General features: G+C 38.7%; 3 protein-coding genes and 1 long non-coding RNA gene across 4 annotated transcripts; 3 read left to right on the top strand and 1 right to left on the bottom strand.

Annotated features, from left to right (window-relative positions):
- The first annotated feature begins 13,310 nt into the window (after nt 1-13,310).
- On the top strand, nt 13,311-19,898 carry LOC100892092. Its single transcript, XM_030982616.1, has 6 exons — nt 13,311-13,646; nt 15,571-15,677; nt 16,140-16,385; nt 16,665-16,892; nt 18,257-18,485; nt 18,937-19,898. The coding sequence occupies exons 2-6, from the start codon at nt 15,618-15,620 to the stop codon at nt 19,896-19,898; spliced, it is 1,725 nt and encodes a 574-aa protein (XP_030838476.1). The 5' UTR covers nt 13,311-13,646; nt 15,571-15,617.
- A 3,973-nt stretch (nt 19,899-23,871) lies between these two features.
- Nucleotides 23,872-30,606, top strand: LOC105444545. The gene is made up of 5 exons (XM_011678887.2): nt 23,872-24,178; nt 25,745-25,992; nt 27,069-27,296; nt 28,027-28,257; nt 29,887-30,606. The coding sequence occupies exons 2-4, from the start codon at nt 25,891-25,893 to the stop codon at nt 28,255-28,257; spliced, it is 561 nt and encodes a 186-aa protein (XP_011677189.2). The 5' UTR covers nt 23,872-24,178; nt 25,745-25,890; the 3' UTR covers nt 29,887-30,606.
- A 7,371-nt stretch (nt 30,607-37,977) lies between these two features.
- Nucleotides 37,978-61,561, top strand: LOC115918528. The gene is made up of 2 exons (XR_004063514.1): nt 37,978-38,188; nt 59,520-61,561. It is a non-coding gene; the product is annotated as an uncharacterized LOC115918528 (long non-coding RNA).
- A 6,030-nt stretch (nt 61,562-67,591) lies between these two features.
- LOC115922854 lies at nt 67,592-71,274 on the bottom strand. The gene is made up of 3 exons (XM_030982586.1): nt 70,952-71,274; nt 68,438-68,572; nt 67,592-67,924 (listed from the first exon to the last, which is right to left on the bottom strand). Exons 1-3 carry the CDS (start codon nt 71,015-71,017, stop codon nt 67,643-67,645), a joined length of 483 nt encoding a protein of 160 aa, XP_030838446.1. The 5' UTR covers nt 71,018-71,274; the 3' UTR covers nt 67,592-67,642.
- Nucleotides 71,275-72,089: the final 815 nt, after the last annotated feature.

Here is a 72,089-nt window from a genome sequence, read left to right as displayed (position 1 = left end):
CGACGACATAAGAAAGAGGCAATATAAATATTTAAAAATCAAAAGGGAACATTGGTTAATATGAGCCAAACTCTTATCAATATTCAAATATTCCAAAACCTTATACAGTATATACACAAAAAATCATGTGCTACATGGTCAACCTGTCCAATGACTTCCACATAGTTTCTGTCATGATGAAATTGCATGACCATAAATACTCTCTTAAAAAAAGAGAGTGAATTTTCACTCTATTTTCACTTTCTTGGGAGTGACGTCCGTGATCACTTGTTTAGGAGTGAAAATCGATTGATTTTAGATGCTCTCTAAGAAGAAAAGAGTGAATGTTCACTCTATTTTCACTACATTTTCACTCTCCAGAGGAGTGACGTCCGTGATCACTCGATTTTTTTAGAGAGTAACTTCCTCTCTAACAAGTGGTGGTATTTACAAAACGATTGCTGCATTGTCGTCAAAAGTGGGTGTTTTTCCCCCCTAAATATATGAGATGCAATGGCTGAGGGATTTTTCCATTTCACGAGTCAGTGAAATCCAGGAACAAACTTTTTTAATGGTAACCTTAAAGAAAAAACCCCCAAACAAATCACTTTTTCACAGTAACACTTGTTTACGGCATTACTAGCATTTACCGACCAGAAACTGCAATATTAAGTTATAAGCACACTTGTGCAGTGACGCAATAAAAAGAAGAAGAAGCATTCAATTGCAGACACACACACAAAAGCAAACACAGCAACAAAGCATCTTGAATATTCTTAAACGACGTCATGATTGTGATCATTTCTTTTTCTTTTGGAGCAATCATTTTGAGGAGAACATTTGTAAATTATACCAGAATGTAAAGCGATATGTGCTACGTCGACAAATATTCCTGGCTTTATTTCGTACAAATAAAGGGTTAGGGATGCGATTGGGTAGGTTTAGGGTTAGTGTATTACCCCCAACGAGACCGACAACGAACAGTAGACCGAACAAGAGAGAAATTACATTAGAAAAAATCCTTTAACTCAATAATCATGGGATTTACCTAAGCAAATGATACAACGGCTGTTTGAGAACTTGAAAAAAGTCGAGGAGGTGGGAGGCACAGTGCCCCCGACCCCTCCCGGAAACGCCGCCCCTAAGCAAGAATGAGCCAATTTCTTATCAATTCGAGTATTCCAAAACCTTACTGTATATACACCAATACTTATGTGCTACATACATGTAAGCAACCTTTCCAATCGCTTCACATATTTTCTGTCACATTGAAATTGCATGACAAGACCAAGTCTTATAAATAATTACGATTAATCCGAATTAATCGCAAGCCCTTCAATCAATTGAAAGTTTCCAGTCCCCTTCCTCTTCTCTGACGTACATAGTTGCGAACTTGCGATTGTTATCAATCGTGACTAAGTGACGTTCATGGTAGTGATGGTTATTTTACCTGACTGCTAAGAAAGCATAAATGCTTGTTAGTAAGAGGACCGACGGCTTTAGGTTCTCTATGAGAGACCTGGTAATGGGGATTAACAAAGGGCACTAGCGCATCGCCTTGGTTTCGAACCCGTGTCACCGGATTACAAGACCACTGCTCTACCAGCTGAGACGGGCCCAGATCTCAACTTGATATTTGACAAATGGTGAGATGACAGACTCAATGACTGCTGTATTGTCATTAACGCGACATAGGACGCTTGCGAAGCGTCTATTCCCCGAAAAAAACACGAGTTAAAATTGAATGAGAGAGATTTTTCATTACACGAGTCAGTGGAGAAATCCAGGGACATTTATTGACATTCAAAAGAAATATTGTGTTTTCACATCTGCAGAGATCTCTTCAGTCCCAAAATCTGTTGCAATATCAACAGCGCGCCGCTTCTTTTTTTTTTTTACAAAGTCAATAAACAAAATTCTACTATTATACTGAATACTTTAGTTAAAGATTGGTATTCAACAACGGGAAAAATTAGAGCATGAAATGAGATTACTATCTTGTTGAGATTCATCATTCAAAGGGGGAGCCAACCCTGGTATCTAAGATTTTTTAATAAATATAAACAATTAAAGTGAGAGACGTAGATCAGAGAAAAGTTTGGAAAAACTCTTTTAAAAGCATGAGTTGTATATGCTGTTTTTTTTTTTTTAAACCTGGTAAGCCTCAAGAAAATGCGGAACTCGCATACGTACATCTGTAACAAATGGGGAATCAGGGGCTAGGGGTATATTTAGTACATACTGAGAAAAAAATGAGCCCCAAATGTAATCATTGTGCCCCAAAATGGTATTAATGGGGCACCTGAAAAAAATCCTCTTTTTTCATGGACTTACTATGAGGGTTGCGTAAATCCCTTTTCTCGTTTAACCAAGAAGTTCTTCGTTTAACTTAGGATAAACTTTGAACGAACGATCGATACACAAATTGAAAGTATCATTGTTTTTGTTTTTACGGTATAGGGCAGTTTTTATGTACTTAAGACTCTACTCTGTATGAAACAATAAAACACACGGAATGAGTGAATGAATAAATTCGCTCAAAATCCTCGGAAAATAGGGACATGAAATAGACCTGTTTGCACTTTACTGCTTCCATTGACATACATGTAGGGGCTGGGGGGCAAAATTTCATTGACATTTTTAAGATTTATTTATTTGCATAACAGGAACCCATTGTGACCGTAGACTGTGAACAAACCTTTCCAACGGGTGATGTGTTGATATGCTATTTGAATAAACAGCATTTATGTCAAGCTTACTGGGAGAAGTTACACTAACTGTTGTTTAGAAATGCCTGGCTTGCAATCAGTCGATCCCGTTGGTACAAACCAAAAAATCTGACTTTTTCACATAAAACAGGAGCACCCGAAATAAATTACATTAATTGTGGTACTATTGTATGTAGCGTCACATGGTAAGCACTAGTTGTAGTAGTAGGCCTAGTAGTTGTAGCAGTATGATTATTTATACATATACAAATATAATTTATATCTTTAACAGCCTTATGTTTGAAAATCCTATAGATGCGTCAGACATTTAACAAAATTTCTTAAATTATGTATAATAATATATGTTTAAACATGTGAAACTCAATTTTTTTTAAATTTTTTTTTTTTGTTACAGTTTTCAGTTTTATTCTGAAAAAGAGAGCAATGCTTCTTGTAGATTTTTGTGGGTGCAATAGTAGTTACGCATTGTGGCGGGAGATTAAAGGTACTATGTCCCTTTTGCAGCCAACCTCAAATTCTGTAGAACTTTGCAGGAATTATGAATATGTCATGTATGTCCTATCTGTGAAATTTAAACGTTAGCAGTGTCCTCATATTCAAATTATGCAAGGAACCCGTTTACTTGCTAGACTTCACTGTCAGACACTATTGAGTGACTGACTGGCTTTTTCTTCTTTGGTAATAACATACATGAAAAGAGTTGTAAAGGGTACATGAGCATTTGTCTACATCAATAACCAACTTCTTGTGATGGCCAAGAGTAAACTGATTGAATCGTTGCGCAGCATAAAACGTATGACCATTCGGTACAATTGTCTGAAAATCAAGACTATTACTTTTGAGCTCTATAGCCCTAAAGTCGATTTGACAACTAATAGTCATTATTTTCCCTCTTGAAGAAATTTTAAAGCCCCACCTTTTTTAGGGAAGTTCTAAATAAGTATTATCTTTTAAATGCAGTTGGAATTTAACTTTTATTTTTTTTTGGCCTGCAAATGGGACATAGTACCTTTAAGTCCGTTGAGTTCGCGAAAAAGACAGAGAGGAAGAGGGTTTTGGGAAAGATTGTGTGTCTTAATAAAGGGAATACTCACAACTTCACTTCTGTCAAATAATATGTTTGGAAATATGAAGCTCATATTTTTTCAAAAAGTGTTCAATTTTATTCTGAAAAAAAGCAATGCTTGTTCTAGTTATGTGGGTAAAATAATTGTGTATTGCGGTAATATTTTCCTAAAATGTAATTGAGCTATATTTTAGTTATATACATTGTGAAATTATGAACAATGAAAGATGTCTAATTTATGTTCGTTTATCAAATAATAATTTTTTTAAAAATATTTATGTTTCAGCTAATATATGAAATAGGACTATGGAAAATGTTTTGCTCCTATGTTATGTACAAAAAGAAATAGGAGATTTGAAAAATGAATGAAATGAACTGAAATATATTTAAAAAACAACGACGGCAACAAAGACAACAGCAACAACATTTACAACATAAATGACACGATCATATCATTGCTGCAGCGGTAGACATCTTGGAACCACATTACAAAACACAAGAGAGAGAGAGAGAGAGAGAGAGAGAGAGAGAGGGGGGAGGGGGGAGAGAGAGGGGTGGGGTTAGGACGTTTAGTTGCTCCAATTACGAAAATAAGTATACAGAAAGATAGATACACTAGAAAAGATACGCTATTCACTGCAGAAAGATTCACTCATCGTTATAATATATTCTACACACCAAGAATCTCGCAACACGATTAGGCTAATTAAATGAGCTCACGACACAATGAAATACTGTTCTTTAAAATGAATATCCTGGCGGTCGTAGTAAAATGTAAAACAATCACATGGTTATATTATGATAGTCTCGTTTTCCTTTGTTGGCTTATATCGTATAGACATACACGCTAACAGCTATTTGGGTCATGGTTTTGCGACATATTTTCCCACTAGATATGTACATATCGTACCCCACTATCATACCCCACTATCGAACCCCACTATACGATCGTGATTTGCGGGATGTCGCGTTTATCGACTCTTCACGATTCACAATAAAGGCCTTGTCTCTTCGCAGCTGCTCAGCGAAACTGGCCTGGGAATTTCTATTTGTATGTGAGGTTCAAAACAGCTTTGCGTTTATCGATCTCTCAGAAACGTGATTCTGGCTGTATGTCACATTCAAAACACATCTTTTTGCTTTATTAGATATGCCCATATCTAAAGCCCTTTAAAAAAGGCTTTGCGTTTATCACCTTCTATATTTGCCTGAAAGACGTTTGAGAAACCTGATTCTAGCCAAAAATTTGGTCGATAAACGCAACCAAAGATACGCGTATAATTGTGACGGAGGTTGTTTGTTTGTTTGATTTGATTTCTACGTGTTTTAACATAATATAAATTAATATACAAGCTAGGTATATGCATATTATCAATCTAAGTCAAAATAAATATATAATCATATCATATTATAATTCAATTTATTAAATGATTATACCTTTAAACAAAACACGGAGGTTGTTTGTTTGTTTGATTTGATTTCTACGTGTTTTAACATAATATAAATTAATATACAAGCTAGGTATATGCATATTATCAATCTAAGTCAAAATAAATATATTATTATATCATATTATAATTCAATTTATTAAATTATTATACCTTTAAACAAAACACGGTTGAAAAATGCAGAAGACCGCCATAATAATGCAAGAGCTTGAACGTGATGGTGTCCTCAGGAAAGGAACCTATATGGGCGACCAAACTTATATAATACATAACCAAACATGAAATATACCAGCCACATAATTAAGGATTTTTTTTAAAGGTGAAATTCAAAGAAAATCACAAATATGTCAACTAATGTATCACTAGAAACTGGTAAGCTAAACGTACAAGTTTGAGGTCAGCTACATATCGGGTGATTTATAAAAATAAAAATACAACCACCTCCATAGCAGCTGGGATATACGAGAGATTCGCCAGAAAATAACGATGTTTTAATGACGTCACAACAGGGACCAATACTGCCCAAGCAGACGACATCCCATAAAAAATGAACATAATTGCAAAGCTATTATTTGTCAAATTATAATGAGTTTAGTGTATATAAATGTACTGGCACGTCAAACCGATCAAAAGGGGACATGACCCGATTCTGATAACTAAAATCTTATGCTTGTAAATACACAGGATAGGGGTTAGTTAACAATCAAAGAAACCAGCCTTTCAAATTGAAAATCCCCCGGATTGATATTAAGGACGGCATTTGTTCCCTCTTAAAACGCCGAACATACCGCGGTGTCTGCAGCTGAATATACAATGGCGTCTTATTTTGTTTACAAGCGACAGATTCCTTTATTTTTGTATCGCTGCATTTGTCATCAAAATAAAACCATGCGCGGGGTTTAGAGTGAGGCAATAGATTATACATTTAGCCTGGCGGTAGTGAAGTAAGAGAAAGAACTCAAGAGAAGATGAAAATACAGGCACTGAAAATGTGTGAGATGTCATGGTACATCGTCTGCTTGTGCAAATCATGTCCCTGCTGTGATCTCACACATCTCAGCAGCGTTCGGAGAGCTATTCAGGTGCTATGCCGGGGCTGTATTTAAGCGTTTTGTAATTTATAATAATCATTACTTCGAATGTTTCCAAACATTAAATTTTGATAACCTTGTCGAATCAAAGTCTCAACTTTGCAATAATGAAAATAAAGCTAGATTTAAAATCAATGAATATCTACTTTAAAGGCATAAAATGAAATGCAGTAAGTGTTAGTGAGTGTGTACGTTAAGGCCCGGTCACACAGGGAGGACGCATGGGGAACGCACGGCCAGCGCATGGAAAATTAGCAATTTTGGCCAGTGCGTTGTCGTTCGCTAGGCGTGCGTCATCACTCGTTACTCGTTCGTCGAGCGCGCTGGACCCACGCTATGCATTCGTCGTCATACGCTGTGTGCGTCGGGATTTTTTGAGCATGCTCAAAAACGTGCGCCGAGCTCGACGCATGAATGTACACGCCAAAGGCACGCCAGACATGCGTGGAGCGCGCTAGACCAGCGCCAGACATGCGCGGAGCACACGTCCTGTATACGCACAGCGCGCTAGCCACACGCTGTGCATTTTGTGTCAGCTCGGTAGCTTTTCCAAAATTATGACAAAAGTTAGGCACACGGCCTTTTCCGATTTCCAATGCGCTGGCCGTGCGTCGTAGAACGCGGTGCGTGCGTGAACCATTCGTCCAGCGCGCTAGGAACATGCTGTGCATTCGTGGAAGTTGTTATCATGTGCGCTCTGTGTGCGCCCTGTGTGCGCCCTGTGTGCGCCCTGTATGCGTCCAGCGCGCTAGCAACACGCTATGCATTTGGTGTCAGCTAGCTGTAGCTTCGACAAAAGTTGGGCGCACGACAACGCACTGGCCAAAATTGCAAATTTTCCATGCGCCGGCCGTGCGTCCCCCATGCGTCCCCTCTGTGTGACCGGGCCTTTATGAAAGGATTAGCTTTTGTGAAACGTGTTATTTTGTTCTTTGCAATGCGCGTATGCACGGGAATATAGCTACCCCCGAGATAAACTCTCGCTGGTAGTTTGTCCATCGCCAGAGTGGCGGAAATTATTTGCTCACAATTCTTCGATTTGTATTGCGACACATTCCCTCTTTAGAAATATTGATATGAAAGGTCAATTTGGATACATGTCGTTTTTCACAATCGTTTTTATCTATTTTACTTAAGAGTAACCGGCTGCCTTTAGCATAACACTAACTAATGTATTCGAGAAATGTCGTAAAAGACATTTCCTGAAAGCACCTATGCCCCTAAGTTCTTCAACATCGCTAAATTTTATAACAAGAGGATCATAGATTCTGTACTTAGAAACAAAAGCAGCAACAATAAAAGCGGCGAGGAAAAAGCTCGAATAACATTAAAAAAAAGATAAACCATTATAAGCATTAACATTGCCAGATAGGGCGAAATAACATTAATACTTGCTTTAAAGCGGTAGGCATGGATATTACCCAATGGCATGTATTAAATCTATCACAACACTTTAATAAATATTCTTTGCGATTCCCTAAAAATTATACCGCGGGTAAGAATCCATTTGAACTAGAAATGATCTCATAAATACGCAGATTAACACGATAAAAGTGATTGTAGGAAATAGTAACACTTACTCCGAATAACGCCAAGAGCAGTTTAAGTGACGCGAGAATAATATATTGATATCACGCCTTCAGGTGTTGGTTTTTTCTCTCTCTTCAGTGGAGAGATGACAAAAATCGACGTTGTTCACTTGCTATTGAATCCTTAAATGCCTGTAGTATTTCATTTTATCTAGAATCGTTTGATCGGAAGCTGAGATAGCAATCGTGTCTGCCCATTGCCAAAAAATGATTCACGCCTCGACGAATTTCAACAGAAATTATTCATTAGTCGAAGAGCCTCGGCGCTCCTATTTTCGACACTTTTTATTACCTCACATTTTTTTTATTGTATTATTATTTTTGTTGGTGGGGGTGGGGAAGGTGCCGACAGCAAATTGGCATCATTGAATTTATTGTAATATTTTAGCGAATGAGAGGCATGACACATTACTGACAAAGGAAAAGCTTTGATACTGTGACCCATATATTTTGAAGGAAAAACATGTATTACTTCGTACCTGTCTCGTTCAGCTATCGTGTTAGTACTGGTTTTATAAAGGTGTCGTATAGTCGAGTGGTTATGAGCACTTGACGGGAAAATTAGAGGGTCTTAGGTTCGAGCCCCGACGTGGCATTAATGTCCTTTGGCAGGACATTAATATACATTTTCTGCTCTCCACCCAGGTGTTAAATGGGTTCCGTTAGGAAGTAATTCCTAGAATGCTGTAAGCACCGAAATCGGTAGCCTAGCTAGAGCCAGTGTAGTATTTAAGCGCCCTGAGCATCATGTGTGGTGGATATGTTCGCTATAAAAAATAATTGTAATTTATCTAAAAGCAACTGCATGCAGGCCCATGGAAAGCTAACCGGTTCTTACTTAAGGGAAAACCGGTATGAACTTGGTTTTGAACCCGGGACCTCCCGGTCATGTGACCACTGCTCAACCGGTGAGCATCACGCTGCCCGAAAATGGAGAAAATTGATCGGATTAAAAAACTGATAGGCTCGAGGTAGGAAGTCTAGTAATTCTTACTTTGTGATATTATTCGATTTTTAATTAAAAAGTGCACAGTCAGTCCAACTCCTAGAATGGGGGGGGGGGGGGGGGAGGGTTGTAGGGGTTGGTCGATGTTTTGTTACTAATGGGGCAAGTGCGGGGGCATGTGCTCCCCCTCCCCATCGAATGATCAGAAAGAGAGAATGATCAGGAGAGAGAGAGAGATAGTAAGAGAGAGCGAGCGCGAGAGAGAGAAAAGGAGAGTGAGAGAGAGAGAGTAAGAGAGGAGAGAGAAAGAGAGAGACAGAGAGAGACAGAGATAGACAGACAGACATACAGACAGACAGAGAAAATTTAAAAGAGAAAAATCCCTGTAAAGACTGTAAATCATATGGTTCGCGGTTCGAGCCCCGCTGTCCACCCTGATATTTCGTTCACGCTCAAAGAAATTTTAAACCAAACAAAAAAGGTCGTTTCTGCAGCAGAAGTCGTCAGCCCTCTACATGAAATTACTCGTAGTCTGAAGCTATTTATACGTCCCTGGATTAAACATTACTCGCTCAGCGTCGTCGGATGAGGGCGTATGCAATGGTGTTTATAAGGCGCGTGCGCTCACCCCCGCCCCTATCCAGTGGTGAAAAAGAAAAGAGAAAGTAAACCAACTGAGAAATTAGAGAAAGGGAAAGAAAGAAGGGGGGGGGGGGGAGGGGTGCGAGAATAGCTTTTCATTTTCTAATTATTAATGACCGATGCCCCTGCCATCCCCAAACCTCCAATATGTTCTAATGCTCCCTCAATGGACGAACTCAACCTACGCCACAGCCCCTACGTTATCGAGCTGACAGCAAAAACATATTTTGAATTTCAAGAGAAAATAAAATCGTCTTCTAAAACATATTACATGTATAAAACATCAAAGCTTCCGCGCTTCGCGAGGGAGGGGGGAAACTCCCCCTCCCTGCACCCACCATCTAGAGAGCGCGCTACGCGCGCTCATTAAGTGATTCGCACGCTTCGCGTGCTCACTACCGCCCCCTAAAATGAAATCCTGGCTACGCGCTTGTGCGTGTTCCCAAAATGTCCGGTAAAGGGGTTCTTTTCACGCACCAAAGTCCGGCTCGTAGTACACAAAAATCCGGCCCGTATTGACTTTACACATCGGACTTAGGGGTATGTCTTCAAAAGGAGGGAACATGCATAATTATGCGAACCCTAAATAACACCGAGAGTGGGGGGGGGGGGGGGGGGGGGGGAGTCAGAGCTGAGCCTGACTGTATGCCTTGCTTTTTATCGGCCATTCAGAATGTTAAAGAATGCGTGTATTTATTGAATATTTTCTCTTTAAACGATGCAATGTGGCCCAATTCCGTTATTGTTAACATGCCATGTGTTGTTCCCCCTTTTGAAATCAAAAGTGTCGACTAATGTTGAACGTGAACGTGATTTAGGTCATCCAGGGATAACAATAAATACCATGAAAATAATTTGTTCATGGGAGAATACAAACATCACTTTATCGTGCAAAATTATGGAATTTATTCCCTTTCAAATACAACGTGCCAAAAAGATCGAGCAAAAATTTAAAGTGCAGCCTATAATTAGCAAAATGTATAGTAACACAAACTCACGCATCCCCTAAAAGGCACAATCTCGGTAAATTAAATTGGCGATAGAACTGGCTGAAAATCACCAATTTTGTTTAACCAGCTCACTACTGAATTCTCTCATTGCTATATACTTAAAGGGAAATCTATCATTGATAGAAAATTAATATAGAAAAAAAGCAATAAAAGTTAGAGAAGCATTCTAGTGAAAGTTTGAATGAAATCGGACCAAAACACTAGAAAGTTATTAATTTTTTTAAAATTGCAATCTCTATACGTATGGACCCGTCAAATTGGCCCAATCGGAAATGTCTCTGGTGGCGGACAACTTTCTTATTTGTTCCAACACAAAAATGACTAAAGTTTCATATTTTGTTTTTAAATTTATGAATTGGGATGGTCTTTTCTTTTGTAATAATATACTCTCCATGAAAGTTTTTAATTAGTGCCCCAAGGGCGAAGACACTTGGAGAATTTAGTTTTTTTTTAAATTTTGTTTTAATATACACGACAAACGGGAAAGTTATACGTCACTACGTAATAGTTCAGCCGGTAGAGCTGTGGTCTCGTAATCCGGCGACCCGGGTTCGAAACCAAGGCGATGCGCTAGTGCCCTTTGGTAAGGCTTTAATCCTCATTACCAGGTCCCTCGGAGAGGACCTAAAGCCGTTGGTCGTCTGGTTGCTTAATTACAAGCATATATGCTTTCTTAGCAGTCAGGTAAAATAACCACCATCACCAATTTGAGATTAAAAATCCGCATAGCTGATGTGATATCATATTTCAAACAAGATAACGTTTTTTATTATTGGTACGATTCATTAAAAACTTCACCATTGTATTTATTGTATTTTTTCTGCTTTCATACAAATGAACATATTACTAGGGTTGGGTTGCCCTTTAATACAGGAACTACTCAGTCCCAGTATAGGCAATGGGTAAAGATCACAAGTTATAATCTCTTTTTTTCTGTCATCGGAATGATACGGAGGTAATCAAACGAAGAGAATGGGGAAGAATAAAGCTGTTGAGGGAATGTGAGCGAGAGAGAAAGAAAGAAAAGGAGAAATACAGAAAGAGAGAGAGAGAGAGGTAGAGAAAAGGAGAAATGCAGAGAGAGAGAGAGAGGGAGAGAAAGGAAGAAATGCAGAGAAAAAGAGAGAGGGAGAGAAAGGGAGAAATGCAGAGAAAAAGAGAGAGGGAGAGAAAGGGAGAAATGCAGAGAAAAAGAGAGAGGGAGAGAAAGGGAGAAATGCAGAGAAAAAGAGAGAGGGAGAGAAAGGGAGAAATGCAGAGAAAAAGAGAGAGGGAGAGAAAGGGAGAAATGCAGAGAAAAAGAGAGAGGGAGAGAAAGAGAGAGGGAGAGAAAGGGAGAAATGCAGAGGAAGAGATATATAGATAGTGAGAGAGAGAGAGAGAGAGAGAGAGAGAGAGGCGGCTTAGAGAGAAGGACGAGAGAGTGGGTGAAAGTGTGTGTGTGGGGGGGGGGGGGGGGGGGTGAGAAACATATAAACACATTACGATTTACGGTTAAATTACAAGAAAGTAACCTAGATTAGTATTGGCAAAACCACCCTTAACTAGCTCTAACTCTCAATCCCACCCACATTGGAGTAAATAGGAAATTTGGCTCCAGTGGGAGGTTGAGTGAGAGTTTAGTTTCCATCTTTCTCGACTCGAGTCTTTATGTGGGGGGGGGGGGGGGGGGGGGGCGTTGAAGATGGTGTGTGATGTCTCACCTCCCTGGTGCTACTATTGATAGTTCCAGATTAAGCTCGGCATATTTTTGGCCAGGGAGAATAAGATAGAGAAGGGGAGAAGGGCAAAGAGGAGGGGGTAGGGGGAAAGGTGGTAAGGGTGGGCGGGGGGGGGGGGGGGGGTTGGTCATCCAGCGAAAAATACTATAGAGTGGTGAAGTGTAACGTCATCAAAAATCTATTTTTATAATTTTTCAATTTTTTTCTTCATTTTCCGAAAGAGCATCAAAAATAATGTCCAAATGTCGAAAACCAATTGAATATGTTAAGTATTGGCTGAGATATGACCGTTTGAATAAATATACTCCCCATAGGAACTCAGCGTTATTTGCTCTGGCTCCTAATGGTTAGGAGCCAGAGCATATAATACTGAGTTCCCATAGGAAATCTTTTTATTCAGATGGTCATATCTCAGCCAATACTTAAGATATTCAATTGGTTTTCGAAATTTGGACATTATTTTTTATGTTCTTTCGGAAAATGAAGAAAAAATGGTGAAATTCTAAAAATTATTATGATGTCACAGCTTCGGTACTCGTTCACTGCACACACTTACATGTACTGCACTCATAGTCTGGTTGGATGTATGTGTCATAATCTTAGCTCTATGTAAACAATTATTGAAGTAATAATTCAAGGTCTAACTAGTTCAATTCGATATGGCAATTTGTGTTCTCCTTTTTTTGGTTATTATTGAAATATTATCTGATTACATGTCAATGTCATTTTATAGCATTATTTCATGTTTTCTTGTATTTTACCATAAAAAATATGACAATAATAATATCCGGACATGTTTCATGTTTTGTTAATAACAATTAAACCGAAATGGAATTGAATTGAATTGAATAACAACTCGAATAGTAATATATTTGCTAGCAGACGACGATATTGTGCAGAGCGCGCGCCGTCATTGTTGTGTGTAACGCGCCGATTCTTCCACTCGCACGCACCGTCCGGTTGCTATGGACGCTGCGAATCCCCTGCACCCTCTGAATACACAGCCCCATACGTAACAATGTATTATGACCGACCCTTAACCCCTATTGATGAGCTTATCCTTTTATTGTTGTTTTCAGGATAGGGCTTCCACTTGTTACCAGCCATGCGAGTATTTACTATAGAGATTTCAGTCTTCTTATCCATGAAGAAAGCACTGCCGTAGCTATAATACATACTGGAGTAGTTTATGAACGTATAATCTTCTTTTGGAGAGCCTTGCTTTCATAATATTTGCTGTCACGATCAAGTCGTGGATAATTGTATCCCGTATTTAACTTCATAACAAGAAATATATGAACTGTTTCGGATTGAATTACGGATATGACTATTGTTTTTGTGATACCATGGATATCGACATGTGAATACTACTAGTTATAATATACATGTTTGGAATCACTTTATACATGTTACTTAACAGATTAGGTGAGTAATGCTGTTATATTATGTTGTACATGCTATGAATTAATGTGCACTGTTCAAGAGAAAGAATTTGACGTTGGTAATATGGGACCGAACGCTGTACCCATTGCTATACTGTACGTAGTAATACAAATGATGTAGATATACCCTCAATTTAGAAAATCTTTTTGCCCTAAGGCGAATAAACCCATCCGAAATATATATATCGGGTTCCAAACATGAAGCAGCTTTAAGAAATATTTATTAAAATATAGTGATTTTCATTTTGTGTAAGCTATCGAAATTAAGTTTAACAATTAATGTATTACAATGAGTAACTCAATGTTACACATGTACATTTCAAATCAAATTAAAATCCAACCAATTTAATGAAATAAAATCCATATTTTTTAGTTGTCATCGATAAACAGGCAGAGATGGCCGGGATAATTCGAATCTACTTCCAAATGAATAGTGGAAACGGAATGGTAAATCAACATAGCCAACAACAAAACTATCATAAAAAATAAACATAAACAACTTATAGCAAGAAAATACGGCAGAATGACACCTAGACAAATAATATTTAGAGCACATTTATTAATGTATTGTGAAATTTAATTCATACTTTTTTCCTTCAATTTTTCAAGCATAATTATAATGCAGTCGTAATAACTTTATTTGTGTATATGTATTCACTATTCGAATTATTTGGTTAACTTGAAATTACTAAGGGGGGGGGGGGGGGTTAGCATTTTTTCGCAAATTCATTTATTCAGTCTGTTGTGAAACGAAAATACTCGGCCTTTCCCAAATTGCATCAGGTTTCAGTGCAATTGGTACATTGAGTTCGCGTAAAGGTATCTCATTCGTAATAATTGATCAGATTTTGATCACTTCTTTCGTACCAGGCAAATTAATCTTCTTTCAATAGCGTTGACCGTAACTAATATGGCTTCATTATGATGGTTAAAACCAGTCAGCGGAGGCGTACAATAGCCAATCTGGATATTTAATTACTATTCAGAATATAACCTTGACTTGTATTTTCATATCAAGATAATAAAATTGAAGCTTTTATCATTGCCGATAATTTTCTTTGAACACCGTCCTTCTCCCCTCCTCAATTGAACAAAAATACTCGATCCTCTCCCAGTACAAACAAGTGCAGATAATTGGCTCTCATATGCCCGCCCATCAAAAATAGTACACCGCCAGCACCACCGCCACTTACAATAACAACATCAAAATAACATCAATGGAAATATATTGTTTTACCAAAATAATATATTGCAGGCGAGTCGATGTTTTCGGTACAATTTTGAACGATTAATTATTGGTTCAATATCTCCTAATAACCTCATCCAATGAACGGACATAATGATGTAGGAGAAATCAATGTATGTATTTCAACAAAAAAAAAAAAAGGGGGGGGGGGGTCCCCCTTGGCACTATTCGGTGTAGTGATGAACGGTGGAAGGCTAATTGTCTATGTATTACAAATTCGAATTAAGCATGGTTTCGAGGTATATCGAGATTGGTGCCGGACAAATTTGCCGGTAAGTTAGCCGGAAATTTTCCAGCAAGATTTATACAAAAACGAAACAGAAAATCATATTTTGTAAAGATTATGTGAAAACCTGAACAGAGGAAACTTAAGCTGACAGAAGCATGTAATGGATGGGACAGGATTGGGGGGGGGGGTGTCACACCCTCCCCCCTACCACTGAATTTATCATCAATGCACCTTGCCATATTTAATTCGGATACTGATAGTCACTTGTTTTAATCTAGTATGTTATGTAATATGTCTTTCATTGTTTAGTTTACATTGGACTGTACATTGATGTTTACAACCAGAACTAATTCCGTTTTTCCTTTGCATTTGCACTATAAAGGTGACATTGAACACAAAATATGTTATTTTCCATTATGTCTTTTGATATAGATCTTTAAGTGTGTATTGCATGAGAAGGAAAACCCCTTACGAACAAGATGAAGAGTGTGCCGCTGACATCTCGAGGACCAGTAGATGATAACAACTTTCCTTGGGTGGTACGTTCAAATGATTGCTAGAACTTATAGAGATGGAAAGAGTCCGCGAGACCAACAGCCAATAAGCCCGGCAATTATCAGTCTCGCGACCTACGAGAAAGTTTTCTAACAGGTCGTTAGTATACAATGCATTCTGGCCTAGAAATTGTAGCATAACTTTTGTAACCGGAGTTAATGAAATACTAGCACCTTATACCTCTTTTGCTTTTGTCGTCTCATTCACTCTTAATCTAAGTAACTTCATCAATTTAGATTTCGTAATTGAACCTGTTTGTATTGTATACGTGTTTACATTTTTTGTATCTGATTGTATATACACTATTTGATGGTATATTGACTATTTGATTAGACAAAATCGTGGTCATTATGGTAGCCTGATTTGTATTCCACATTTGCCCCCGAACCGTTGTGACGTCACATTGCCGCAAACATGATGTCATAATTAATTCATTTTCATGACAGGAATCCCAGACTAGATCGTACCTGAGCAAAGGCGAAATCGGCTTCCGGGGGTTGCGACACGAACCCCCTCCTCACACCTCGCCCCATCGAAGAAGTCGAACCACAGGCAGTGTTGCAACGCCAAGTATGTATGGGGACCGAGAGACGGTGGTCCTACCGAAGATTGCCACAGGACGAAGTGCCAAGAGTGCCAAGACGATGTGGAAGGATTACGAAAATATCAAGATCAAGACTGTACTCCAAAATGTAAGCAAAAAAAAAAAAGTGATTAAAGCAACAAATATCAAAGTAATCGAACGTGCTAAAGTGTTCATGATCTTCCTGGATACTCGGTTAACATTACTCTATTTATCTTTTGAAGTCTAGATATCCCATGGGTATATTCATTTATAAAACAACTTTAAATCAGTTATTTCTAAAGAAAAACAGTGTCATTTTTGTTAGCAGTGTCATTGATTTCCCGACTATGGTGTACGTCCATGATCATCTGCAGCTCACTCAAGAATTTCTGTTTATTCCACACAGGAATTGGAGACACCAAGAATCACACCGCTTTACGTGCCGAAGAACCCCAAACCCCTGTACAAACGATCCGTCGACGAGTGGAAACCATTCGACATCTTGCACTTCCGTGAGTTTGCCGAGAGTGGGGAGATCGAACCTGAAGACGTCACTAATTGCAACGAGTTCTACTCCCAGATCACCTTCTTGCGGAATGCTGTGAGGAACATCGATGGCACCACTAGTTATCAGGTTAGCTAAGGCAAAGTCACTGAAGGGGCACTACTAGTTACCAAGTTAGCTAAGGCATAGCCACTGAAGGGTCACCACCACCACTAGTTATCAGGTTAGCTGTGGCATAGTCACTGGAGGGGCACCACTAGTTACCAGGTTAGCTAAGGCATAGCCACTGAAGGGGCACCAGCACCACTAGCTATCAGGTTACCTGTGGCATAGTCACTGAAGGGGCACCACTAGTTACCAGGTTAGCTATGGCATAGTCACTGAAGGGGCACCACTAGTTACCATGTTAGCTAAGGCATAGCCACTGAAGGGGCTCCAGCACCACTAGTTATCAGGTTAGCTAAGGTATAGTCACTGAAGGGGCACCACTAGTTACCAAGTTAGCTAAGGCATAGCCACTGAAGGGGCACTTCGGTCAATGGGAGGGGAGGGGGGGGGGGTCTTAGTAGTTGCTTGATGACAATTGGTTTATGATCGTTCACAACTCATGGAAATGCGTTGGTCTCTGGACCTCACACTTTACATCATCCTAACCCTAACTCTAAATCCCAAACTAACAACCCTACTCCAACAGTTAACCTTACCCACATAAACCTTTTGACGAAATAAAACCCAGAGTAACTGTCGCCCCGTAAAACATTCGGATCAAGAAGGATACGGACAAAAAAGACTACTTCGTATTCAACTCGTGAGATAACCGAGAAACATGTTAGAGGCCTTTAATTGTACATGACATTCATTAATTGTAACCATTGTCAAATGCTGTACTACAAAGGCTACGGAAAACCAAACATGCGCAGCTACCATTATACCGCAGCGAGAGAAAACAATACGGACTTGTTGATTGTGTATTGACTTTTTCACCTGCTGTTCAATGTGTCACAACTTAATATCGACTGAATCCTTTTGTCAGTCTTTAATGACGTAATAATGGCGATGTGCGATTGACTTGACAAGGGAACCAATCACTTCATTATGTATAATGACATATATCGAATCGCATACTGTTAGAAAAAAGGAACTATGTCTACAAACTCATAGCAGCCTTATAAGACGCAATCATGCGCTGAAAAAGTAACACATAATATATCAGATTCCTTACATGCTCGGTTCAGTGATAATGTACACAAAGCTCCAAAATATGCGCCTTTTGAGGTTTAACATCGGCCGCAAGACCTTTTACCACTGAAAGCTTTGAAGTACAATTTTTGCTCAATTTTGCATCCGTTTTAGAGAGGTAACTCTGCAAACATAAAATACTAAAGGGGTTTCTGGTAACGCATTAGACTACAGGTGCAACTTTGTTTTTGTTTATTGACAATGCTAGAAACTATGATCATTTTTGTTATTCCATGACTTCTCCCCATCTTCAGAATCTTTGTAAGAAGCCTCGGAGCTGGAGTGAGCCCTCTGTCGTCGACGACCAGCCAGGATTGATCGATGGTAACCGACTCCACTGGCAATCAGCATCCTCATCTCTCCCGCATCCTCGGATGTTACTACCACTCAAACCAGGACCTACCACCAAGTGGTACGCGTGGCGGGCTGCACCACCCAACAAAAACAGCGATAAACAGAAGTCCAAACGGAAAAATCGGATAGGTATGTAAGGCATGGATTCATCATAATTAATGTAAAAGGAACCCATTGGACAAAAATACAGTTCTACATTATTATTTAGCCTGTTGCACATACGGTGTCATATTGACTGTGGTATCAGGGTGCAAGAGTCTTGCTCCTGTGACATCTGTTCGGCGTCGATTTCCTAATGGATTTTAACCCCGGACCCAACACTGTAACCAAACCTAACCTTTACACATGTATTATCATCAGTAATAGTAGTAGAACTGTTTTGTTCTTGCTCAAGATTGATTGAATTAAATTTGTCTTTGAAAAAAAAAAGTAATAGTAGTAGTATATTTGTTATCTTGTTGTTGTTACTATTGTTTTTGTTTTTATTATTATCATTATCATTATTGTAAGTAGTTGTAGAAGTGGGGGTAGTAGCAGTAATAGCAAAACTATTATCATATTATGATTTTTTTTTTCGCAGATCGTCACGGAGCTTTCTTAGACGCTTTCAGTCCACGTGTCGCACCTCATCCCACACCGGCTGCGATAAAAGTTCCAGAGAGCACACCCAAATCCGACAACTCCAGACTCCGACAAGTGCCTCGTGGAGGAATACCCTCAGATCCTGCAGCGACGAGTACAGCAGGTGGACACAAGATAGAGAATGAAGAGAACGGTTTGAATGTAGAACCTAAAGGACTTACATTCATTACCGAATCGAAAGAGGAGAGCGTTGATCAAGCCGCACAGAGACAGACTGATGTGCATGTCTCTCAGGAAACACCCAAAGACAACGTCGGACAAGAGCAAGATAACAACGAGGCTGATGGAGCTGATGAACAGAAGATGGTTAAGAATGAACAATCGGGAGATGCACTAAAGGAGAGTGGAGAACCGCAATCAACTAGTCATGGAGAGGATGGAGCTACAAGTACGCTTCACGAAGATACCGATGTAGCAACTCAGGAAGGGGAAATGGAAAATGGAGCTGAGGAAAGTTCTCCGGGAGAGGAACAAAACAATAGTGATGACAGTAAGAGCGATCAAAATCCTACTAACGAAGATGAGAATGATACACATGCAGGGGAAGAGACGGCCGAGTATAATGAGGTGAACGACGGTGATCAAGGAGTATCTCACGAACCAGAATCAGAGACAGACGCAATTGATGAGGACATACTTGTGCCAGACACGCCTATTGATGTCTCCGAGAACGTCGAGCCTGCTACAGAGGATATCATCCAAGGGGACGGAACTCCTGACAATCAGAACAATGATCAAGAGTTTTTAAGTGATAGAGAAACGCCAGGAGCTACTGATCAACCTAAAGTGACAGATGAAGTCCCCGAAGACGCCGAAGAACCACAACCTTCGACTGGTAATGAAGACCTAGAGACAGGTGAAAAGTCCGGCCAACCTACTGATGATGGTGACCATAAATGAATTGAGCCTTGAACACAGATATAAATCATAGTGTTGAACTTGATAGAGGAGACGCTCAGATTATAAAAGAGGATCTACATTGCATTTCCGATGATATGACAGGACTTGTATTCAGATAACAATTAAAATGACTGACATTTATACCGTCTGTACTGAGCCATTGATTAGGAAAGTTTGGCCAACCCGATTCGAGTTGGGCACTGTAATGGCGAATATTGCTTTGTTTGGCAAGCACAAAACAAAAGAATAGACGCCATGCATGTTATGACCAGGAGAGCTTGGGTATTTGTTTCTAGTTCATCGTGACTGTGCCATGGACCAGTGAGGGCCCGGTTGTTAGAGTCGCTGCCCGGCAAGCAGTAGATGGCAGGTTCAAATCCCGCTTGTTCCAAGATTTTTTCTGACTTGTTTTTCAATTGCAGATCGATCTTATTTACTGGGTGTAAGCCACAAATATGTTCAAACTATTGATACCATGTTGGCCAAATTATGTGTCTCTGGATCTCACAGTGAGCCATCTTTTGAGGATTCATGTGATCAAGATATTCGGTGACATAGGCCATGTTATACCGAGTCAGAAGGCTCAAGGGGTCGACAATCTTTCGATCTCCGAAATATTTAAGAGACCGAAGAGATCGGTAACGCAAAACCCTTTTATAAATAGTGAGAGTGTCCCTGAGACCGTAAGCGAGTGAAAAACCAACTCTGAATTTTTATCTCATCGACTTCAGTCTCATAAAACCTTATTTCTTGATTAGGCTTCGTTTGCTTTTCGAACTAAAAACTGACATGTGAATACTCATTCGACATGAAACTTAGGATGCTAATGATAGCGATTCCAATAATGTTCATTAGTTAGGATACATTATATCTGTTTTATGTATGATATTTCATATGTTTGCGTTCGAATAAACAAACAAATGATGATACATTTGCAATCTAAAGATAGCGTACTTATTGTGTTGTGTGTTTTCAAGTCCACTGTCGATATTCTACCTGTATACCCTTGCAATAACACAAATTGTTTGTTTCGTGCGTAAAACTACATTCATGCTGATTAGACTATTAAGAGCACAATTATAGATTGCATGCGACTTTGATACCAATCCAACCTTTGTAATATTTTAATTTGTGTGAAAGCAGGAAATTAAGAGAAGCAGAATGGTGACAATTTGGAATAAAACGGAAAAGTTATGAATATACAAAATCTATTAATTCAAATCTCAAATTGGCGATTTTGTCAGTGGACTACGACGTAGTCACGCATGGACAACTCTCCCATTTGTCCTGTTAGAAAAAAAACATTATTCTATTTTTCTCCAAAAATACTATCTCCTTTGAGACCATACTAAAATATATCATGGATACATATTATTATAGGTCCTTTAAAATGAAAAGGCCCTCTTAAAGCTAATTTTGATCTCTGTTATGGGAATTGTTTGTAGAGAAAACATAGCTATAATTTATTCTGGATTGTTTATCCTGCAGTAGATCGATCTTTTGGAGCAGTAAAATAAACCTCCTGGAAATCATCTTCAATAAAAACTACAACTCTCATTTGCACAAAGTGACTTGTGTTAAGCACATGGTTGTGGGCCTACTTACCTTGATTTCCTTATCTTTCTATTTTTATTACTCAGACCCTTTATATGTTCTACCAAAATCGTTTGGCACATGTCATTTATTTGTAATTTTAAACATTGAGTGTAAGTTTTGTTGGATTGTGTGAAAATTTGTTTTTCTATCATAACCAGTAATCAAGCTTATTTTTTAGTTGCACATTAAGACCGGTGTCCCCGCCACCCCAAACCTCCAAATTGTGTCAGTGCGCCCTCAATGGATAAATCCACCCTACGCCACTGCCCCTACGTCATCAAGCTAACAGCAAACAAATGCTTTGAATATCCAAAGAAAATAAAATCGTAAATCATTCTTTAAAACAACACCCATTTATTTGTTGAGAAATGCCAACTTTGAAAGAGAGTTGCTTTGAAAAAAAAAAGAACATGGACATAAAAACAGACAAAACAACAAAGAATAAAACAAATAATCACAGATAAACTTTACAAATCGGTAATGTCACTAAAAGGTAGTGCCGGATAAATATTTTCAACAGTAACTTTGACGAGAATAAATTCTATAACTTAATTATATCAGAGGACATGTATCAAAGAGATAGATGTTTAATGCATGTTTGTTGTTTTTGTTTATGATATACACCAGGGACGTATGCAGGATTTTTTCGAGGAGGGGGGGGGGGGGGGGGGGGGTTTAAGAGCATTTAAAAAAAAAATTAAAAACAAAATTGAGGGGGTGGGGGGGGGGGGGGTTCCTCCAAAACACACACATAAACAAATTGAGGGGGTTCGACCCCCAACCCCCTCCCCCTGTGTACGCGCCTGATTTACCCTATCTAGTGGTTAAATTGTAGTTTGCACCTCGGAGAAGCCAAATAAATTGTTTTAAAATGTGTTTTTACTTAAGGTATATAGTGGAAACTACCGTGACATAAAATGATTTACAATAAAATATTGTGGTATCTAATCAGAGCTGAGCCCGACTGTAGCCTATTCTTTACTTGTTGTCGGTTATCTGGAATATAAAGGAATGCGTGTATTTAAAAAAAATTATCTCTAATTTTCTAACTGTTATTTTTAACATGCCATGTACTCCCCCCCCCCCCCCCCCCCCCCCCCCCCCCCCCCCCCCCCCCCCCTGAAGCAGAGAGACGGCTTATGTCGAATCTACGCGACAAGGATATCCAGAAGTCACCGTAAATACATTGAAAATAATTTGATCATGGGAGAATACAAACATCACTCTATTTTGAACACTTATTGAATTTAATGCCATAAAGGTCGGGGCAGAAATTTAAAGTGCAGCTTATAACTAGCAAAATGTACAGTGACACTACACACGTACCTCAAAGGGCATGCATTCAATAGTGATAATCATTATTGGTAAATTAAAGTGGCAATTTCAGTTTAAAACAGATGGAATGTTAAACATAACGGTCACTTGCTAAAAATCACGATTTATTTTACCGGCAGCTACTGATGTCTTTCATTGCTATATAAGGGAAATCAAATCTTGATAGAAAACTTCTAAAGAAAAAGCAAAAAGGTTAGAGAAGCATTCTAGTGAAAGGTTGAATGAAATTAGACAACAAAATTAGAAAGATATAATTTTTGTTTGCAATCACTGTAGGCATGGGCCCTTCAAATTGGCTGAATCGGTAATGTCTCTGTGATTGACGTGATGGGCAACTTTCTCATTTGTTCCAAAACAAATCCCAAAATGTCCGGGGTGTAGTTGTCCCACGGGGTAGTTGTCTGGGAGGTAGTTTTCCGGGATGTAGTTGTCCCGGGGGTAGGCATCCTAGAGTGTGGTTGCCCTAGAGGGAAATTGTCCTAGGGGGTAGTTGACTGGGGCGGTTATCCGGGGGTGGATGTCCAGGGGGTAGGTGTCCTAGAACCCATTATGATGCATTTAACATTACCTACGAGCAATAATTTATAGATAGATAATCAAGGGGCTACTTTTTCCTTAAAGTAGGTATACCAAACCCACGCGACCATCTTAAGTAATTAGGCTTTTGGGTCTAACACGTATATATTATGTATACATTAACCACAACCAACATTTTGTAGGGTTTTCTTAAAGGAAAAATCTAGTTTTGTAAAGGTCAAAACGAGTTTGGTCACTACATGCGCAATGCGCTGATTCTTACGCTCGCACGCACCGTCCGATTGCTATGGACGCTGTGATACCCCCCCCCCCCCCGAGTGAACCACTTGCATCCTAAAATACACATCCCCGTACGCTCGGCTAGCAACGTATAATGATCGGGCCTTAATCCCCATTGATGAGCTTATCCTTTTATTGATGTTGTTCGTAATAGTTTAATGGCGTTCATTCAGTATTATTGATGTTTTCAAGATAGGGGTTCCACTTGTTATCGGTCGTGCGAGTTTTTACTATAAAGATTTCCCAACTCCTTGTCCGTGAAGAAAGCAATGCCATAGCTAGAATACATTCTGGAGTAATATGGCACGTATAAATTAATCTTCCTTTGGATAGCTTTGCTTTCATGATATTAGCTTTGACGATCAAGCTAAGGATAATTGTATTCTGTATTTATATTCATAACAAGAAATATATGAATTGTTTTGGATTGAATTATGGATTGAATTACGGGACTATGGATATCGACATGTGAATACTCCTAGTAATAATATACATGTTTGGAATCACTTTATACATGTCAACTACGAGTTCGGGTAAGTAATACTGTTTTATTATGAAATGTTTTCTTCTCAAAATTACTTTTTTTTTATAATTCAATTCCTTTGAAGTGCATTCCCACTTACTTGGATGAAATAACATTTTTAATTTGTATTACATTAAACTACTACCAGCTCTGTGTTAGTTTCTCTCTCTCTTTCTCTCTCTCTCTCCCTCTCTCTCTCTCTCTCTCTCACACACATACACAACACTCTCTCTCTCTTTTCTTCTCCCCTTCTCTCTTTCCACTCCTTGTCCCTCAACATTTATTTCCCTTTCTCCTTATTTTCCTGCTCCACATTTTTCGATTACTTCTTTTTTCCCTTTCTAAGTTTAACTGAGTTTGTTCGTCGAATTATTGTTAAATAATGAATTGTTAATATGATGTGCTTTTCTTATTTTTTAATAAAATATCTGTAAATCATGCATCAAATTCAGCCATTGTCGGCGATATGTTGATGAATAAATACCTTACCTAATACCTTGAATTAATGTGCGCTGTTCAAGAAAAAGAATCTAACGTTAGTAATATGGGACCAAACGCTATACCCATTGCTATACAACGTAATAATACAACTGTCAAAAGAACTGATGTAAATATACCTTCAATTTAGACAATCTTTAGGTCCTAAGTCAAATAAAGCCATCCAACATAATGCATAACGGGTTTTAAACATGAAGCAGCTTTCAGGTATATTAAATATAGACAGTGATTTTCATATTGTGGAAGCTATCGAAATTAAGCAAACGAATTCGTTTTCAGAGGCTGCCTGCCGTAGCAACAAACAGAGTTGACAAAAGACTTAACTCTGTTTTGTTGACGATCAGCCATGCATCAAGTCTTTCGTTTTCTTTGTGCATGGCTGATCGTCAACGAAACGGAGTGGTGAGTAAAAATGATAAAAGCTAATTGTCAGTCTTTCGTCTTCTTTGTTGATAGGGCAGGCAGCCAGTGGAACGGATTCGATCAATAAATTTATGAAATTACAAGCATTACTTTAAACAAACATAACTTTGTTATACCTGGCTCTTTTTTCTGATTGAGATGTCATATGAAAGGGCAAAAAATGAACTTTCTAGAAATGTGATTTTCTCTTCGACTTCAGATACCGTCCCCCAATTGATTTTTGGTACCCTTTCTTCAAATTGTTTTTAATCAGTCATATATGACATATGAATCATATGAGTTGCATCAAATGAAAGAGAAAGATCTCAGCTTTATAATTGTGATTAAGTTATGATAAAACATCGATAATTCTCAGTTTCGTTTTTTCTGGGACGCACTGTTTGGGAAAATCTATGTACAAACAAAATGAGGAGGGGGTCTCCCCATGATGATCAGTACCATGTTACTTTTCTTTTCGTATCAAGCATGGGTTCGAGGTTTATCGAGGCGAGTGCCTAATTTAGGATAGGTGGTGGTGTCAGACGATCTTGCCGCCAAGGTAGCCGGACATTTTCTATCAAGATGACAACAAAAATAAATATAAAAATCACATTTTGTAAAGATGATATAATAACCTGAATAAAGGGAACTTAACGATACTATGTCCCTTTTACAGCCAACATCAAAATATGTAGAACTTTGCAGAGCTAAGGCGAAATCGGCTTCCGGGGGTGGCGACACAAACCCCCTCACACTTCGCCCCATCAAAGAAGTCGAACAACAGGCAGTGTTGCAACGACCAGTATATATAGTGACCGAAAGATGGTGGTCCTACCGAAGATTGCCACAGGACGAAGTGCTAAGAGTGCCAAGCAGATGTGGAAGGATCACGGGAATATCAAGATCAAGACTGTTCTCCAAAATGTAAGCCCTAAAAAGGGGTTCGGGTCGCAGGGGCATGGGGGGGGGGGGGGGGAGTAAAATTTACATCCACAATCATTCTGTCACCAAATTTGAAAATGTTCGAGCCTGGTTGGAAAATCGTAAAACTTGATGAACATTTTTCTTCCTATTACTGTTTTTTCCCCTCTACTTCGTTATTGTTGGGTGTGTTTTTGTTTTGCTAGTTGAAAAAAAAAATTATGGAGACTGTGTTTGCACATTGTAAAGCCTGAAGACCATTTTTCAATTCCCTTCTGGAAAACTTGAACATTCGAAGACCCCTTTCATTATTTGAATTTGACTGCCTAACTTGTAAGCAATTCAGTCCAACCCCTTATAGCCCTCGAACTAAAATTATGAAGTTGTTGTCTTCGCCTTCTTTTTTTCTTCATACAAAACAATTAAACAATGATTCAAAAAAAAAAAATACTTACTGAGGTGAACAAGAAGAATGAAAAGTGATTAAAGCATTTAATATCAAAGCAATCGAATGTGCTAAAGTGTTCATGATTTTCCTGGATTCTCGGTTTACAATACTCTATTTATCCTTTCTCTCTAATGTCTAGAAATCTAATACAGGAGCTGGGTATAATCACTTAACCCTTATAAAGCTGGGAGGGGGGGGGGGGGGGGGGACAGTGAAAAAGAATGCTTAGATATGAATAATATATGATTTATAGGTAAAAAATGCGATGCTATGACCTTATTTACATAAATTACCATAAATATGCAAATAGGTGAATTTCTCTAAAAATAGAAAATATCATATTATTATATACACTTCACTAGACATGCGTGCACATTTTCGCGGAGATCGGCTGCTTCACGGCCGAGATCTTAAGGGGAAGGGGGAGCATAATGCCCCCCCCCCATTGTGTAGTAAGACCTCAAATAGCCCCGCCTTTTTAGGGTTAAAAGGCAACTTGAAATCAGCAATTTCTAAAGAAAAACAGTAGTGTCATTTTTGTTAAAAGAGTAATTTATTTTCCTAACTATGGTGTACGCCCATGATCATTTGCAGTTCCGTCAAGAATGTATGTTATTCCACTGTAACACAGGAGTTGGAAACACCAAGAATGCCACCGATATACGTATCAAAGAACCCCAAACCCCTGAATGAACGACCTGTGGACGAGTGGAAACCGTTCGACATCTTGCACTTCCGTGAGTTTGCCGAGAGTGGGGAGATTGAACCCGATGACGTCACTGATTGTAAAGATTTGTACTCCCAGGTGACGTTCTTGATGAATGCTGTGAGGAACATCGATAGCACCATTAGATATCAGGTAAGCTAAGGCGTAGCCACTGAAGGGGCATTTCAGTCAGGGGAAGGGAGGGGGGGGGGGGGGGTCAGGAGCGGATTCAGGGGAGGGGGAGGCGACGGGCCCGGCCCCCCCATAGTCCAAAAAACAGGTTTATAAAAAATAAGATGGTAACGTAAATTTTACCTTTTTAAACCAAAAATGAAAATGCCCCCAAACCCCCTTAAAAAGTAAAGTAAAGAAAAAAAAGTATTACAAAAAAAGGGGGGGGGGATGAAGAAAAAGAAAAGAGTGTTCTCCCACCCCCCTCCCTCCCCCCTCCCTCCCCCCCCTGAGCGAAATATCGGTCGGCGCGATTTTCAAATTTCGCCCCCCCCCCCTATTGGACAATCCTGGATCCGCCACTGGGGGGGGGGGGGGGGTGACAGTCGTAGCAGTTGCTTGATGACAATTGGTTTAGTATCGTTCAAAAATCGTGTAAATACGAGGACAGTGGAAGAAAGGACGAGAGAAACGCCTCATGGAAAGAAAATGATATGACCCCACTCCTTCCTCGTAGCTTATACCACTTATTTTCAAAATCCTTTTACCTAGATATATACAGCTGATGCATGATGTAACTTTGCAAACTAAAAAGTGTAAAGGGGTTTCTGGGAACGCATTCGACTTAAGGTGCGAGTTTGTTTTTCGTTTACTGACATTGTTAGAAAATATGATAATTTCTGTCTCCTCTATGACTTCTCCCCGCCTTCAGAATCTTTGTAAGAAGCCCCGGAGCTGGAGTGAGCCCTCTGTCGTCGATGACCAGCCAGGGTTGATCGCCGGCACCCGACTCCACTGGCAATCAGCATCCCCATCTCTCCCGCATCCTCGGATGTTGCTACCACTCAAAGCAGGACCTACCAACAAGTGGTACGCGTGGCGCACTGCCCAACCCAACAACAATGATAAGAAAAACAGAAAACCACGAGGAAAAATCGGATAGGTATGTAATGTATTGATTCGTCATCATTTCTAAACTAAACAGGTACCCAAGAGACAAAGATACAATAGGGACCTTTAGATTTGCACAACAACAACGTGGATTGCTACGATCGACGTCCGTTTAATGCTCTGCCTTGAATGGACGTCACACGTATCAGTCCACGTAAATCTAAAAGTCCCTATTGCTACATTAATGTACGGCCCGTTGCACACAATGCGTCATGTTGATTGCGTTTTCAGGGTGCATGACCCTTGCCATTGCTACAACCCGTCGGCTGTCCGCAAAAAGGTCGTAGGAGCCATGTATTTTCAACAGCAGTAGCGGCCTTCTTGCCGGCAGCTGACGAACTGCTCGGTTCAATTTTCTACACAAACCGAATTCTTAATTTGATTTATTACCAACCCCAAGCCCAACACTATAACTAACCCTGATCCTACACCTTGTCTTTCGGATGGAGACGTTAAAGGTCGGTCCCCAGACGTAAATAGTCATATTTGATTGATTCGCGTCTGTAAAAACCCAATACACACACACACACACACACACACAACTTGCCCAAAACATAATTGCAAAGCTATTCCAAACCCTCTACTTTTAACGAAATAAAGCCCGGGGTAATTTTAGGGACACGCATTACGAACCTCCCTCATAAAAGCAATGAAGGGAATGTTGTGCTTGCACCAGAAATTCAACGCAACGATTGAACTGTTCATGTTTGCGTTGACGCATTGTATGATATATCACACTCGCATGGTGCGTCAGAGACCGTGCCAGTCGCCGACGCAGTCCCGACGCAGTCCTGCGCCAGCGTAATGACGCCTCGTGCGCAACGAGATTTAGATCAAAGGCGAAGCCTACCCCTTTAAAGAGGAAGTTGAGTTCTGGGAAGCGGTGAAAAATTATTTGTGAACGTTATCATTGTTATTTTGCATGTGTGGAAGAACATCAGATTAAAAATGTTCCCTGAAAAGCATGGCTCTTCAAATTCCTTAATATTCTAAATATGGCATGTAGCAGCATACAAATCTGTTCCAATTATGCCACATGGTCTTCTAGTCCCATATACATCTTTCTGTGTATAGTGTTTGTAACTCTACCAAGACTGGAACAAATTTATCATCATTGTGATGATTCCAGAATCTTGCAGTACACACCTTTACTTATATGCTAGATGGTCAACCTTTTCTGATCGATTCCACAATGTTTCTTTCACAATGCAATCGCATGACCAGAACTCAACTTTATATTTAACCAATTTTTAATACCATTTGAGGCAATTCGGGATGACCACCTTGATGACAGGAGAATATCGTTGTCCCTTTTTTTTTTTAAAATATGACCGTTCAACCATTTGTAATCACTTGTACAGTAAGCTTTAAACAAGGGATGTAAATATCATGAATATTAAACCGAAGTTTAAAAAGAGTGTAATGGCAGCCATGCTAAAACCGTGGTAGTAATATTAGAGCGTCAACAGCGACAATGTGCATGATAAGAGCGCTATCAAAGTTCCCATTGTTGCTATTATTATTATTATTGTCAGTAGTAGAAGTAGCAGTAGAAGTAGCAGTAGAAGTAGAAGTAGTAGTAATAGAAGTGTTATCATTATTAATATAATTGTTTTCGCAGATCACCACGGAGCTTTCTCGGAGGCTTTCAGCCCATGTGTCGTTCCTCATCCAAAGCCAGCTGTGGTAAAAGTTCCAGAGAGCGCACCCAAGCCAGACAACTCCAGACTCAAGTGCCTCGTGGAAGATTACCCTCAGATCATACAGCGACGAGCCCAGCAGGTAGAGACAAGATAAAGAATGAAGAAAACAGTACGACTGTAGAACCTCTTTCATTACCGAATTGAAAGAGGAGAGCGTTGATCAAGCTGAAAAGAGACAGACTGATGTTAAATTTGTGTCAGGAAAAGACCGTATACAACGTCGGACAAACCTTGGTTTGAAACGCGTCGAAACGCGTCATATGACGCACATAAAGCTAAGTTTGTCGACAAGCCTCCTTTATGAATTCGGGCCAATACGTTTGACCAAAAGTGTTACTTCTGTAACAGTGGTCATCCAATGCATGTTCCGAAAGTCAACCGAGACGGCAAAGAGTTGGATTTAAATATGGCAGAATTTTCAAGTTTGATGTACGTTTTATATATATATATATATATATATATATATATATATATATATATATACGTATATATACATGTACTTGTTTAGGATAGTGTTTCATAAAAATATGAACGACAGAGCGAGTTTGTTCTTCGCACACATGTATGCCCATTATGTGTATCTACCGTACTTGCTTTCGTGTAAAATCATATTTTTCAATAAATCGCTTTAAAAAGAAGTATGTGGATTGTGATGACATTATTGTGTGTCATGCCTTCTGATTGTTATATTTTTCGTTTCTAAAGCTATTCTAAACAAATTTGTAAAGGACGTAGTAATAATGCTCACCTTTGATTCGCAGGACCCGCTGATCTTACTTTGCACATTACCAGGAACTCCAGTCATCGTGCAATAAATACCCAGCAGACCCTGCTCGGCAAAGATTCTCGTTAACTTTAACCTACTGATGAGGAACGTTCTTAAATTGAAGTAGAGTGCACTTGATCCATCAAATATAAATATAAAACACATGATTTCAATTGTGTTTTTAAACACCTTTGATTCGGTGTTTAAACAAAATGTATTGCCGTCTATTATGATTATGCAGGTTTCATGCTTAATCACATGACACTTCCAATACATTGAGACAATTTCATGAATTAAAGTGGAAATTCAAAGAAAATCACAAATATGTCAACTAATTTACCACTAGAAACTAGTAAGCTAACATATGGCCATCGTACACGTTTTAGGTCAACTACATATCGGGTGATTTATGAAAAATACAAATACAACCACCTCCATATATAGCAGCTGGGATACACGAGAGATTCGCCAGAAAAATAACGATGCTTTAATGACGTCACAATATGGACCAATACTGCCCAAGCAGACGACATCCCATAAAGAATAAAAATAATTGCAAAGCTATCATTTGTCAGATTATAATGAGTTTAGTGTATATAATTGTGATAGCATTTCAAACCATTCAAAAGGGGATATGAAACCGATTCTGATAACTAAAATCTTTTGTTTGTAAATACGCAGGATAGGGGTTAATTAAGAATCAAAGAAACCAGACTTTCAAATTGAAACCCCCCGGAATGATATTAAGGAGTCACGGCATTTGTTCCCTCTTGAAACGCCGAACATACCGCGGTGTTTGCAGCTGAATATACAATGGCGTCTTATTTTGTTTATAAGCGACATATTTCTTTATTTTTTTCGTCAAAATAAAACCATGCGCGGGGTTTAGAGCGAGGCAATAGATTATACATTAAGCCTGACGGTAGTGAAGTAAGAAAAAGAACTCAAGAGAAGATGAAAAAACAGGCACTGAAAATGTGTAAGATGTCATGGGACATCATCTGCTTGTGCAAATCATGTCCATACTGTGATGTCACACATCTCAGCAGCGTTTGGAGAACTCTTCAGGTGCTATGCAGGGGCTGTATTTAAGCGTTTTGTAATTTATAATAATCATTACTTCGCATGTTTCCATGCATTGAACTTTGATAACCTTGTCGAATCAAAGTTTCAACTTGGCAATGATGAAAATAAAGTTAGTTTTTAAAGTCAATGAATATCTACTTTAAGCAAGTGTTAGGTGAATTTATTATTTTCAAATTTGGTTGTGATTTTATTGCCACTTTCCCCCAAAATGTGTTTAAAAAAGTCTTGTATTGCTTTCGATGTACCACCCTTCCTTTTCTCTAGTCTCTGTATCTTGCTTAACTCTCTTTATGTTATTTTCATGCTCTTCTTTAACCTCTGAAGAAGGAAGTGTGCGTTTTGCTGTGCCTTTTTTCTTTGTCTTTCAGCCTAGCAGTTTTTCAATCTCCGCTCTATTGCTGTTTTACTCTCTCTCTCTCTCTCTCTCTCTGTTGGTATGTTTGTCTGACTATATGTCTGTCTCTCCATCTCTGTATCTGTCTCTCCCACCCTTTTCCTTTCTCCCTAAACTACTCTATCATCCCTCTCCGCTTGTTGTTGTTGTTGTGGATTGTCAGAGAATCCTCCTCCCGTCTTTCCGGTCAGAAAATCCTGTACCGCCTCTGCACATCACACACACCAAAGATGGTTGATACTCTCTCATCCTTATCAAAGGCATCTATACACAAAGTTTGGCAAACTGTTGTCACAACATGGCGTATATGCTGTGATTGCCCAACAAAGCAGCATATTCTCCATAATTGTTGTGCCCATGCAACTCAAACCGGGTTGGCCAAACTCTCGTAATCAATGGCTCTGATCCTTATTCTTCGCATGCGCCCTCTATCTATTCTAAATTGAGCGAATCTTTTTCTACTTCGTGAGCCAAACGAGAGATGAGTCTGTGTTCATCACACATACACTGGAGTTTATTTCGGCCAAACGGAGGTGGTGCATATGTCATCAAGGAGATGATTTGAATTCAAAGAAACTGATGAGGATATTGCAGTCATCAGTAGTATTAGGTAAGTGATGTATTTTCTCATCAAATAATTTCATACTTTGCGACATGTTTATGTACTGACTATTCCCCGAATGTATCGAAGGAAAATCCAACCTTAATAGACAACTAGATGGCATCAGAAAAATTATAGAAGCAGACTGGTCAAAGTTTGGGTGACATCAGAATAAAAAAATATAATAATAGTAATTTGATAGTCAGAATGCGAATTGCATACACTATGTGCTGTTAGCCGGTAGGACAAGCCACAATGTTTGTCCAACCTATCAACAATTAATATATGCGATTCGCATTCTGACTATTGAAATACAATAATCCGTAACAGGTGAATGAACAAAACGGGCTTAAAAGGTACTTCACAAAGACGTATATATTAAATTCGGTTACATTAAAAAAAAAAACGGCCTATTGCCATACTTGGCACTCGGATGTGAACGAAATCAATATAAGGATCTTTGAATTCAGACAAGCGTTTGTTAATTTGCACTTTACGATAAGTGTGGTAGCCTGTCTTAATGCCCGAATATATTAGATATTGTGGTCAAGCGAGAATGTCTCCGGACTGTGAACTACAAAGTACGGGGTTTGAATCTCTGTCGCAGCACTTAGGCAAGACATTCTACATTTGGCACACTCCACCCAGATGAGGTACATGTAAATGGGCATCTTTCCGGAAGTAATTTCTTAAATAGTATGAGCTCTGTACGCAGTGGCAGCCTCGCTAAAGCAAGTGTCATAATAATGGAAAACCAAGGGTGACAATATGCCAGACATGAGCGCTATACGAGACTTCCCCATATTGTTATCATTACGTTGGGTAAACAAAGTGCAACTCAATGACTATCAAAGACTTTGTTATCAAGTTTTTACCAGTACTTACAGGTGCATGTTTGCTTAAGTGTGCAATTATCCGCTCAAAGGTGAATATGGGGGTGCATGAATGCGGAGTAACAGTTTAGGTTACTGTTTCATTTGCTAAATTAACTGAAAGAGTATAGTATGCACTCCAGGATTTGAAAATATCATTATATGATGAATTAGTAGGTATAACAACTTCATTCCTATATATCGCGTGTGTAATAGTTAAAACAAATTATTTATAGCTCTTTTGAGGCGTTATATATAGCAGCATAAATAGCATATCCGTTGGCTCTTAACTCCTACCCTGCTGGGGTCACGAAATGTGACAAACTAATTACACCTCTTGTAGAAATGTCGTGGTCTAGTGGATCTGTCGTCAGACTGTGGATCACATGGTTCGTGGTTCGAGTCCCGCCGGGGTAAAAATATCCTTTAGCAAGACGTTTATCTACACTTGCCACACTCGACCCAGGTGATGTTAATCGGTACCTTGCTGGAATTAGTTTCTTGAAATGCTAGAGCTCCATTAATTGCAGTCCTGCTAAAGACATGGTAACGTTATTGTGGAGAGCCATGAGTGCCAAGTCTGACAGACATGAGCGCTATACAAGAACCCACTATTTACTATTATTAGTAATTTCAATTTAACGTTGCTCCAACAAGATCATGAACATAAATTATGTCACTTCTTAGAACAATAATCTAGAAGTCTTAAAGCATATCTGCACTAGTTCAGCCAGGAGGGATTACCTCCCTGCATGGTCACTGGCACTATGAATTGGTTATCTCATCAAATCAGCTCTCAATTAACATAAGAAAAAGAGGACCACGGGGGACCAACGGTCACCGATTAGGCATTTTGTGCGAAAAAGAGGGCGTAATTAGCTATACGTAGTGCAGTGGGACTTTAATACATAATATTTATTAGCATAATATGTGTAAGGATTGTCATCATATGATATCTGAATTCATAGTCCATCAACGCTTCATCGTAAAAAGGATGAACAGGCATGGCCTGGTGTCGGTCTCGTCGGTGTGATAACTTGTTTCCTCTCTTTCTTCTTTATTTGGTCTGACTCCGAACATGAAACTCTTTCAACTAGAATTATGTTTAGCTTGACTTGACACCTGCATACCCATCAAACACGGAACTCAGTGTAAACATTTAACAAAGAAATCGCCAAGTTTTCTCCTAAAAACAACGATATTTGAGCTAGCGGCCTAGTATACAAACTGGATCTCTCGAGAGACCCATCAGAAAGCGACGTTTGTTAGTAAACAGTCAATGCTCTCTGCCCCAACGCAGTTTGCCATTAGCTTAGAGGTCTGAAGGGGTACAAGATGGTTAAGTGCTGTCACCAGGTACTCAACGGAAAAGCAATTTGCTATTGATTGCTCTCTTTGGCGGTTCCAGGGGTAACACAGGTGGGGACAGCGTGTCTCAGCTGAAACATACGTTATGAAAAGTGTCTCCTCAATTTGAGGAAACCCCCTTTTGGTCTGAGCGTCTCTTGATGACTTGATCCGCCCCTAATACACAAAAACCTTATGCATGGGTTTGGTGGAACACTGATATCGAAATCAGCAATTTGCGAATAGAGATTTTTTTTAAAGCCATTATATTTTGCATGGATCTACTAAACATGCTAACTGCTCGAGAATCATGGAAAGTTTAGGAATACAGATAAATGTTAAGAGTGAGTAAAGGGAAAATGTGCATCATTAAAGAGGAAAGACACACGCACATGTATGCGCACAATCACACACACATTGATTTCTTTGCTGTTCCGAACAATACAATAAATTGTCGTAGCCCTCTCCCTAAAAAGAATTAAAAATAAATACAAACGCTTTGCTGGGTTCTATTAAAATCGATCGAAAGTTGTAAAAGACCTTTTTGGATTGATGTCATATTATCCAACCGACACGTTCTCACAAAAAAACTGAGGATACTCATACAAATGTTTGTATGATACTGAATTAAAAATCCATTTATAAAAATCAGTATTTCGAAAAATTAAAGATTCATATTTTTTGTATTGCTTTAAAGTTACTTTTACTTTCCTGCAATGCGAATGTTATCATAACCGTGTTTACACTGGAGATGTTATCGCTAATGTTTTGAGAAATGAGCCATATTCAAATGACAGTGATAATAAACACTGATGCAATATAGAAATCGAGCTGAATAGTCACATCGTATATTACATGTTGCCATCACTTCCAGTTTATATTGTTATACTGTCAAATACTACTCATTGTCACCATATCAAAGGAAAGGTGGATGCCCTGGCGGTGTGTATTTCGTTAATAAATCATGAACCCGGATTTATATAACGCTCGAAATGAAAAACATTCTCTAGGTGTTTTACAAATAGTATTTTTGCAATTGCGTTATTTATGTAGCGGAAGGAATATAGATTTATTCATTAATCAGCAGTTGGATACTGCAATTGGTCAGTACCCTTTTATGCAAACAAGATTGCAGTAATGAAGTGTTGTCAATAGCGGTCATATTAGACCGATTTTATAGATATTGCTTTCGGTGAAACAGCTCACATAATTATACATATATAAAAAGGAGCGGTTCTAGAACTAAGCGATTTTGAAAATTATTGTTATTTATGATAATATTTTGTTTGGAAGTGTCGTGGTCGAGTGGTTTAAGGCGCTTGACTGGAGATGCGAAGGTCGAGGGTTCAGAATCCCGACTCGGCACTAATAATCCTTTGGCAAGATATTAACCTGCACTTGCTACTCTCCACCCAGGTGTCAAATGGGTACCCAGTAGGATGCGGCCGTCATTATTGGTCAAACAGCTTGTGAGCGTCAAGTAACGCCCGGCTGGAATGCTCCCCAGGGAGTGGAGATTGTGCACACAGTGTGTGCGGGAAAGCACTGAATCCAGTGACCGGGGTAATAGTATATTTGTAAGCGCTTAGAGACATTTGTACTTGTAGCTACTTGCGCCCTCTATATAACAAACAATGCCTAATCGGTGACCATTGGTCCCCCATGATCCTCTTTTTCTTATGTTAACTGAGAGCTGAGTTGATGAGATAACCACCTGTCCAGTGACCTTGCAGGGCGCTCTAATCCCTCCTGTAAACTACGGCAGCTTATCTGCCATAGTTTACAGGAGGGATTAGACTGCTCTAGTGCAGTGGGCCTTTAAGCGCTATATGAACATTAAATATTATTATTATGTTATTATTATAATTATAGGCCTATATAATATTATCAATATTATCTTATATATATTTTTCGGGGGGGGGGGGGATGGGGATATGGAGGCTTGGGGGTTCTTGCATTCATTTCCTACTTATAATCAAGGTTCTTTCTGGGGGTGTGATCCCCATGCCCCCCTCCCCTCTAGAAGCATTTCTTTATTAGGATTGAACATGCAGGACACAAATCGACCATGAGTCCACTAAACTGTCAAAAGTCATTAAAATAAGAGAGATCAATTCGGAGGTCTGGAGTAAATACACCTGCGTCCCCTATTTGACAAGCAAGAACATTTGTCTGGTTGTACTTTATTGCAATTCAATTGTTATAGAAACACATTTTACCAGGCGTTTACTTTTTACTTTTCCATACTAAAAGACGAATGGTTAGTGCAAAAGCTGCTTTAGGATTTGTTATTAATCTCACAGACATTCTAAAAGAGTAATTTCAAATTCTCTCTCTTGAACGTCATTTTCTTTTTGTTTATTTTTCGAATGTTGAAAATGTTCAGTTTGCATTAGATTACTAATTATTTTCTCAGCCTCACTTTTGAAGGAAAAAACAACAACAATGCCAAACGAACAACTGCACTTCCAACTTCTGTTAAAACAATCGGGATGAAATGAGAAAACGGCTACTTTTTGGAAATGCATAATCGATAGCTTAAAAGCGTTGAATTGTGTTCTTTTGCCACGAGAACCAGTATACTTTGTCTTAACCCCCTATTAAGAAGGTTGGAATTGTTTACTTTTACATTTTACCGGGCTCGTTAAATTGTTTCATACACCTGAATTGCTAGAAAACCCATCAAAACTTTTAAAGAAGCATCATTAATAAAAAGAAAAACTTTTGCTGTTTGGCGAAAACGCTCCAAACATCATGATATAACAGTCCCATATCCCCTCTGTACTAGCTTTGTCAATCTAGCGACCCCCTCCCTCTTCCGAGTCTCTTTTTCCTTTACCTTCCGATATTCCAATTCAATGGTATTCATGTGCGCTGAGCCGTTTACCTTTCTTTTAATCGAAATGCAATAAAGGCAGAGCCACATGAACTAGTAGCATTATATATTTTTTAGTTCGATTAGGAGGAGTTATTATACTACAAAGGGGCTCACAACTACAAAGACTGGTAGTTACTTCTTCTAAAGAGTGGTGGGATGTAGGATATGTTATGGACTTTCTGCATAGTATTACACGGAACATGTATTACACGGAACAACGCGTAGACTAGTTGTGCCCCTTGGAATCCTTCACATTGTGCAGAAGCAAAGTTACATGTGAGTACAACTTACAAATAGTTTTATATCTCCGTTTTAATTGAAACATTGCATATTAAAGAGAAATATATGATACTTTAATATACAATACTTCTCTGATAATATGGTGTAGGCCTATATATGCGTGAATTTCCTGGCATGACTCTCTGTATGGTTAAGTATTTAGAATTGTACGAATCCCACTCCAGGACGTTAATTTACTTCAGCAAGAAATTCATCCCCATTGTGTTGCACTCCATCCAGGTGAAGTAAATAGGGACCTGGCAGGAATTTATTCCTTAAAACGGAGACCGCGTGGCAGCTTCTTTGCTAAAGCCAGGGTAATTTTGCCGCATTATTGTAGAGCGCCTAGAGACTTCTGATAAAGTAAGTGTTAGGCACTATATAAGAACATATTATCATTATTAGGGACTTTTAGATTTGCACAACGACAACGTGGATTGCTACGATCGACGTCCTTTTAATGCACTGCCTTGAATGGACGTCACACGTATCAGTCCACGCAAATCTAAAAGTCCCTATTGTTACAGCATCATGTTCGCTGCCCTTGTCTATTGGAATTATTAGGAATGTCTAGAGTTCTCTTTTAATCACAAAGCATGCGTCTTCCTGTCTGAAACATTTCAGCTAAATTAGAGCAGAAATATGGAAGTTTATAACATTTATTTTTTGACCAACGTTATATGGCTGCAGTAATTATTAAAACCATAGAATTGAAGAAGAAAGAACTTACTTCTGGCTCTATCATGTATCATCACTTTTATTTTGATAATTTCTTTTTGTAATTTTTGTTTGAATGAGTAATTTTTTCGCTGAATGCATATCGACATCAATAATGCAGAGCATGCATTATAACATGTATACTTTCTAACACAAGCTAAGATATGAGCTGATAACATGAACCTCGATCGTTGACACCCTACGTGCATTATACAGGCGTGTACTGTACAGCTATATACATGCCTGCTATCATTGATCAATTCAATCACTGAATCGTATCGATTCCGACTTCGAAGTCGACCTTGAATATTGAAAGAGATAAAGAGACGACGAAGAAGTGAGGAATGAAACAAAAAAGCGAAGGGAATTTGAATAAAAGTATATTACATATAAAAAGGTTGGAAACATACATGTACTGCAACAAATTACATGATAACGAATGACTGAGCTATAATAAGTAAATAAACTAAAAATACGTCTTCCTATTTTAAGGGTTCCTATACAATAAAATAGTTATAACTTTAAATAGGATTGACGGGGGTAGGGGCGGGGGCAAGGTCGCTATAACACCTAGAACCTCCAATCTGTAGATCTTTGTAACGATGTGCAGTACATGTATCTGTCTTGATTACGAGCTCTATCTCTAAAATCGACCGGCCCGTTTCCATTTAGGGGGCATTTGTAGTTCACGCATGTACGCATGGATAGGCGTCGTATTGTGTTAACGTATCCATGGTGACAACAAAGAGGATTACAAGGTGTAGGACGATTAATAACTGGGTGCAAAAAGTAATGTTCAACCGGATTAGCATAAGCTCTCGTCAGTGGCCTAGCTACAGGATAAACGGGACGGGGTACATACACTATAATAGGGCACTAATTGGAATGAATGGGAGAAAATAAATAGGGACCCCAGAGTATATGAGCCAAGGAAAATGGCAGACGTGAGATAGAAAGGAGAGGGGACTATACAATTTTGGAAAACATCACCCTACCCCTCCTAAACTTCGACTCATTTTATACACTTTAAGAAAAAATGGTGCAGAAAAGGGTGCAAAATAAGAGTTTGCACCCTTTACATACAAATGAACCCTATTAAAGGAAAAGGGGTTAAAAAAAAGGGTGCAATATAGGATTTTGCATATAGCATGCATATTCATGATTACTTTACACGTGTTCAAATACAAATACATTTATCATGAATTGTTAAGCAAATTATGACAATGCACATCAATTTTGTGATTTTTATTTTCCTTCGGTAATCATTAACCAATAGATTATTTTTTCTGATCATGTTACAATTACATTCACGTTTTTATAGCAATAGATATATTGATTATATGATTACTACCCAAGAAACAACATGCATGTTTGATATATATTTGTGTACGAGCACATTTCACGAGTATTTCTCGAGTATGGGTGCAGGATTGCACATTTTAAAGGGTGCAGGATTGAACCCCTAAAAGTGCTGTTATTGCATCGGTTTGCACCCCTAATGGAGCAGGATTGAACCATTAAGGGTACTAACATGTCTCCTAAAAGGTGCAATCTGGCACCCTCTTAAAGGGTACATGATTGAACCCATAAAGGTGCTGATAGTGTTGCATCGGTTTGCACCCTAAAGGTGCAGGATTGAACCATAAAGGGTACTAACATGTGCCCTAAAAGGTTCAATCTGACACCCTTTAAAAAGGGTGCAGGATTTAACCCCTAAAGGTGCTGCCAGTGTTGCATCGGTTTGCACCCCTAACGGTGCAGACTTGCACTATTTAGAAGAGAGAGAGAGAGAGAGAGAGAGAGAGATAGAGAGAGGAGAGGGGGACTATACAATTTTGGAGAACATCACCCTACACCTCCTACACTTTCGTACACCCCCTCCCGCGCGAAGCGCGGAAGCTTTGAAAGAAGACGATTCGTTGTACCTTTCTCGACTCATAATCCTTGTCTGAATTCAGTCCCTCCCCCCTCTCACGCGAAACTTTGACGTTTCATTAAACTATTAGAGAAAAGAGACGATTCGTTGTACCTAATTTCCCGACTCATAATCCTTATCTGTATTCAGTCCCCCTCCCGCGCGAAGCGCGGAAGCTTTGAAAGAAGACGATTCGTTGTTCTTTTCTCGACTCATAATCCTTGTCTGAATTTAGTCCCTCCCCCCTCTCACGTGAAGCTTTGACGTTTTATTAAATTATTAGAGAAAGAAGACCATTCGTTGTACCATTCTCGACTCTTAATCATTGTCTGAATTCTGTCTCCCCCCCCTCTCGTGCGAAGTTTTGACGTTTCATTAAATTATAAGAGAAAGAAGACGATTCGTTGTAACTTTCCCGACCCTTAATCCTAAATTTGATCTCAGTTCCCCCTTCCCGCGCGAAGCGCGGAAGCTTTGATGATTCGTTGTACTGTTCTCGACTCCTTTTCCCTTTTTCTTCCTACGTCCTCTTTTTTTTTTCTTCTCCTCTTTCTCTCTCTTTTTTTTTTGGCCGGCGTTTTTTTTTTTGGGGGGGGGGCGACCACCCCCACCGCCCCCCCTGGCTACGCGCCTGATTCAACCGACGATATTCCAAAGGCTCTCCGATAATGTCATCAACTCCAGTGGAAAAAAATGAGATCAATAAAATGGAGTGGGAGAGAAAACACATTTGACACAAATAATTATTATGTATCTTTGGACGATAAGAAGATAAACCAGCAAATCTGGAATGAATCCGCGGCCCGAAGAAGGAGAAGAAGAAGATTGTAATAAAAAAGAAAATGGGGAGAAAGAGCAATCCTTTTCAGAGTGAATTTTAGCTACTTTTTACTAATTCTACGACCTACTTTACAAACATACATGCCAATAATGAGAAAACACGATTTCCAATTTTACTAGAATTCATACTTTAATGGCTTCTCATGCTATGAATTGATCAGCAAGGAGTTGCTCGCCTCGTAACCATGGTACCCAATTGCAATGAGAAAGAATATCATGGTGGTGTTTTTTGGTGACAAGGACGGCTCAGGCAGGGGCGGATCTAGCTTTTTGCTAAGGGGGGGGGGGTTTGACCAAAATAATGACGATGCGGAGCATCGTCCACGAGCCGCGAAGCGGCAAGCCGATTTTTTGGGGGGTGTTTATTTGAACCCCGTAAGTGATGTTTTCCTGGCATCTATTAACACAATGGAGACCATAAAAAGCAGTGCATGATAACGTCTTTTTAAATCAAGTAACAGTTTAATACACAGTTATATCCAGAGTTATCATGTGTTTGGTTAAGTTACCAGATGAGTTGAATATCTTCTCACAATATTTGCACTTGAAAGGGTTTCTCTCCAGCGTGCGTTCTTTTTTCTTTCTTTTTTTCTTTCTTTTTTTCTTTTTTTTCTTTCTTTTTTTTCCTTTTTTTTTTTTTTCTGGGCCGCCCAAGGGGGGGGGGGGGTTTAAACCCCCTAAACCCCCCCGTAGATCCGCGCCTGTCAGGATATGCTCTCAGATTCCTTATGACTTGCAACAATTTAACATTTCTAACGCCATACTTTGCATGCCGTTTCTGTTCCCTGTAACTTTCGTTTGCGACTTTTAGCAAGATTTATGATTTGTTTTGTAAAAGAAAATCCCAAACTTCGTATTATGCAATTATCATGGAAAACAATCACTTTTTAAACGTTACCTTAAGTCTATCCCATTCTCTCTCTCTCTCTCTCTCTCTCTCTCTCTCTCTCTCTCTCTCTCTCTCTCTCACCTCTTTCTCCTCTCCCTATCCCCACCTCACCCCCTCTCTCTCTTTTCCCCAAACAATGTGTACTCAATGCATTCTCAGCCCTTCTTTCATTATGTAGAAAAACGACTAAATGAATGTTTTTTTTACTCATCTATCTGTTACTTGGGAAAAATTCACTCAAAGCACAGTTCAATACATTTTTCATTTGTTTTTTATTTTATATTTCATCATTATCATTATTATTATGTATTCATTTGAGTTTTTGGTATTTTTTTTGGAAGGGTAGGGATGGGGCCCTAGAGGGGTGGCGGATGCGTTTATATATTGTTTGTTCCTCGCTTATTTTTTTTAAAATGAAGACAAGAGATGGAAGCTTGAATAAATTGTAGGGTGCCTTGCGCCCCCCCCCCCTCCCCAAGAACCGCTGCTGATGCTCTTTGGAAGAGCACTTTACTTGAAGATTATCAAGGCATTATTGAACGAGAATTTTGTTGAAAGGTCGTCAGTTCACATGTGTTTAGATTTCACTTTTAATTTTTGACTGATTGCATTTTGCAAATAGGCCAGCGACTGCATGCCAGGGATATCTTCTTCTTTGAAGACTGACAAGTTTTTGTCTCCTAGTACAGTGAGAGGGGTGTGGACATGGAAAGGGGTGTTGGGTGGAGAGGGGTGGGGCGTGAACGAATTGTGTATGCCAATGCAAAGGAAAGGCTCTTAATTATTTGGATTACTTTTGTTGAGCGAGTGTTACATGTGTGTACAAAAGGCTGTTATATATGCCGACAACATGTCTAAATTAATTGAAGAATAATAATACTGGTGGGCTCTTAATGATGACGTATATTACGTTTCACATTTATGTATCGTAGAAAACAGAGCTCAGTGAGTACGCGCATTTTACTCTTAAAACAAACCCGCAGCATTTTAACACAAAATTGGCGGTTTACCTTGCCAAACCTGAACAAGCCTTGAGTGTTTACAAACGGAATCTGTCAGACTTGGCACTCATGGCGCTCCCGTATATTCACTTGGGCGATCGAGGAATTATTTCCTGCTAGGTACCTCACCTGGGTGAAGAGTGGCAAATGTAGATAATCGCATTGCCAAAAAGACGTTAGTGAACATTATGTATACGTCATTCTAACCAAGTACCTTGCAATCCACAGTCCGGTGACTTATCCATTATATCTTCATCTGATGACTGAAGATAGGATTGCCATCATCTCCACCCCCTTCTTCGTCTGCACCCCTCCTATGCACCCCTTCTGCCTTTTTTATTGCTCCTACAGTTTGCGATGATTAACTATGAATCATAGTCCTCACTGAGATGCTCCTGACTTTCTTGGCATAGAAACCTTCTCCATTCACCGACCATATGTCTTTATGTCACACCAAATTTATGATGGTGCATAAAATGGAGTACCCCGCAGCTCAAGATTATTTTGTGGAGAGAACCTGATTTTCTGCTCCATCAGTCGATTCACGTTACATTCCCTCGTGAGTATTCACCGTTTTACATGTTGGTTCACATTCAGAGGAATAGTTCCCAAGGATCATTTGTGGCATATTATGCATATGAGAGTCCACAGCAATCAGCTTTTCTGATATATGATAGCTGACGGCTCCGGTATTAAGCTGACTTTTAACTGTGCTTGCAGGCAGTGGAGCTTTTAGAGGGGGGGGGGGGGGGGGGCTTGGGGAGCTTAACCTTCCTCCTTCAAAAGAATATCTTCACTATAAAAAAAATAAATTAAAAAAAAATAAAAAAATACATAAATGTAAATAACATATGACGAGGTACTCGTTTAAGTTTCAAGTTTATTTTTTTTTCACATTTCACAAAAAAAGAATTCACATAATTGAAAAAAATTGAACATAATATGAAATATACTAAAAGTGTCACATTATATAATGAATTCTTTGAAAAGACGTCGAAATGAATTGTAATGAATAGAAGGTTATACAGGTACTCGTTAAACGTGAACGCATGATTTTCCAAGCCTCAAAACCCCCACCCCAAATTTTTCTATTTAGAACTACTTGTGCCTTCAATCCTGACATTTTAATAGAAATAAAGAAAGAATAGAAAGAAAAGGAATATACGAAATGTTGGATAAAATATACATACACATTGTATGTGTGGGAAAGAGTCTGGCCTTAGGGTGAAGTGACTTTCTTCCCCCAATTAATGAATTGAAAATGTTAGACCGATCGCATTTCCAGTTAAATGTCGGACTATAATTATGATGAGAGAGAGAGAGAGAGAGAGAGAGAGAGAGAGAGAAAGAGGGGGGGGGGGGAAGATAAAATTATGGTAAGAGATAGATAACAGGCCTGGACCTACATGCATCTTGTTTGAGAGTGGGGGAGGGGTGGGTGGGGTGGGGTGTTCCATAGCATGGCGTCCTTGTGATATACGTAGCAGAACCGTACGACATTGCCATGTAAGAACAACTTACCCCCCCCCCCCCTTCGTTGCACTTGTGTTATCTTTTTGTCAATAGTGATACATTGGCAACTCTTGTCTTTATGATCCTCAACCCGCGGGCTAATTACGTCCTGTCCTGGTATTTTCCTCAATAAACAACCATTTTGATACTGATTTAGAATGAGCTCCTAAATATCCAAATACCAAGGGACGGTTGAAGATTTCTTTAGTTTTTACTTGATAAGAGAGAGCTTTGTATCTTATGCAAAATCCTACCTCAGTTTAAAAAAAGAAAAGAAAAAGAAATTGAGCCAAAATTCTATTTTAGGGGTAGCTATGGGGACATCATACACCTCAATTTTTGTTGATTGCACGTCGGTGACGTACCGGGAATTTGAACAGGCACTTGTTAGCAGTGCTTTTATCAACATAATTTGCACTGGTTGCTGGGTAATGACCGCGGATGCCTTGTGGCGCGAAAACTATACTATCGATATAATAGGGAACTTGATCGCATTTGTGCCCAAGTTCATAGATCGTCTGCGCGGTGCTCATATCAGTCACGCACTGTAGAGACATCAGATCCTACGTCACTATCTACATCTCCGAGCTACGTTGGGTGTTCTCTTTTACATGTCTCGAGTATATACCTGTTGAAACACTGTTGCCTGACACACTGTATGTGGATTTTTCTTTTCCATCAAATTCAAGCCTTGGAATCATTACGAATGATTACTGCGAGTGTACTTCGTAATTCATGCTGCTTCATAATCAACTTCTTTGGGGAGTATTTTATCATAACTTTTGCGAGACCATTCCACCCCTCTTTTTCTTAAGGATGATATCATGTTATCACGTGCTATATTCTGGAGTTCGTCGTCTGTTATGCGTTTGGCAGAATACACTGATTGAAATGGTAAGAACACAATTATACTTTCACTGGATTACATGTTCTCCAAACAAGTTATGAATTACATTGTCGTAAACAGATAGAGAACGGCGAACTGAGATTCCGTCTGAACGTTTTTGGTATTTATGTAGTATTCACGGACTGGCTTCTCGGAAGGATTGTAATAATGTTTTTCATGAATACAAGCTTTTGTATTGACTGCCAATGAACTAGTCAACTGTATTTTGTAATATAATCAAATGTAATGCACACATATTTGTTAAGCGCCTCCTTACAAATTATTTGATTCACCTGTTACGAATTATTGTATTCCAATAGTCTGCATAAGAATTGCGTATATTAATTGTTGTAAGGTAGGGCCGAGCAGTATGGCTTGTTTTACCTAATATCACATAATTTATGCAATTCGCATTCTGACTATTGAAATACGATTGTTCGTTACAGGTAAATACGAAGCACTTAATCAAGATATGTGCATTCAATTTAATTACATTACGGAAATGGTATGTTGAAAGGATGAAGGGAAAATTGATCCAGAGATTACGCGCCACTCGGTATTGTCCATTCATCGGTCTTTTTGATAGCCAAACGAACTGTAGGCTTCTCGACGTAAAAGGGGCGAGTTTTTTTTAATTCATGACAATGTTAAAATACAAAGCAATTTGCCCACTTTCATCTCCGTCATCAACATCATCATCATTAGCAAAAACAACATCATTATTATCGCCTCGGCTTCGTCATTGTCATCATCATTATCATTATAATCAGCAGCAGCAGCATATTCATCAGTGGCACTCATCATTTTTACCATCATCATTCATCATCATTATCAACAACGACAACTCTATCATCATTATCATTATCATCACTGTTATCATCATCATCATCATCATCATTACCATCACTGTCGTCATTATCATCACCCATCATCATCATCATTATCATGATCATTATCACCATCTTCACCACCATTACAATCATCAACACAAGTACCACGAACACCGATCACCATCATCATCACAACCACCACCACCATCATCATCCCCGTTTTCCGTTTGACAAAGCTATAAAATCGGAGATCATTGTTGTGAAGGGCTATGAAGGATGATTTTCGCAGCATGGGGTCGGAGGGTTGCGATTGGTGTACATAAATTTCATCGCTGTTTACATGGTTACGCGGAAACATGTGATATATTTGAGAAGATGAGAAGTCTAGCAAAGACTTTATCATGGATCCAACATTGACATCGCCGCCAGAGGTAAAAGACATCATATTCAAAGACTGCATTTAAAATATATGTTCTGCTGTACGCGTGTAGGTTGTAAAAAAAGGGAGATTAGAGTATTCTTTCTTACAAAATGTCGACTTCTTTAAAGCAACAGTATTAAAATGAAAAACAAAACAAAGGACAGCTTATGTCATGGCTCTAATATTGCCAGGGACTGTGTTAAAGGTACTATGTCCCTTTTGCAGCCAATCTCAAATGCTGTAGAACTTTGCAGGAATTATGAATATGTCATGTATGTCCTATCTGTGAAATTTAAACGTTAGCAGTGTCCTCATATTCAAATTATGCAAGGAAACCCGTTTACTTCACTGTCAGACACTATTGAGTGACTGACTGGCTTTTTTTCCCTTTGGTAATAACATACATGAAAAGAGTTGTAAAGGGTACATGAGCATTTGTCTACATCAATAACCCACTTCTTGTGATGGCCAATATTAAACTGATTGAATCTTTACGCAGCATAAAACGTATGACCATTCGGTACAATTGTCTGAAAATCAAGACTATTACTTTTGGGCTCTATAGCCCTAAAGTCGATTTGACAAATAATAGTAGTTTTTTTCCCACTTGAAGACATTTTTAAGCCCCACCTTTTTTAGGGAAGTTCTAAATTAGTATTATCTTTCAAATGCAGTTGGAATTTAACTTTTTTCATTTTTTTGGCCTGCAAATGGGACATTGAACCTTTAAGTTAAGAGATATTTGCGAACAGTTTACTAATGTAACCTTTTAAAAGATCTCGAGATCAGAAAGAAGAATGGAGAGAAGAAAGCGACAGAGTCAATGTGAGGTTAGAGAGAGAGAGAGAGAGAGAGAGAGGGGGGGGGAAGAGAGAGAGAGAGAGAGAGAAAGAGAGAGAAAGAGAGAGGAGTGAGAGAAGGTGTGGGGGGGGGGGGGTAGAGAGGGAGATCGAGTAAGACATATAACAATATCATAGTACATGTACTCTTTACATCCTTCAATACATGCATTGATTTCAGCGTCTATTTCTGAAAGGAGGGCGGCAAGATGCAAGATAAATGCATGTAAATGTACTTCAATCGAACGAGAAGCACTATAGCCAAGATTGTTCGGTCAACGAGTTGGATAGCGTAAATAAGAGAAAGATACAAGAGAGGGAGAGGGGGGTTGGGGAGTGGGGGAAAGGGTCAGGTGACAGAGAACGAGTGAGGGGTGAAACGGGTAGGGTGCCTTTTAAACAAAGCGATAGGCAAGGATGATGGAGAGAGGGGGGGGGAAGAATATCTTTAAACAAACACAGGGATAAACATAAAGGGGAGAGAGAGAGACATACAGACAGACAGGGAGACTGACAAAAAGACATAAACAGCTCTTCAGTTTACACGTATGCCTACCTGTATCGGTCCATTAATTATCACCACACGACTACAGATGGACTACAGATCAGACACTGACAAGAAGAAGTGCTCTTGAATATTCATTAGGGCTAAAACACAGAGAGTGTTACTGCTGCAATTGCCCTGCTTTCAGTTTCAATACTCTACACTGCTGACATCAACGTTGGACTAAACATTATACTTTACGCTACCACTAATCTTAAACTTACTCAAATAAAAACTGCAACATTATCCTATATCTTGGACGAAATAAATCCCGGAGCCAACAAGTCGCCAGTTCAAATGTCGGTTACCTGTACGTAGTTTAGAATGATTCGTTTGACATCTAATAGTTATTCGCTCACCTTCTGACATAAAATTTAGAAAAAAAGAAAGAACCAAATTGTATGAAAATTTGTCGCCTCGATCTATTCTCCTCTTCACTTCTCTTTAGCACTGCTAGTAATATACTTCAGGCGTACGCAATGCAAGCACTTACATATAAAGCTTCATGAGGCCTCGATTACGGCTCCTTCCAGCACCATGACAAGCGTGTGAAAAGTCTTTTTACATGCTTATGTTTAGGCAAATTTTTTTTTTTTTATCTAAGCTTGGTTTCTCGTCCCCTTGTCCTTCCTTTTTTCGGCCCTTCTCATTTTGTAATGTTTTTATTTGATATGTGTGTTGAACATATACTTATGTATATATTAATCTGTATATACTTAATAAGAGAACACAAAACTATTATTGTAATGAAATGTCACTTTGTTTTTACTGAGCATGTGTGTATGAATATACTTGAATTTAATGATAATTTGTGCTGGAACTGACCCAATAGCTTTATTTTATTTCAATGAGAAAACCCTCCTTCATTTTTAAAAAAAAATCCAGACGAACAAAAAAGAGGAAATATTCATTATCTTTAAACTTCAAAATCTTATTTTGTGTTTGTTGCGTATTAAAACATTAGAATTCTACTATGAAGAACAAACTAACTTCACAGCAAATAACCCAGTCACACAGGAAAACCGACTCCTAACCAATCCAAAACCGACTCTATGCCATTTTGACTGAGGTATTCCTTAGAGGTTGATGAATGACAGTCCCTTCATCAAACGCGTTCTAACGTTTTATTCACAGGTTTGATTAATGTCCCAATCGTACACCATTGTTGCATTGCTGTTTCCATATGGATGAGCAATATTTCTCCCCAAAAGTGACAAATGATTATAGAATTTATTCACAATAGACATTATGCTGGTCTTTGTGATGCACGTAGTTCGAAGCCTTTGTGATAACCTGTTATAGTTGTTACATGCAAACGAAACTGATGCGGATTACGGTATGTGTACCACACGGGTGCCGGGCGAATTTCAGGTTTGCTTTTACCATATATGTTTTATTTGTTTATACGCAATGTTATAGATGCATTATGTATCGGTTCTACAGTGAAGCGATAAACTGTGTGTGTGGGGGGGGGGGGGGGGGGAGCTGTGATCTGAATAAAAAATAGATTAACATTTTATGTTACCTTTTTTCGCATAATATTATCATACTTTTCTAGTGGTCAGAATAGAATGGCCGATAGCAGAGACGCCTGATGAACTGTGCAATCGATTTCCGATATATATCAGAATAGATTTTGGATGGCATCACGATGACTTAATGAATATAATTTAATTTTCTTATAGGCCTATCATTTTCTATGACAAATATTACATACTCCTTGAAAGCTTGTTCTTGTATATACCCTACTGATGTTTAGTCCACGTAATGCGTATGGCCTATATACACTTCGTTATGTATAATTCTATTGTGAAATGTTATTTTTTTGTTCTTAAACCAATGGGAGAAGATAACGACAGATAAATTAATAAATTTAATTCATAACTAAATGGACAGGTGGATAGGTATCACGATGACAGTTAAGAGGATAAATCCTCTAGTCATCTGAGCGATTTCCGCCTATAATCTGTCGCTGAATTTGAAATGTTATCGGAATCGTTATCTGACCACGTTACACCTCAGTCAACCACTGGGGTAACCAAACTTTTTAAACAGGGGGGGGGGGGGGGGGGGGGGGAGTGGGACTGACACACATTATCACAGAGTTACATTGTTACACCCAGCATAACGCGCATCAACACACCCACATTCGCACGCACCCACGCACACAAGCCTGTGGTAGGGGTAGGCGTCGGAATAAGGTCTTGACTCCTAAGTTCCGCGCATAATTTTTTTTAAGGGGGGGGGGGTATGCCCCCAAATGGGTCGGTTTGATTTCGTTGTGAAGTCGGTTTGGCGGTGTGAATATTCTGAATGCAAGAATCGGTTGGTTGAGAGGCTGTTTGCAGTCGACTTGTTGTAGGTTAATGTTGCGACTGCGATGAAGGTGTCATTTTTCCTTTATTGAGCGGAAGCTCCACCGGCATGCACTTTACTAAAAATTATCAAGCCATCAATTTAGGGAGCGAGTATGTAATGGCTATACTATGGACACTGTGGCGTTCCTCTGATATAACCGCTTTACAATTTGGAACCATATTGAAGAGTGCTTTTAAGAGTAATGGAAATAGCATTTGTAAAGTGGTTGAATAGGTATAGGCATCCATTTAATTCCAAGCTATACCGACTCTCATTTTCTCTTCCTAACTCTGTCTCTCTGTCTCTCTTTTTTTCCCTCCACCTAATCTTTCTTTCTCTGTCTGTCTCCCTGCCTCTCTCTTCGCCACCTCTCTCTCTCTCTCATTCTCTTTCATCTCCACCTGAGCTTTCTTTTTATGTCTGTCTGTCTCTTTCTCTCTTTCTTTCTTTCTCTGTCTCTCTCTCTCTCTTTCATTCTCTTTCATCTCCACCTGAGCTCTCTTTTTTGTTGTCTGTCTCTTTCTCTCTTTCTTTCTCTCTCTCTCTCTCTCTCTCATTCTCTTTCATCTCCTCTTGAGCTCTTTTTTTTTTTATGTTTGTCTCTTTCTCTCTTTCTTTCTCTGTCTCTGTCTCTCTTTATTTCTCTCTGTCTCTGTCTTTGTCTCTCTTTCTCTTTCTCTCTCTCTCTCTCTCTCTCTCTCTCTCTGTCTCTGTCTTTTTTTCTCTCTCTCTCTCACTCTCTGTTCACGGTCTCTCTCGCTGTTCTTTTCACCCGTTTCTCTGGTAAACGAATGCCAATTGGGCACACACGTCTTGATCTTGAAGTCAAATATGTGTTTTGAAAGGCAGCGGCATTACACGTTAAATATTCCACTGTTACCGCAGAAAATGAAGACAAATGAGGGAGAATCCAAATTCATACATTTCATGGACACTGCTTCAATTTGAAATGTCAGATGCCTGAAGCAGTGAAAATGTAAAGCTTTAGTTACCCTTGTCCATGCAATCTTGGCTTTTACAATTATTCTTTGATCCAAAGATCTCCTTGCTCTCGCAAATGGGGGAATTTACATTTGTAAAGCAACTTAAAGGGATAGTTGAGTTCTGTTTTCAGACCACAAATGCCTACAAAGTGCATGCTTATTGCTCTTATTCTTATCCATGACATTTCTAGTGCCCTTTCGGGACCTAAATTGCTATCACGGTAATTTAAGACCCCAAAATGTGTAAAATTTAGCCAATACGATCATACCAATTCAGCTCCACTTAAAAAAAAATACGGTGACCGTTAATTAATTAATTAATAATAACAATACATGGGCCGGCTGGTTGTGCGTAATATAACCAACACGACAAAGCCAACAAAATAAAAATCCAACATCGGCATTGGCTGAAATACAACGTAAAAGGCGCTATTTCGTTTTTTCAACGGCTTTTTCAAATTATCGAATATTTGTGGTGGTACACAAATATTATAAATCGTTATATTTATGGATATTTCAGCCGTCTCTGAACCGATTTTGATGAAACAAAGATGATTATGTCGTTTAAATTGTATGTTCTTTCAAATTTGACACTAGTTTTTCTTCATCTCACAATTTTTTTTTCGAGTAGCACCCTCTGCAAAAGAACTCAACTATCCCTTTAAACACCCAATAATAATTCACAACTCTCTCTGTTTAAAATTATTTATATGTCTAGTTATATGCTGTCTTACTTTTATATGGATTTCGTCAGTTGGGAAAGCTGCATGCGCTTATGGAGAAATTTGCTCTGATTTTTAAAAATAATTTTGTTTCTTTTCTTCAATATTTCAATTTCAATAAAAGCAGAAAAGAATGGAAAGTGTGCTACTTAACGTTTGAGAAAAATCCGTTATAGAAGAATAAATTTATTATTTTATTTTACCAAAAATTGTCCTACAGTTGGCAACTTTACATTTTCAGTATGCAGCCTATTCGAATCCACTTAGCAAGACATTAATCCACGTTTACCACTCTCCACCCAGGTGTAATAGTTGCAGGGCCCTCATGAAGAACAGCATCGATGCCGACGAGGCAGCCCTACGTTTACAAAATCATCATACTATTATAAGGTGACTTTTCATGCTCTATGTGGTTCGGTTCGCTTGTTACTCTCGTAAATTTGTAGGGAAAGATTTTGCTTTGCGAGTTGCGATTCGATCCAGCCTGGATCGGTCTAGCAAGTGAGTGAGAACGGGGTTTTAGACCCCGAGTGACAGAGGGAGACAATGAATAACTTTTCATCTGTCAGGTCTGACAAGTCGTTCTCCCAGACTTTGCTTTGGCCTTCTTGCTATAGATAGCTGGAGACTGGAAAAATGATAATTTGTCCCCCTTCTTATTTTTGCCGGTGTACGTCATCGTCCCAACTCATCGCCAAAAGATACTTCCCGTTTATATAAGGCTTTGCGAGTTGCAAGCTATATAGTTGATAAGCAGGAGAAAAGATAAAGATTTTCAGTTTCTCTAAGGGTTTCGGTATATCCTTTTCATAATCCATTGTAAAAAAAAAAAGCCATTCTGAATGGTTGATATGCAGCACGAGACGAGAAAAATATCCCCCCCCCAAAAAAAAAAAAAAAAAAAAATTATCATTAGGGTTTTTAATGAGTGTCCTTCAGGCACATTTTCAGACATCAGGTGCATTACTCGAATGATGAGCGTTACCTTGTACCCAAACTTACATTAATGTGAGGGTTCGTGATTACAAAGATGGAGGGTGTAAAGCTAGAGAGAGAGAGAGAGAGAGAGAGAGAGAAAGAGACAGATGGTGCAGGAAAGATAAGAGGATAGAGAGAGAGCGAGGGGGAGCGAGATGTTGGATAAGAGGGTGAGAGAGTGAAAGAGAGAGAGAAAGAGACAGATAGTGGAGGAAAGATAGAGGATAGAGAGAGAGAGAGCGAGCGAGAGGGAACGAGATGCTGAGTGAGAGAGTGAGAGAGAGAGAGAGAGAGAGAGAGAGAAATTACGAGAGAAGGAGAGAATTAATTACCTATAAGGTGAGAGAGAAAGCGAAAGGGGGTCTACATAATGGTGTAGAAGAGAAGTAGATGGGGCATATCATTATTAGCGGATGAATAAACAAACCATGATGACTCATTCTTTCTTTTTTCTTGTTTTAATCTCTCTTGCAACATGTCTCGAGACTTCCTGAGACTTTCATGCATATCATTTTTACCACATTCATGTAAAAAATTGCTCTCTGCCAAGTTGCACCTCGCTAGCAAAATGTTGATGATACACGTAAATGATTCCTGCCAAATTAGTTGGTACGCGATCGTTACGATTCCGTTCGGCAATCTGAAAATCAGGGTTTCTCAAAGATTGAAATATGTATGCTTGGAAATGCATCACTGTTATACTTTACACATGAAGCAAATATTCATTATTACAATGGGCACCAATTAATAGACAGATGGTTTAGAACGACACAATAGCAAAGTTATCCACTTTCCTCTTGATTACCATGACAACTACATCAACACATTCATAGATGAGTTTTACACTTGAAACATTCAACAAATCTTGAAGCTTTGAGTAAAACCAGAGAAGTCTCTGGTAAGTAGCTTATGGAAGCTACAATGAAGCACAGAGAAATAATTTTGCGTAGCACATGAAGAATTAAACTTGGGTCCCACGCACATTCAATTCATATAAACTAGAGGGATATTTAAAAGTCTGGAGCCCTGGCAAAAGAAACAGGTTGGTCTTTGGGAAATATTTATGCCGCCATGCGCAATTGCATCGGGGATTAAAATGGTCCCTTTAAAACGTAATTCACTTACAAAGCCCTTAATCACTGGGCAGGTGAAAAAGCAGCCCCCAGTGACTTTCCAATTCGACTTTAATTACTCTTAAAAATGCGCAAGTTTCCAGGTTTTATCGAATGAGTGAGTGATTGCGGCGCACACACAAAAAATGATGCTCAGTGAAAATGCAACACAACGCTCAGTCCCCCCCCCCCCATCCTTCCTATATTTTAAAGTACATGTATTCGAGAATATCAAAGTACTGTTATATTATGTTTTGTTTAGAGGTGTCAAGGTCGGGTGGAAATGTCACCGGACTGTCGATCACAAGGTCCGCGGTTCGAGTCCCGCCGCAGCACTAATGTCGTTTGGCAAGATAATGATCTACATTTGCCACACTCAACCCAGGCGATATAAATGTGTACCTAGCATCATGGATCTATTACGGATGGACATTCAACGTGATTCTTTCTTTGATCCAATGATAGTCGCCGCCTTCTGATTATGTGCATCCGTAATACGTCCATGCTGGCATGAATCTAATTCATGTTATTCTCACAATTCTCAAATCGGCAACTGAGCTTTGTAATCATGTATCCAATACTTACTCCCGCCGCCCCCCCCCCATCCATTAAAATTAATGCAAATGCAGAACAGGAGTACGGTAAAAATACGTACCCATCACTGTTCCCTGGTTATACAGTATTACTATATGTCTGGTGGTTGACATCTCTTTTTAGTATAGTAATTAAGTTTGCTCTCTTCTTCCCTGGCCGCCATCTTTTGCACTCAGAATATTGCTACAAAAATTTGTATTTGCACAGTTTTGTCATTCCAATTTTGTATTTACCATGTTTATATTGTTATATTTCTTGAAAGTGCCGAATAAATAATACAATACAATAAAATACAAAAAGTAGATCTAATAGGCTCATGGAAATTATATAAATCCTTCCCTATCCCGTTTAGCTATAATGTTGACCCCGCCTTTTTCCTTCGCCCATACCCTATTCACAAAGAGAGGGAGAGAGGGAGAGAGAAGGAGAGAATAAATAACAGAGTGAGAGAGGGAGAGAGAGAGAGAGAAATTAAGAGAGAAGTAGAGGAATAATGATCTACAGAGAGAGAGAGAGAGAGAGAGAGAAAGCGAAGGGGGGGGGGGGGGGGGGTCTACACGATGGTGTAGGAGAGAAAGAATGAGGGGAAGATCATTATCAGCGGATGCATAAACAATCCATGATGACTCATTCTATTTTTCCTATTTTTTAATCTCTCTTGCAACATGTCTCGAGACTTCCTGAGACTTCCATGCATATCATTTATACCAGACCACATTCATGTAAAAAATTGCTCTCTGCCAAGTTGCACCTCGCTATCAAAATGTTGATGATACACGTAAATGATTCCTGCCAAATTAGTTGGTACGCGATCGTTACGATTCCGTTCGGCAATCTGAAAATCAGGGTTTCTCAAAGATTGAAATATGTATGTTTGGAAATGCATCACTGTTATACTTTACACATGAAGCAAATATTCATTATTACAATGGGCACCAATCTATAGACGGATGGTTTAGAACAACACAATAGCAAAGTTATCCACTTTCCTCTTGATTACCATGACAACTACATCAACACATTCATAGATGAGTTTTACACTTGAAACATTCAACAAATCTTGAAGCTTTGAGTAAAACCAGAGAAGTCTCTGGTAAGTAGCTTATGGAAAAAAGCTACAATGAAGCACAGAGCAATTATTTTGCGTAGCACATTAAGAATAAAACTTCGGTCCCACGCACATTCAATTCATATAAACTAGAGGGATATTTAAAAGTCTGGAGCCCTGGCCAAAGAAACAGGTTGGTCTCTGGGAAATATTTATGCTGTCATGCGCAATTGCAACGGGGATTAAAATGGTCCCTTTAAAACGTAATTCACTTACAAAGCCCTTAATCACTGGGCAGGTGAAAAGGCAGCCCCGGTGACTTTCCAATTCGACTTTAATTACTCTTAAAAATGCGCAATTTTCCAGGTTTTATCGAATGAGTGAGTATTTGCGGCGCACACACAAAAAATGATGCTCAGTGAAAATGCAACACAACGCTCAGTTCCCCCATCCTTCCTATATTTTAAAGTATATGTATTCGAGAATATCAAAGCACTGTTATATTATGTTTTGTTTAGAGGTGTCGTGGTCGGGTGGATATGTCACCGGACTGTCGATCACAAGGTCCGCGGTTCGAGTCCCGCCGCAGCACTAATGTCCTTTGGCAAGATATATTGATCTACATTTGCCACACTCAACCCAGGCGATATGAATGTGTTTAGAGGTGTCGTGGTCGGGTGGATATGTCACCGGACTGTCGATCACAAGGTCCGCGGTTCGAGTCCCGCCGCAGCACTAATGTCCTTTGGCAAGATATATTGATCTACATTTGCCACACTCAACCCAGGCGATATGAATGTGTACCTGGCATCATGGACCTATTACGGATGGACATTCAACGTGATTCTTTCTTTGAACCAATGATAGTCGCCGCCTTCTGATTATGTGCATCCGTAATAGGTTCTTGCTGGCATGAATCTAATTCATGTTATTCTCACAATTCTCAAATCGGCAACTGAGCTTTGTAATGATGTATCCAATACTTACTCCCGCCGCCTCCCCCCCCCCCCACATCCATTAAAATTAATGCAAATGCAGAACAGGAGTACGGTAAAAAATACGTACCCATCACTGTTCCCCTGGTTATACAGTATTACTATATGTCTGGTGGTTGACATCTCTTTTTAGTATAGTAATTAAGTTTGCTCTCTTCTTCCCTGGCCGCCATCTTTTGCACTCAGAATATTGCTACAAAAATTTTGCACAGTTTTTGTCATTCCAATTTTGTATTTACCATGTTTATATTGTTATATTTCTTTAAAGTGCCGAATAAATAATACAATACAATAAAATACAAAAAGTAGATCTTTTTAGGCTCATGGAAATAATATAAATCCTTCCCTATCCCGTTTAGCTATAATGTTGACCCTGCCTTTTTCCTTCGCCCATACCCTATTTACAAAGAGAGGGAGAGAGAGAGGGAGAGAGAAGGAGAGCATACATAAGAGAGTGTGAGAGGGAGAGAGAGAGAGAAATTAAGAAAAGTAGAGGAATAATGATCTACAGAGAGAGAGAGAGAGAGAGAGAAAGCGAAGGGGGAGGGGGGGGGGTCTACACGATGGTGTAGGAGAGAAAGAAGATCATTATCAGCGGATGCATAAACAATCCATGATGACTCATTCTATTTTTTAATCTCTCTTGCAACATGTCTCGAGACTTCCTGAGACTTCCATGCATATCATTTATACCAGACCACATTCATGTAAAAAATTGCTCTCTGCCAAGTTGCACCTCGCTAGCAAAATGTTGATGATACACGTAAATGATTCCTGCCAAATTAGTTGGTACGCGATCGTTACGATTCCGTTCGGCAATCTGAAAATCAGGGTTTCTCAAAGATTGAAATATGTATGCTTGGAAATGCATCACTGTTATACTTTACACATGAAGCAAATATTCATTATAACAATAGGCACCAATCAATAGACGGATGGTTTAGAACAACACAATAGCAAAGTTATCCACTTTCCTCTTGATTACCATGACAACTACATCAACACATTCATAGATGCGTTTTACACTTGAAACATTCAACAAATCTTGAAGCTTTGAGTAAAACCAGAGAAGTCTCTGGTAAGTAGCTTATGGAAAAAAGCTACAATGAAGCACATTTAATCCATATAAACTAGAGGGATATTTAAAAGTCTGGAGCCCTGGCCGAAGAAACAGGTTGGTCTCTGGGAAATATTTGTGCCGTCATGCGCAATTGCAACGGGGATTAAAATGGTCCCTTTAAAACGTAATTCACTTACAAAGCCCTTAATCACTGGGCAGGTAAAAAAACAGCCCCCAGTGACTTTCCAATTCGACTTTAATTACTCCTAAAAATGCGCAAGTTTCCAGGTTTTATCGAATGAGTGAGTGATTGTGGCGAACACAAATTGTGTTCAGTGAAAATGCAACACAACGCTCAGCTTCCCTATCTTTTTCAATACATGCATTCGGAAACATTAAAGTACTTTCCTGATATACAATGTTTTGATAATAGTGCAATGGGGCTCTAACTGAAAAAATCGGCAAGCCACCCATGTAGAAATTATTATTCTCACAATACTCAAATTGGCAACCGAGCTACGTAATCACGTATCCAATACTTTCCCCCGCTCCCCCCCCCCCCCAGGTAATTATGCTGCATTATTGTAGAGCGCTTTACTTCTGATAAAGTAAGTGTTAATAAAATTTGGAGTGGACTATTAGGCTATCATTATTATTATTATTATTGTTAGTTATAGGCGCTATATAAGCAAGGATAATTATTATTACAAGTAATGCAAGTGCATAAAAGATCTCCTTGGATAATACCAATACGTACTCAACAGTCCACTGTCCACAGGTATACAGTGTATTATGTCTGATGTTTGACATCATTTTGGCAATGGTATGATGACAAAAAGTAGATCATTTTAGGCTCATGCAAATAATATAAAACTTTCCCTATCCCGTTTAGTTATAATGTTGACCCTACATTTTTCCTTTGCCCATACCCTATTCACAAATTAGCAATCTTTTTTTAAAAATGAAAATTATCTAAAAAACTTTATACTGTACAGTACATTTAGATAGAGTCTGATTTAATTCTTTACACATCGATACACAATTCTAATGAAAGTATCTATTTCATTTTGTTTTGTTTTATCAGGTCTTAGGTGCAAGGCTGTTCATCAAACACAGGAAAAGATTTCTTCTAGAAGAAAGGATTTGAAAACGACTGTTTATTTGCTGGCCCCGTCTGACTACGTTGGAAGATATCTAAACACCTTGGTAATCTGACCGTAGAAACATGAATTCACCGCAGAGTCCGAATAGTCCCAGAACCCCGCATAAATTCCTTCAAACTCTCCGAAACTCGCCTTCGTTATTGCGAAAACGATTCATGCATTCAGATGGTGATTTAGGCGGTGAAGGAACAGCAACCAAGGAACGGTCATTCCACGTGCGTTACGGAGGACGCGTACCGGTGGGGTCACTACGGGTCTGTGACGCGGTTACTGCGGTCGAGAAGTTAGCGCCGTTAGCCAACGCCCAACAAACGCATCACCAACCAATCAACACATCGTGTACAATGCGCGTGGACAAATGCACGATAACGTTCGAGGACGCGTCTCGCGATGTGCTGGAGTCGTTACCGCTGTTTTGTATCGCGTACTGCGCTACAGATCTCAGGCATCCACGCGCTGTGGCGCTAACGTGTCAGACTAAAGATTCGATCCATTGTTACGTATTTGAAGCGACGACGCGTGAGAAAGCGTCTGAGATCGTAACTTATGTTAGGAAAGCTTTCGAAGCCGCTTGGGAAGACTGGAAAAGAAGTCACCCGGATGGTGGAGATCCGAGAGAAAGGCAGATAAATCTTTCGCCTCCAGGACACGTGCCTCTTTAAAGTGGACGATATGGTTTGTTTTAGACGTGACTCCGTAACCACCTCCAAACCCTAAAACACTGCCTCCAAACCAATTCAGCCTAATGTGTAATGCCTATTGGCAATCGCCAGGGGTGAAAATACCTGAATTTTGCAACATATACCTCCGGTCTTTGAACCCTATGTCTAATGCCCAAAACGCTTGCTCATTTCATTTTGCCAGCAGTTTTTAAACGAGTGGTCGCTTCACGTCTAAATAAGCCTCGATACAGCAACGAACAAATCCTTGACATTGTTTTTTAACAAGACAGTGTACTTTTTTCATCAGGAAATGCTACATGACTGCTCTTTTCAGGCATTCCTTGCCAGTGTTCTTATTTATGGATTTTACCCTTAAAACTTTATTACATTTTTATGTAAAACTGTAGGTGACTGCATTATTTAAATCGCGTATCTAAAGATTCATCATCAGATTTGTTAGCTATTTTTTGTTATGACTTTAAGATATTCATGGAGAAAGTAACGACGAAGAAGAAATGTCATATCATCTATTCAGAGGCAGAATGGGATTAATAACTCTGTGTTAAAGCCATACTGAACTAGAAGCACTACCGCAAAATCCCTCTAGCGCCATCTCAGGTCAGCTGTAGCAGTATTGTCGATGCTATAAATCTAGCTGAACTTTTTACAAGTCATGAGATGGCGCTGTGCAATTAACAGCAAGCCAGAGCAGAAAGAGCATCAGTCCAGTATCTCGTTTTATAGGCCCCTAGAGTCGGTATAGAAGACAACTGACATTGAGAGATAACGTTTATAGTTTTAAACTTTAAAACATCAGCTTAAAACGTATTTTGTTCAAAAGTGTGGTAGGATATTATAACTATCTTTCTAATTTGAGTATTGGCATACTGTATAGGCATGGTAGGATAAAACGTTTGGAGTTTCATGTATTTCTAGCGACTAGTAAGGAGTAGCTGCAATGTGAAGGTTTGCAATGCTCCTGGCGAATGAATTCCTCTTCAAACTCTGTATTTTGTTATGAATTACTGAAACGTTATAAAGGTCTGTCCCAAACTGTTGTTAATCTGAGTTAAATAGAAATCTAATGCACTTAACGCTGCTTATTTTATTCTAACACCAGTTTATTTGTTTACTATTCCGTGAAAGGTACTGATATATATTCATTTTATCACTTTGCACTTCACATGCTTTAGTACATAAACAAACGAAGACGAATCATTTCATTTTATTATTCTAATTTTAATCACAAATACACTGCTTGTAAAACTTGAACCAGCATTTATGAAGAAAAAATGGAAATTGTACTCATTTCGTTTCAATGTATTTATTTTTTAAACGCAATTCCTTTCACTGTAAAATAAACATGAATGTTTTCAAAACAACGAACTCTGATGTTGTGTTTATGTGTTAATATTGTCTTTATAACCGTTGATAATAAAATAAACTAAGATATAACCTCTGTTTTGAGTACTCCACAGTGTATGGCTGACGGGGAGGGTTATCGTTTTCATACACTCCTACTGTATACTAATACTTGATTTTCCAGTATACATGTTCACATTACATGAGGATACCCCATACAGAGGCATATAAACATTATTTTGTCGTGAGGGGGGGGGGGGGGGGGGGGGATGTAGGGAGGTTCAGGTCTTCTGTCGGAATATAATGTTTTCAGTTGTTACTTACAAACTTAATCTTACTGACAAATATATGATATATTATCTTATCAAAATAATTAATGACAGTAGACCACAGCACCGTCCGATTGTAATGTGAAGGTTGCGTGAAAATAAAGTAACGATTCAAAATATTGGCCAGTTCAAAATTTCCAGCACCCCCCTCCCCCATTCCAACCTCCCACGTATTCTGACTCCGCAAGTATAAAACATAAATGGTGTTAATTAATCAATACAGAATCAAATTATTAAAACATAAATCAAGTTAATAATTAAAAAAAAGAGTTTGTTCTTTTGATATTATGTTTCTAAAATAAGATATGAGAGGTAGAAGGAGGCAATAGGGTTTGGAAAAAAGAGAAAGGGGCCAAGAGGGCAAGAGAGATAGAGAGACTAAAGAACATGAAAAAGTCAGATCGGATGCAATTATTATACAAAAATAGATAAGCAATCAATTGATGCAGATCAACAACAGCAACAGAAGGTAAACTACGAACATAAAATGGTAAAATGGGACTGAAATTTCTCCAAATGTACAGCGTCACTGGAATGAAGTAAAATTCACGATGGAATGACATAGAACAGCGACCGCTAAAATGTGTTAAATATCAACGAAAATCAATGTCTTGTACGCGTGACATGACAACAACATTGATCTAAACTTAACAAAGTATAAGGACAAGGTAATATCTCGCATGCCATTCCCCGGTTATTTCCTTGTCATCAGGTATAATGTAAGTATTCCAATACGTACTAAATAAGCCCTTGCACAATTTTCTTTTTCAAGTTTATATATTTTATCTCCACATTTATTTCTCAAACAACTTTAACACAAAAAGTGCAAAACATAATACACTTGAAAACACAAGTATAACGGTTACAGATTATAACATCTTAATGACTCTTACACAATATAGCCTGTATCATCAAATGATGAAAGAGGAACGAAAGTATTCTTGTTTGTTCCAAGCTGAGGAGAGAGTGTGTGGGGACCCATGAGAAAAGCGAAGCTTGTAATACTATAATTCCCCTAATAAATAACTAATTTTAATGCAAGAATGTGTGTCGAAAGAAAGAGAAAAATGGAAAGAACGAGGAAGGGAGGAAGATAAGGATGATGAGGAATTAGAACAAAGGGGGGGGGGGGGGTCCAAATAAGAATATTGTTAGAAAGAGAGTACATAGGGAGAAAACAAAATTGGAGAGGATACTAAAGAGAAAATGATATTTAAATTGGGAAAGAGAGAGAATCACTAACTATTACATTAATGAAAACCATTTCTGTTTTTAATATATACTTTCTATGATATGAATATCATAACAAAATACCTTGAGCAATAAACAAATAGCATTTCCTATGTACATGTACATGTAAATACGGAGTAAGCTGAACTTATTATATACTAAGTCTGGACACATTGTTTCATAATTATGATTATACATATGTACTGTATCTTGAGGTGATTGGATTGTAGCAAACTTCTAGGGATACGGCACGTCTTCTTCCACGCCAAGGCGACGTACATTATATATTTCCTTGCAATATATTTTACCAGCATATATCTTCATAATCACAATTACGTGCTCAAAGGCGGATTAACACATTTTAAAGAGAACACGACAGCGACATCATGTACCATAAAAATAGAACTTTACACTGCATGATGTATATGATATAAATGATAAAGAGTGATAGTGGGAAATATAGATAGTAGAGTAAAACTATATACATGTCTGAATATTAAAAGATACATTCATACTAATATCCGAATGTTTTTAATTGGAACAACATCGAGTAAAACGTCAACGTTTCATCAAGTGAAACGTTGCTTTATGTTACGTTTCAGCGTTACCTTTCGTCATTATTTATACAATAATTACTACTTCATTTCATGACAATATCCCTCATTGAGATAGTGCTTTAAAGCAATTTTTATGTCTTTACTATATGGACATACATGAAAGAATGTAGAAGGACTTCATGAACAACTTCATGAACATAACTGTGGGGCATAAGATAAGTAATTCATGAAATATAATTGTAATACAATTCAAACGTTTTCGTGATTTTTGAACATTCTGTTCCATGTACATGTAGTTGACATGTTTACATACTGTATCATATAGGTTACATCCTTTAATATATAAAAACATAGAGTTGACTTTATTTTTACATTCTGCTACATATTATACATGTAGTTGACTTGTTTCAAAATTCTGTTCCATATACATATAATTGACTTGTTTATATTCTGTTCCATATAGTTGACCTTTCTACATTCTGTTCAATATAGTTGCCTGTTTTACAATTCGTTCCATATAGGTGACTTATTTACAATCCGTTCCACATACATGTAGTTGCCTTTTTACATTCTGTGTAGTTGACTTTTTACATTCTGTTCCATATACATGTATTTGATTTGTTTTTGTTCCACATACATGTAGTTGACTTTTTACATTCTGTTCCACATACATATAGTTGAATTTTTTACATTCTGTTTTACATACATATAGTTGACTTTTTACATTCAGTTTAACATACATGTATTTATAGTTGACTTTTTACATTCAGTTCAACATACAAATAGTTGACTATTTACATTATGTTTTATAAACATCTAGTTGACTTTTTTCATTCCGTTCCATGTAGTTAAATTGGTTACATTCTGTTCCACATACATACAGTTGACTTTTACATCCTGTTCCATATATTTGTAGTTAACTTTTTTACATTCTGTTACACATATAGTTGACCTTTCTGTTCCACATACATGTAGTTGAATTTTTACATTTTGTTCCATACACAAGTGGACATGAAATCGACCTTTTTACATTTTGTTCCAAATACAAGTGGACATGAAATTGACCTTTTTACATTCTGTTTTACAAACATATAGTTGCCTTTTTACATTCTGTTCCATATAAATGTAGTTGATTTTTTACATTCAGTTCAACATACAAATAATTGACTTTTTACATTATGTTTTTATGTAGTTGACTTTTTTCATTCCGTTCCATGTAGTAGACTTGTTTACATTCTGTTCCACATACATAAAGTTGACTTTTAATTCCTGTTCCATAATATGTAGTTGACTTTTTTACACTTTGTTCCAAATACATGTGGACATATTGTTGACTTTATTCCTTTCTCTTCCACATACATATAGCTGATTCTTTTACGTTCAGATCAACATACATATAGTTGACTTTTTTACATTCTTTTCCACATATATATATTTGACTTTTGACATTATGTTCCATGTAGTTGACTTGTTAACATGTTGTTCCAAATACATGTGGACATATAGTTGACTTTTTTTTCCTTATAGTTGACCTTTTTACATTAAGTTCAACATACATAAAGCTGACTTTTTTACATTCTATTTCATATACATAGTTAATCTATTTAACATTCTGTTCGATATAGAATGCTAATTTACTGAAGAGTGGGATTTGTTTTCTCATTTGCAATTTGCTAAAAATCAATGAAATGCAAATTATTTTGTTGTTGACTTTCTTCACTTTGAAACAAGTGGAGAAAATCTATGATAGGTTTAAAATGGCACATGCATTTCTCTTCAGAAACATTTACTTTACGTTGGCTTTCAGTGTAAAGTTTATACAAGTTTATAACCATTTACGACACCTTAGAAAAGGCATCTAAAATTGATTTGTTAACAAATCTCAAAAGGTCCACTAAAATCCGATGTAGTAAAGAAAACCAAAAATATAATATACATGATGTATTATTTTCATTACTGTTACCACTTATCAAATCTCTTTCGAATTACTTCGCCAATAAGTGGTCGCATCAAGTTGTCTCTTTTTCAAATGAGTTCAGTGATGCATAGAGCAGATAATTGTTTTTTGTAAAATAATACAATGAATACTGGCTAGACTATTAATGTCCGCTGGATTTATATGATTTTCCCCTTTTTTCTCTTGCGTACCAATAAAGACATTTTCGTATTATATGCTCAGATTAAATCAGTACTTTTATCCTGTCAGCTTGCACAATATTATTACAATAAATTATTACCATACATAATAACGACAATCGTAATGTAATTACAAGTAAGGTGAAATATAACAGAATAATAGGATAATATACTTCATTCCACTTATACAAAATAGTTTGCTTCCTAATCTTGTATAATGTATATTTGGATAGCACATATTTGTCAAATTCGTATTCATGGTATCGGCGACATCACACATACTTGAAATGCAAAATGTTAGTTGTGACTCAATCTATTTAGTCTTTAGTTTACATCTGATCTTGGACAGGGCGTTCATAAATACAAACTAAATTTCGGGCAAGAGCACCTCGGCTGCATAACTTAACCCAGCTTTCTCCAAAGCTAGACGAAGTTTACTGACCTGCTCATTCGGTCGGACACACCGTCTCCAGTCACAAAGCATCTCCCTGAATCCTGAACTTGAGACGCTGCTGCCAGAGGAGTCTGCTCTGTCAAGGTATTTCTCTACCGTTGAATGGGAGAAGCCAAGCTGATAGCCGAGGTCACGTGCATCCTTTATTGCACAGACTACACCAGACAAGACCTTTAGCATGTTGTCAGATGCAAACTTTATCTGTCCAAATCTGAAGGAGTGAGAATAATATGAGAAGCAAAGTAAGCTGGGATGGCAGGAACAATATAATACATTGGAGAAGATGATATTGGTATATTTTTTCTACTTTCATTAATATTATCCCAATGTACACCCAACTCTTATTCACCGCCTATGGACACTTTCTCACGAGTACAATATAATAGCCATTTTTTAAAACTACTTCGGGCAAAAAATAATAACGTTTTTAGGGGGTATGTGCCGATTCTTGAACTCAACGATAGGCATATATTTATATATATACGTTTGCAACTCTTTGATGAATTATAATTATGTATAATTTTGAATATTTTCGAGCTATTACTTGATCTAATTACTATGTTATGCATTTTGACCAACAATTGCTTTACTTACGTTTGGGATGCTCCATAATCTGGCTCAACTGTTTGGATTAAATAAGATAAGTGTGAGTTTTAAACTTCAACTGTTCATTTCTTAAATTGTTATACGTGAAGTATCACGCTCTTCACTTATTACCATGAACATTTCTTTAACATACAAATTAGATATCCATAGAGTATGAAATATGCCATTTTTCTTTGTTTATGCTTGATATGGTTTCTTGCACAATTTATTTGTTTGAGATTTGGGATTCTAAAGGTTAGATTTAAGTTTAGGGACAGAGAAACGATATAACAAGGAATCGAATGTCGATTTCGTGGGCGTCCAGCTTGTCTAATTTACGAATGAATGAAGCCGGAGTATATTTCGTTCTCCACGTTTAAATATAATCAACGAATTGCGTGTAAACAATGCGATAATAACTTTACAACAGGGTATCACAATAAAGAGGTATGTGTCTACACCGCACTTCAAAGCTTGCGCCTGTGGTTGAAATAGATTTTGTATAAAAAAGTGTTTACCTAGTTGCCAGCTACATTAATCTATGTGGGCCTACAATTTACTTCCATGATTGGCTAAATATTGTGCTTAACATTAAAAAAAGTATATTTTTTCCTTAATTTTCCAACACAAGTGACTGTAAATGGAATTAATGTACTACGTCTAATATACATTATATTCGTTTCATTTATTGTCCCCTTGTCTAGATATTATTTCATTATTTTTTTAATTTCATTTATTTTCCACATTAAAAACCAGAAGAATATACAAGGTAAGAAGGTTTATATAGCGTGAACTTCCTTCAACCGTAATGGCGAAATAAAGTTCTCTGAATTTTGTATAAGCCACAATTGACACACCTTCTATAGAGGTGGGCATGTGTTGCTCTGCGAGTGTTGATGTGCCCTGCTCAATACGTAGACAGATACTCTTCGCCCCTCCCTCATCAGGTGAGGACATCAGCTCGAAGTCAAGAGTGTTGCATTCTCCCTTCAGTAGACCACGAACAGGGACCTGGTAAAACATTTTCAAACAAAAGTATGGATAATGGAATGTCAGAGTCGGAGATTGTCAATTAGTTGATGTCCATAACATTTGGTTTTAATTATCAGTTTTGTGAAGAAATCTATATCGGTGGTAATTCAATGATTAATCTAAATCGTGTAGTTGGAGAGGTTGATAACAATATCATTTGTGTGAGGAAACCTCGCGGACAGTGACTGTACATATTTACATTGGTTGTGGGACACCTACTCCCTGGACATCCACCCCCAGATAACAACCCCCAGCAACTACCCCCAGGATAACTATTCCCCTGGGAAAACTACCATCTAGGACGACTACACCCGGAATAACTACCCCCCCCCCCGGACAACTACCCCCTAGGACAACTTCCCCTTAGGAAAAATTCCCCCGGAAAACTATCCCCTGACAATTACCCCCAGTCAACAACCCCCTACGACAACCATGCTCTAGGACACCTACCCCCCGGACAACTATTTACATTAGTTCTGGTGCGGTACTTACAGTTTCCTGGACCTTTTCTGAATCAGAAAGACACAAAAGCTTGAGATCATCTTCCTTTGATTCAAGAGAAAACTTGATCACGGTCGCAAGCTGGTAGAATGGTTCCGACAAGCTTTCCTGTCTTCTGCGCATCTCCTAACAACAAAATGTGATTGATTTTGACTGAATTGTATACCTGGATTATAAATCTGAGCAATTTAACAAACGTTTGGCAAAGTCATAGAAGTTGCTTTATTTCAAATTCTTTTCTTCACACGACTTTAGGCCAACTTCTTTTTAAATTTAATTTTTAATAATCTTTCGGAATTGGAGATGATTGCTGATATATTGTATAGTAAAGTACTATTTGCAGAGATATCCCTATAAAGATCAGGTTTCTGGTGGATATTTTAAAACAAAAACCCTTTAATAAAATCTCATCAAAACAGCTATACATGAAATGTGATTTGAAGACAGATGGCAATAAACTATTCTATGCACAGATAAGTATGCTTACAAATGAATTTCATTTGGAATTAGATTAGCATTTTATTATGCATCCTTAAGTGACTCTCACACTCTGCCGTGTAGGCCTACCGTGTGCCACCGTGCGCGAAAATGTCTGCGGACGGTGGAGAACGGCGAGGGCACACGGTGGTTCGTTATCAAAGCGGGCAACACGTTAATAGGGCGTTGGCGCTTATTTACACCCGGTGGGACCCGGCGAAAGTTTTGGGCATGTTCAAAACTTTGGCCGGCTGGCACCGGCCGCAAGTAAGCGGCAAGAGGACGGTGTTGAACGGTATGAGGACGGTATGAATACGTTATGAAAACGGTCACACTGTATGAACACGTTCACAACACGCTAATAACCCGTTACAGAACGGTGATGAACGGGCAAAAAAAAAATCCACCGTCTGTAACGGGTTGTTAGCGAGTTGTGAACGTGTCATGAACGTGTTGATACCGTGCCACCGTCTTCATAACGTATTCATAACGTCCTCATTACAGTGTTCATACCGGACTGCCAACGGGTGTTTCCAAAGCGGTACCGCCTGATTCTGACGGCGCCGCCTCCCTAACGCATGGGTAACATCCTGTTAACGCCTTGACGTTCCCATAACGTCCTATAACGGGTCCATAACGTGTCCTTACCTTCACAGTAGCGTCATATGAACGTGCCATTACCAACAAATTTACTTTTGTCACCGTGTGCCACCGTTTGTCACTAATTATTGGGTATAAATAGAGGGGTTTCGTCAGATGAGCTTTACTTTTTCTTGTCATGACGTCAGCAGTCCGGGGACTCGCTCACAGGACGCTCCGAGCGGTGAGGGGACGCTAAGTGACTGGAAGGTGGCTGCTACAAACCCGGTGCACACGTTCGAGACCCGGTATGGGCCCGGTATGGAAACGGCCAGAAGATGGTAACGAAACGGTGAAAAGATTAATTTTATTAATTTTTTTTTTGCGGCCGGGGACAAGTTCGCTCAAAACCCAACGTTCTGGACTCTGTTGTTTTTTAATAGCCCGGCAGGTGGACGGTAGGCCTACACTGCAGAGTGCGAGAGCTCCATTAGGATTACAAAACTGTATTGGTGCCCGGGCGTTCGCAGCCCGGAAACCGACCTAATCGAGCGTTCGCCGTCGAGCGATTTAGGTCAAAAATCAAAGCCGCTAGGTCAAAGGTTGCTGACCGATTTTGAACTTGCCGCCCAGTGACCGACCGATCTCCCAGCGGCTACCGGGCGGCGAATGCTCAGCAGCCTTTGACCTAGCGGCTTTGATTTTTTACCTAAATCGCTCGACGGCGAACGTTTGATTAGGTCGGTGCCCGGACGGCGACCGCCCAGACAGCGAGCATACTTTGGGTGGCGAGTGAAAGTGAACAGGCGCCGCCCGAATTTTAACTCCGCGCTAAAATTTCAGCAGCGACCGAGCGATGCCCTAAATACAAGCGGTGCCCGGGCGGCCGCCGCTCGGTGCCCGGACGAAATTGGCTCAAAACTCGCCGCCCAGCCGCCGAGCATGCTACTTTTAGGTGATGTGACCATAGTTTAACTAAATATTGCATAACCTGAAGGTCTTCTTTTCTATGTGACTTACACGTGTTGAAAAGCACACACTATCAAGATACATAAAATAATGAGTTGCAAGTACAAGAACAAAATAAAATATAAAACAGATGTCGGAATTTTAGTTTATCAGGTGCACATCTTTAGGTAAATGTGACTTCTTTCCTCCACTTCACCTACATATATTGGTATTATCCTGTGACAAAACGAATAACTTTTTACAGTATGACAACTCGGTGCTCAATGACCATGTAAACCAAATGACCTAGTTTTCATAAAGATGTTGGTTTAAAGATTCGTATTAAAGACAAATGGGACATGGAACTAGAAAGACCTTTCCGATGTCATAATTTACGTATATGTGTTGTGGCGTAGCGGATAAGATAACATATTTTTGGATCGCGAGGTACAGAGTGACAGATATGAGGGCTATATTAAAAGCCATTACTATTATACATACCGCGGGATATCTGTTGCAGGGATGAGCTATGCAAATACGCAGTGTAGATTTCTGTGAGGGAGTCATGAAGAGAGGGAGATGTACTTCACAGGTGTACTGGACTCCACGAAAGTTGCTTGATGATAACGCACATTGTTGAAGGTGATGCGTAGGGAAATCAACCACGTCCTCTGAGATGTGGAAACCTCTTGGTGTATTTGGAAGAACGCTCCTGTGACCAAATGTACCTTGGAAAGTACAAGAAGAGTGAAAATGAAGAAAAAAATAATACCATATGAATTTTACACAAATTAAGCTTTAAATATCCAAGTAAAAGAAATGCCGGCCCTTTAAGACAAGTTTATGTGAATTTGCACCATTATTTTAGAAACGTGTTAGGATTTACTTTACTAAAACTATTCACATAATTTCAAGATAATTTATATATCGTATTATGATTTAAGTGAGGGTGAACATTTTGGAAGGGCTGAAATGTTAAAAATGACAGCCTTTCTTTTGTTAATTTAGAAAACAAAAAAGACCTTCTACAAAGTTGAACGTAATAATTATCGGCCTACCCGGTCCTAACTTGGTGTAAAGGCTAACGCGTAAGTCATCTTGATGTTGTTCTGGATGGATAAATTGTGGAAGAGCTACAGTCGCAGGTTTTAGAAGTTCTTGAGTGAAAGAACATTCAATGACTGGAGTAATGAGAACCTCTCCGTCCTTAAGGGGAATCTTAGATAAGCAACAGCTAGGTACACGAAGAGTGACCATAGATCTCGTCTCTTTAGGGATTGCTCCTGCAGGGATAGATACTCTCATGTCCAGTTCATCTAGCTTCAGCTCCCCACCGTCGTGATCAATGATGCCATGAGAGAAGGGGTCCAAGAAACCTGGGTGGCGTTCAATTTCTACCGATGGATGATACAAAGAAAGACGCAGTTGACACATGAGATATGTTAGGTTTCTCCACAGGTTATCCTTATCAGAATTAAATACAGTTTTTCAATTTAAAAAAAATGATAAAAAGCACTTGCAGTATGATTACAACCCTCCTTGATAACAAGAAGGTCGAAGTGTGACATGATATTCCAGATATTTTATTCAAAAAATAAATAAGACCTTCAACAAAAATGTTAACTACAATTACCTGTTG

This window comes from Strongylocentrotus purpuratus, unplaced genomic scaffold (assembly GCF_000002235.5).
Source record: "Strongylocentrotus purpuratus isolate Spur 01 unplaced genomic scaffold, Spur_5.0 spur5_scaffold_12, whole genome shotgun sequence".
Classification (NCBI taxonomy): domain Eukaryota; kingdom Metazoa; phylum Echinodermata; class Echinoidea; order Camarodonta; family Strongylocentrotidae; genus Strongylocentrotus; species Strongylocentrotus purpuratus.
The sequence above is the reverse complement of the archived record's forward strand: the minus strand, read 5'-3'. Positions and strand labels throughout refer to the sequence as shown.

Bases quoted from the DNA above. Each gene is read 5' to 3' on its own strand.
- LOC115922854 (XM_030982586.1), bottom strand. From the start codon at position 71,017: ATGACTCCCTCACAGAAATCTACACTGCGTATTTGCATAGCTCATCCC. The intron at 68,573-70,951 runs GTATGTATAATA...TTTTGTTGTTAG, and splicing joins CCTGCAACAGATATCCCGCG to GAGATGCGCAGAAGACAGGA. The intron at 67,925-68,437 runs GTAAGTACCGCA...ATGTTTTACCAG, and splicing joins CAGAAAAGGTCCAGGAAACT to GTCCCTGTTCGTGGTCTACT.
- LOC105444545 (XM_011678887.2), top strand. From the start codon at position 25,891: ATGGTGGTCCTACCGAAGATTGCCACAGGACGAAGTGCTAAGAGTGCC. The intron at 25,993-27,068 runs GTAAGCCCTAAA...ACTGTAACACAG, and splicing joins TCAAGACTGTTCTCCAAAAT to GAGTTGGAAACACCAAGAAT. The intron at 27,297-28,026 runs GTAAGCTAAGGC...CCCCGCCTTCAG, and splicing joins ATAGCACCATTAGATATCAG to AATCTTTGTAAGAAGCCCCG.
- LOC100892092 (XM_030982616.1), top strand. From the start codon at position 15,618: ATGAAGAGTGTGCCGCTGACATCTCGAGGACCAGTAGATGATAACAAC. The intron at 16,386-16,664 runs GTAAGCAAAAAA...TATTCCACACAG, and splicing joins TCAAGACTGTACTCCAAAAT to GAATTGGAGACACCAAGAAT. The intron at 18,486-18,936 runs GTATGTAAGGCA...TTTTTTTCGCAG, and splicing joins CAAACGGAAAAATCGGATAG to ATCGTCACGGAGCTTTCTTA.